The 61708-nt window shown below is 46.7% G+C and overlaps 2 protein-coding genes across 3 annotated transcripts; both read left to right on the top strand.

The window, feature by feature from the left end:
* Nucleotides 1-34569: 34569 nt before the first annotated feature.
* On the top strand, nucleotides 34570-44994 carry KRT20 (keratin 20). The gene is made up of 8 exons (XM_084748833.1): nucleotides 34570-35119; nucleotides 37327-37409; nucleotides 40449-40605; nucleotides 41012-41173; nucleotides 41349-41474; nucleotides 42609-42829; nucleotides 43496-43533; nucleotides 44329-44994. The coding sequence occupies exons 1-8, from the start codon at nucleotides 34592-34594 to the stop codon at nucleotides 44424-44426; spliced, it is 1413 nt and encodes a 470-aa protein (XP_084604959.1). The 5' UTR covers nucleotides 34570-34591; the 3' UTR covers nucleotides 44427-44994.
* Nucleotides 44995-45875: 881 nt separating this feature from the next.
* On the top strand, nucleotides 45876-59039 carry KRT12 (keratin 12). 2 transcript variants are annotated; one of them, XM_084748832.1, is made up of 9 exons: nucleotides 45876-46049; nucleotides 52376-52513; nucleotides 53736-53818; nucleotides 54965-55121; nucleotides 56031-56192; nucleotides 56285-56410; nucleotides 56554-56774; nucleotides 57825-57895; nucleotides 58636-59035. In XM_084748832.1, the coding sequence occupies exons 1-9, from the start codon at nucleotides 45906-45908 to the stop codon at nucleotides 58731-58733; spliced, it is 1200 nt and encodes a 399-aa protein (XP_084604958.1). In that variant the 5' UTR covers nucleotides 45876-45905; the 3' UTR covers nucleotides 58734-59035. The 2 variants fall into 2 exon arrangements, with proteins under 2 accessions (XP_084604958.1, XP_084604957.1); XM_084748831.1 differs by lacking the exon at nucleotides 45876-46049 and having other exon boundaries at nucleotides 51889-52513; nucleotides 58636-59039.
* Nucleotides 59040-61708: the final 2669 nt, after the last annotated feature.

The raw sequence follows: 61708 nt of genomic DNA, 5'->3' as shown, positions 1-61708 counted from the left end.
CAGCACTGGTTCCTGGGTTTTCCTATGCATCCTTTGTGCCTTCCTGTATGAAATGGCAGAGCTCTGGGGTGCTCTGGGCAGGAATGACAGCTAATAAAGATGTTGTAAAGTGGGGTGGGAGGTGGGGGGGACTTGGCACCAGGAAAAAGGTGGAACTGGAGAGATCTGATCCCTGACTTCTCCAGTACCCATTTACAAAGAATGCAAAATGATTGCCAGCCAGGAGGTAATTAACAGGGCTTGGACATCTGTAGATGTCTGTAGGTCAGGGAGTGGCTGATGTAGGCATAAAGTTTTGTTAGGAGCAGCGACACCTATTTGTCTACATGTCACCCATGACAGGTTCCACAAGGGTAGAGTTACAATAGCGATTCTTTGTCCCCAGAGTGTTTTTTTAACTGTATTTCTTTTTTTTTCCTTTTTATTAATTCATTCATATTACATCTCAATTGTTATCCCATCCCTTGTATCCTTCCATTCCTCCCTCCGTCCCATTTTCCCCTTACTCCCCTCCCCTATGACTGTGACTGAGGGGGACTTCCTCCCCCTGTATATGCTCATAGGGTATCAAGTCTCTTCTTGGTAGCCTGCTTTCCTTCCTCTGAGTGCCACCAGGCCTCCCCATCCAGAGGATATGGTCAAATATGGGGCACCAGAGTTCATGTGAAAGTCAGTCCCCACTCTCCACTCAGCTGTAGAGAATGTCCTGTCCATTGGCTAGAGACCCCAGAGGTTTTTAAATAGTCTTTACCATCAGGGACCAAGTGTAGCAGCTCATACCTACAATCCCTGCCTTCAGGAGGCTGAGATTGAAGGATCATTATAAGCCTGAGGCTAGCCTGGCCTACAAAATGACATAGTGAAGTCTAGGCTAAACTAGGTTATAGAGTGAAACCCTGTTTCGTGTGTGTGTGTGTGTGTGTGTGTGTGTGTGTGTGTGTGTGTGTGTGTAGAAAAATTACTACCAGACTAGTAGTAGAAAGGGCTAATTTGCCCTTTCAGAAAAAGGTTCTACTGTGGATGGGTGAACAGGACAAACTGGGTTAAAATTAAAGCAGGAATAATTAGGCTTCTCTCAATAGCTCTGCCCTAGGGAAAGTAGACCATCTCTTAGTAAAGTAAAGGGGAGGGCTTTGACCCTTCACAGCCTACTAAATGGAAGCAAACGTACTTTACAAACTAGCTGAAGACGTTAAAACTGTTGTAACCGCTTAAAGGATTGAAAACCACCGTCTAAACCAGTCTCCTTATCTCAGCCCTTGCCATGCTGCTAACCAGTGGCAAAAAAAAATTCTAAATAAGTCAAAGAAGACCGTGGGCAGTTTTCTCTTCAAACTTTATAGCTCCTATCCTTTTCCAGATGCATGGTCAACTGCTGCTCATCACAGTGTTTTTCGAAGGTGCTAATTTGAACCTAGTAAAAGGTTGGGAGGTGAGTCAGAAACTGGATTTTTCGGCCCTAGGAGCCTGGAAGACTTCCGGTTAGCCTCTGGTAGAAAGAAAGAACAAGAGCGACCCCTGCTGGCCACAGTGGCGGTGCGCACCTTTTTCTTTCTCAAGGAGCAAATTTGAACAGACTAATAGCTGTGTCATCACATAAAAGAAGGTCAAACACATTTTCTACCTAAGGGATTAGACTGACTTGAAAAGTCGGCAGTTTGTATCCCGTGTGTGATGGAAAAAATGGCCTCCAGGGCATCACCAGGCCTTCTGTTATCGCCATCAGGCCAGCATGATACCACCTTATGGAACGTAAAGTCTTGTGACAAACAAACACTTTATCACATAGTTGACCTGCAATTCCAGCCAGAGAGCTTTCTCAAATAAATGGAGCCCCGTGAAACAGCAAGTTTCCTCTCTCCTAGAGCCACAGTAGGAGCAATTTCACGTGCTTTCACCTCATCGTAGTTATTCCATCAACAGAGGACGGAGCGGGCCAGGACAGTGGGACACGGTGAAGTCAGGCGCAGGCTTCCCCTGTTCCCTGGTGGGCGCAGCAGTGATTGAAAAAAAAATGGTATGGGACACAGATCCTCTGGTCTCACACTGTGTGCAGGCCTGCTCTGAACACACCTGATTGGAGAATAAGCTGGAAGCTTATGGTAGCTTTCCAACACACACACACACACACACACACACACACACACACACACAAACACTTTGGGTCACTCAGTTCTGTAAGCTTTTTAAAATAATAAGGTTCTCTTTTTCCTTCTAACACTTGTACCCTAATAATGAAACTTCTGGAAAGAGACATTTCAAAGTCACGCTCTTACCGTTCCCTCACTCTCTGGGAGTCAACAGGACAGCGATGCATTCTAACAGGTGGAGATGAAGTGCAAGTGAGTGCATCCGTGAGGACCCAATGCTGACGGTGCTACACAGGTCAGCAGCAGCCAACACGTGGAGCCAGGACAGGCTCAGACAGGGTCCAAAGGCAGCGTTACAGGGACAGGGACTTCCGGTTTCAAAGTGGGAGGACTCACAAAACAATATTGCTGAAAAGGTATAAAGTAAGACTTGGGCTCATTCAACAAAACTCATTTGGATCTGGATTCCGCGGCCGTGGTGGCCTCCCTACATCCTAAGCATTCCCACTGGCCTGTTTGCAGAGGACTGTCAATCCCAGGAAGCCTTAAGAAGTCAAATACTAAGATGATGAAAAGAGGATGGGGTCATTCAGCACTCTTAATGAGCTCGGCGGGATTTTGGAGACTAGCCTAGACTGAGGGAGAAGAAGTGGGGTCCATGCTCAGGACAGATCCAATATTTTGATGTGTTTGTTAAAACATCCACAGTGACTTCAGACAACCGCTCCCGGGCTCGGGAGCACAAAGCAGCATGGTTTCTCCTTCCTCGGATTTGAAAACTATCTGACTAAAGCCATTGTCCCGTGAAGAAACTGCACAAGGTCCACGACTGGCATGACTTCAGCCTGAAGCATCTCACTGTGGTCCCCAGGAAGATACAATGTGGCTGGCATCTGCTAAACATTGCCTCTTGACTCTAAGGCTAGTGTAACAACATTGGAGATGGAGTGAGAGAACCCAAGGGCTGAGGGCTACAAACTATCAAAGCAAAGCAGAGAAGCATAGAGCCAGCAGGGGGAGCCAGAGCTGTGCACGTACCAAAGCCAAGCCTCTTAAGACTTAAGAGCCAAGCCCTGGCGCTATTAAGGATGCTCTCCTAGGCTGGCAGGCCTGAGCCTGGCAGAGCTGTCCTCTGAGAGGCTCCACCCAGTAATTTTGAAACAGATGCTGAGAATCATACCAAACAATGAGTGAGGCGTAGGGAGTCTTATGAAAAGGGGCGGGGCGGGGGGGATGGCAAAAAGACCTAGAGGTGACAAGAGATCTACAAAAAGACTGACAGAGCCAACTAACCAGGGCCAAGAGGGGCCTGTGGAGACTGAAGCACCAACCAAGGACCATGCATTGACTGGACCTAGGTCCTCTACACAGATGTAGCTGATGGGCAGCTCAGGCTTCATATGGGTCTGCTAGTAAGGGGAGTGGCGGGGTGGGGAAGCTATCTCTGACATGGACTCTGTTGTCCGCTTTTTGATCACTTCCCCCCTGACCAGACTGCCTTGTCAGGCCACAGGGAAAGAGGATGAACTCAGTCCTGATGCGACTTGATGAGCTGGGGTGAGTGAGTAGAGGGGCTCCCCTTTTCTGAGGAATAGGGGGATGAGGGAAGGTGGGTGGGACTGGGAAAAAAGGAGGGAGGTGGCTACAACTGGAATGTAAAATTAATTAATTAAAACAATGATATTTAAAACAAATCTAAAGTATAATAAAATATTTAGGAAGCAGGAGGGGAAAAAAAAAAAGACTCGAGAGCCCAAAGGAGTCACTGCAGCCAGAGTGTCATAAGTCTCTTGTTTCTGGATCTATTCTTTCCCAAAACAGATCTTTCCCAAACAGTGACATAAATCATTGCTTTATGTTTTGTCCACAGAAACAAGCAATCCAATGTCTTATTTAAATGAGGGAACAAGACACGTTTCATTTATTTCTTGTGTTTATTGGGGTTTTCTTTTCATACAATTTATTTTGAACACATCCTTTCTGCCTCCCCAACTTTTCCCAGATCTTCCTACTGCCCCACCCACCCAAGTTCATGGCCTTTCTCTCTCCAAAAATTCATTCATTCATTAATAAAGCCAAGACCAAAATGCACGCACACAAAAATAACAGGGCATCGACTTTGTGTTGGGCAGCTCCTCCTGAACATGAGGCCTGCCCTGGAGTGAGGGTACCATACTCAGTGTCACTCCATGGGAGGAGACTGATCTCTCGTCTCTCTCCAGGTCATCTGCAATAGCTTCTTGGTTAGGATGGGACTTTGTGCAGGCCTCCCCTTCCCCCTGCTGGGACTTGTACGAGATAGATTGTAATTGATAATCGATGTCCTTAAAGCAGAAAAGTTGTGTGTGTGTGTGTGTGTGTGTGTGTGTGTGTGTGTGTGTGTGTGCAGATGTGTGTTCATGTGTGTGGAGGTGTATGTGTATGCAGGACGGGGGAACGGAGGGGGTAGGGGGTGTCATTCCTCAGGCACGTTTTTGTTGGAGCTGGGGTCTCTTACTGGCCTGGAGCTTACCATTAGGCTAGGCTGGCTGGCCAGTGAGCCAAGGGGGTCATCAGCCTGCCTCCACATGCCCACATCCCCAGCACTGGGATTCCAAGCATGTAACAGCATACCATGCCTTTTAAAGGTGGGTGCTGGGGAGCAAACTCAGGTCCCCATGCTCAAAACGCAGTCACTTCACTGACTGAGCCATCTCCCCAGCCCCAAAGAAAAAACTGGGGGGATTTTCTTCCTCTTTAAGACAAATAAATGAAAACTCCCCACCTCCGCGTGTGTCTGTCTTTGTCTGTCTCTCTCTTCTTCCCTCCCTCCTGACCTCTCTGTCCCTCTGTGTGTCTATGTCTCTCTGTCTCTCTCTGTGTGTCTCTCTCTATCTCTGTGTCTCTGTCTGTCTCTGTCTATCTCTGTCTGTCTGTCTCTCTGTCTCTCTCCGCTGTCACACACATACCTCAGAGTCCCCCCCCCAAGACTCCCTACAGCCCCCTTACTGAAATGCAGACTACTAACCCATTCTTCAGCTGGCCTGTAATTCTGGGACACACTCTTGGCAAGTGCTAAGCTGTGTGGGTCTTTGGAGGCTGTTGGTGTTCCATCTGTCCGAGGGTGAGATGGATGGGATATCTCCCAACACATTGTCACCAGTCATTGTACTTTACCCCCTGACTCAGCCAACTCCCTTGCTGGCAACCTCTGTTTTCCACCTTCCTGGGACAGCAAACTCCCGGTCATAAGGGCTCCTGCCCGTTCACAAAGGAAGCAACGCCGTTATGTTGTCGCTAGCTGGCACACCCTCACCTCAGGGTCAGTGTGCCATAGAATGACTCAGGGGACACAAAATCAGGCCTTCAGTCAGGGGAAAGACTTGACAAGGCAAGGATGGTGAAAGCTACTCCAGAATTAAATAACAGTGCCCTGTGACATGCGACAGACCGTGGTCTATGCTGTATCCTCACCCACGTCCTGTGTCTAGCCCAGTTCCATCTGCATCCAGGCCTCACTGAGTCCCAAGGGAAGACAGACATTTACTTTTGTGCTTAAGTGACACGGGGATATTGTTTTCTTTTCTTTCATTTTATTTTTCACTTTTTTTTTTTAAAGAGGGAGACACTGGTTTGGGGGTGGAGTTTGTTGAGGCAATCAATGTCTCCCTATGTAGCCCAGGATAGCCTTTAGGTCTAAATCCTCCTGCCTCCACCTCCCAAATTCTAGGATTATAAATATGTACTGCCACACCTGGCTAGGCTGATTTTTTTTAATTGAAGTAAAATTCATTGTAACTGACATAAAATGTTTTTCTTATAGACTCCTTTTTCTTATTATTTTAATTGTACATATTTCTTGTGTACAGAATATATGTATATAATGTGTAATGGCTGAGTCAGAGTATTTAATACTTATGTCTCCTTGATTTCTTTTTCAATTTCTGTGGGCTATTAAACAAACACTCCAGGACCAATGGTAGAGTACAACTTTATAAGTTGTTGACCAAGGAGATCTTAAAGGCCACCAAACAGCGTGGGCTTTTTACCAGTCTTCTTGGCTTCCTGTCAGAGCTAGATGAGACGATCCCATTGCAGCATACACCACTTGTATAGGAAACATGATGCACAGAAATCATTTAGATCTGAGCTGTGAGCTTCCTCCCTACTTACTAGTTTCATCGTCCCCAGGGGAGAAATTGCTGTTCTTACCCAACTGCGTCCTACAGTTTGGGAGAGCAACCTGCCAGGCAGATGTGCAGAAATGCACAATGCTTGCATTGCTGTTAAAGGGATAACCAATTATTCCTTCATTGGATTTGAGATCTATCCCATAGGCAGGAATTTCTGCCTGGTTCTGTAAATCTAACTAAAAACCCCGTGAGAGGGGACATCACAGGTCCTGGGAGGGAGCTAGGTGCTGTTGTTTGACTAAATTAGTGATGTTGAGCTGTCATCTGAATATTTATGCTTACGCCTATTGACAAACACCTCTCGGCCTTGATCAGGGAAGCCTTTCTTTCCAGTGAACAACGGAAAATGCAGGAAACTCGTGGATGCACACTATGCTGAGAAAAAGTTTCAGATGGGCGCTCAGCCCTAAACAAGACATGTCTACCATCCGCTCTAAGGCTCAGGGAGCCTTGCAGTAGAGGAGGTAGAAAGAACCTGTGAGCCAGAGGATGGGAGAAGAGCTGCACATTGTTGTTATCATCTGGCTTAGACACGGCCATGGCAAGCATGAGCTCACAGCAGCTGTGGATGCTTTCACTAGGCAGTCAGGCATGGATGGCAGAACGACTGGGGGGAGGGGCTTCCTGTCACTGCTGAACTATTAGCTTCTGATAGATTGGGAAGCAGAGAAGCCATTGCTTTTGGTTATGAACCTATCAGTGTGTTCATCAGGCTCCACTGGATACTTCCCATGCAATGGGTGCAAAGATGGCGCTGGTTAAACTAAATGGTTTACAAAATAAAACCCAAAACCATGACACTTAAGAAGAAAAAAAAAAAAGACTGGTAGGGATGGGAGATACTGTTGATAGAGATGGAGGAGTAAAAAAAAATGATATGGGAGAAAGCAATCCAAATACATTATAGAATTAACAAAGGCAAACATTAATCAATTTTTTAAAAGCAAAATAAATTCTGATCAACACATAAGAATTGTGCATCTTTATGAGGAATTCAAACATTTCTTTAGACAAAGCCTCTCTACATATCTCAAGCTGACCTCAAACTTACTATCCTCCTGCCTCAGCCTTCCAAGTCTTAGGATCAATAGCTGTGAACCATCATGCCCAGGTGTTGCCAAGAAAGTCTAATGATGGGGGAGATGTGGAGAGCAGGTGCAAGAAGAAAAAGCAGCCAGGCTCTCAGCATCTTCCCACATCACCACCGCCTAGACTCCTGCCTGACTTGGGAGGTCTCAGGCCTCTCTAAGTTATCGCTAGCACGCCCTGTAGCTTTCTTTTTCACTTAAATCGGTGTGCGTGTTGCCACTCGTACCACTGTCCTCCTTTCAGTGACTGAAAACTTTTTATACGGTGTATTTAGAAAAGCTGTTCATTAACGGGTACCTACCATGGGTGGTGTCTATGGCTCCTGAATTCCTGCGTGGACAAACTCTGATAGCTTCCAAAATCCCACAGAGTAAAATCCACAGTACTTGTAGGATACACCCCAAAACAGCTCCTGCGCTCTGCCTTCCTCTCCTCCCATCCCACCTCCTCCCCCTTCCTTAGCTCTAACCCAGGGCCAGGGTGCCCCACCCACACACTCATATACCAGACTTGGCACCTTCCCTGTTTTCATTCACATGCCGTTTCCTGTCAGATCTAGGCCTGGCCTCGTTGCCCATAGAAGTGTGCCCTTACCAACCCTTTCGTGTGTGTCCTCTGACTCACTCTCTTCCCCCTCCCGCCCCCAAAATGGACTCCACGGGGCAAACACCTGTGTTTTTTCTCACTACTGCATTCCCAGTATCTACAACAGGGCAGAACACACCCTCATAGCTATTTGTGCTTATTTGCAAATGAATGAGCGAGTGACTATCAAATGCCCTATAAGGCTGGTCCCAAAAAGTAGCATCCCTTAGCTCTTATTCCTGAATCTTCTTCTCCAAAGCCTCTTAGCTATTCTGGTGTTAGCCCACATATGTCTAAGTAAAATCCTTTCCAGCTACATGGGAAGGCCCTATCGCTGAATACACCATACATGTCAGCTGCAGGACAGAGAGAAACCAACCTGATCTGACCAAGAAAATGTCCTCCCTGCCAGCTAGCTTTCACAGAGAGAGAGGATGCTCTGCAGGAGGCCACTGGGCAAGAAAAGAAATCAGCGGTCTTACCCAGTGCTTCACCCTCCGTGTTGTGACGTCAACCTGTTAAGCAAGATGTGCTCACGGATGGAATGGCAGCATGACTGTTAGGGGTGACCAACTGTTTTCTGACTGGATTTGAGACCTGCTCAAAGTATGTGTGCCTGCGACTGTAAAAGGTCTCAAAAATCCCATGGCTGGACAGGTCATAGGCCCTTGAGGAAACCAACTACTGCTGTTTTGCTAAGTGGTCGTATTGTCAAGCTGCCCTCTAAATTCTCATGTCTATGCCCGTAGATTTGTATTGTCTCCCGACTTTGATGAAGAAGCTTCTTAGCGCAGTGAGTGGCAGAGACTCAAAACTGATCAAAGTACTGAGGATAACTGACTGTGAGCATTCATCCTCAGTGGGACATCTATGACAATGCTCCTCCTCCTCTTCCTCCTCCTCCTCCTCCACCACCACCACTACCAGTGCTCAGGAAACACTGCAGTGAGGGGGGCACAAAGAATATACAAGATGGAGGATGGAGAAGACAGAAATACTGTATTCTGGACATGATACAGATGTTACACTCAGGAGTTCACAGCAGCTGGGGTTACTGGCACAAGATCAAGTCAGTCAAAAGCCTACTATGGACAGATGCATTAGTTATTTTACCATAGCTGTGACAAAGCACCATGACCAAGGCAACTTACAAAAGAAAGAGTTTATCGGGCCTTACTGTTGCAAAGGCTGAGTCCATGCAACCAAGGCGGGGACCATGGCAGCAGACCAACAGGCATGGTAGCTGAGAGCTTATATCTGATCCGTGATCGTGAGGCAAAAGAATGTGCTAACTGGGAATAGTATGGGCTTTTGAAGCCTTAAAGCCCCACCCCCAAATGACACACCTCCAAGGCCATACTTCTTAATCTTACCCAAACAGTTCTGGGGATAACCAACTGGGAATCAAGCATTCAAGTACGTGACCCTATAAGGGCCATTCTCAGTCAAGCCACTACAGTTCGGGAGGGGGTTCACAAGTCCCCACTTCAAGCTGAGAAGCTACTGGTTAGTTGATGGCTGAGGGGGGGGAGGAAAGTCGGTTTTCCTTAGGGGTGTGGCTGCTTGTAAGTCATCTGTGATCCAGTGAACATCCATACACATATAGATAACACGATTGGACTCAGCAGATCACTAAAAGGAAGGAGGAGGAGAAGAGATGAGGTTAGGAGGGGATGTGTTGGAGGAATTGGAAGAAGTAGGCTATAAATATGATCAAAATATATTGCATAATGTATGAAATTCTCAGAGTCGGTTTTAACATTGTATTTAAGGCCCAGGTGTTTCTTGATTTATCAATTTATGACACAAAAGGGCCTAAATTCCTATCACAGAAGGTGCCGACAATACATGGCTCTTATAAAACCCCACACCTCCAGCTCCCAGTTCTCCACCTACCATATATAATCACCACAGAATGTGTGTGAGTTCGCGTGTGTGTGTTGTATGTGTTTCTGTGTATGTGTGCGTGAATTTGTGTATATATGTGTGTAATAGTGTGTGTGAGCGAAAGTTCGTGGTTGTGTGCATGAGTGTATGTGAGAGGCTGTGTGTGTGTGTGGTGTGTGTGACGTCCCTATCTCTTTCCTGGAGTGAAGCCCATGAACAGGAATGTTTGTCCGTTTTGTTCAGTGAATAACAGTGCTAAGCACACAGACGATAACGAATAGGTAACCATGTGTATATATGTAGGCATATGATTACATATGGAACGCGTAGATAAACTCTCAGATCCATGGTCTGCGACGTATCCCCAAGGCTACATTGTCCACTGTCCTCCCCATGTCCCTCTTGGTCACCTGGCTAGCTGCTCTCCCTTGGACACTGCGTGGGCACATGACCACTTCAAGGGACCATGCAGCTTTACTCCTCTGGATTCTCACATCTTTCCATTAACACTTTTTGATTTACAGCTACTGATTTCTTTACTAATCAGTTTCTCCGATGAATCTGCAGCCTCCTTATAACATATACTACTGTCTGGGAGATTTCTGGGCCCCAGTGTCTTTCACAGCATCAGACTGATTACAATAGTGCTCCTCTGAGTGAGGAGCACTTAGCCCTACCTGCCACTGTGAGACAGATGCTCTCCCTGCAGTGGACAAGCCCTTCTGGTCAGCCTTCATCAGAGTCAACGTGTGACTCCGGTGTTTCTCCCTTCACTCTGCTCTTCCCCAGATTCAGCAAATACAGTCTAACTTGCACACTTATTATTTTTCTAATACTTTTTCTATCTCGTTCCATGTTTAAACCTCTCTCAAAAATAAGCATAACATGTGGATGGAGAGACAGCTCAGCAGATAAGAACACTGCTTTTCCAGAGGATCTGGGTCCAATTCCCAGCACCTAGACAGTGGTTCACAAGTATCTGCTAACTCATGCCCCCAGGGGATCCAAAGCCCTATTCCAGCAGACAAAACCCCCATACACATAAAATTAAATAAAGATAAGTAGATAGATAATAGATAGATAGATAGATAGATAGATAGATAGATAGATAGATAGATAGATCTTTTATAATACAATTACCACAGTCCGAGCAACATCACCTCTTCCAAGTTAGGCTAACGGCCTTATGAAATGTGATATCTCACTAGCCTCATTTGGCCAAAAAAAAAAAAAAGGGAGGGCATTCAAAATGGAAAACATACAACCAGTTGCAAAGTTCCCTGTGCCTCTGTGACTGGCTTGTCGCAAACCAAGCTCTGAATTGTAAACATGTAGACACTGCATATTTCACCAACTAGATTCACTCAAAAATGAAATGATTTCTTGGATCCACAGTTTTGAGTAGATTTCAGCTGTTTTATTTCTAACCTGAGCAGTCTGGCCAAGATATTTCCACTCTGTTTAAACTCCTGACAAACGAGAACACAGTTAATACGTAAACTTTCACATGAAGCTCCTCTAGGAATGGGCCAGCTGATTCATTGGCAAGGCTGTATAAACGTCGATTGAGGAACGTTTTGTCCTTGCGATGAGTAATGTTTGTCCCGTAGTTGCCACATTCAGTCTTCCATTGATGTTCTAATGTGTTATTGACTCCGAGTCTCCCACAGGTCCATTTTCATGGTGTTATATCTTGGCTTTAAAAGTCGTTATGGTAATGGGAAAGTGGAAAAGAACATAAGCTCTTTAAGAACCTCCGTAATCCACTGCTCCCTTGCCCCTGCAGGGAACAGCAAGCACACAACTGGGTGGGTACCAGCCACCTACAGGATTTGCAGGGCCAACAACAGGAATGCAAAACTTTTGTCCAAAGAGACAGAAACTTCAACACAGCAGAGCTGTCAGTCAGGTGCCAGAGCCCTCTAAGGTCATGATGCATTCACAAAGCCAAGTCCTAGAGAGGAAGTCAGATGATGGTGGTTTAGAAGCTCTCTTCGTCCCCTCCCCACGTCCCTTCCCTACTTTTATGACTACAACAGCAGTGGTTGAATAAAACTTGTTCCCATCTCATCTCTGCCCTGCCTTTATTATTTTTTTTCTTCTGAACAGCTCAACTTTCTGATCAAGAAAGTCTTACTGGATGCTGCTGATTCCAGCAAGGGTTGAGCAAAGTCTACCTTTGGCCTGACTGTGATAAAACGGTTTACCTAGTCAATGATAAGGATGTGTGCTACACAAACATGATTAGAGGGGAGAGTGCATGGTCTCCTCAAAGGACAGACAACCCTCCCCAGTTATCTGACAATACTGAAACAGCCATGACTCACCATAGGTCCTGTCAGGTCCTCCAGACTTAGGAGGTACAGGAGACACAGGACATATCCACCCGGGAGAACCACTCTGAATAGCAAGGCCAGGAACAGCTCTGTGCCTTGAGGAACATACTAACAACAAGGGCAGACCACACACCTGAGATGGGGCTTCCCTCAGTATCAGTGGGCTGGGAGGGTAGATTTCAAAGCCTAGCTCCAAAGTCAGAGAAACTATCCCATTAAAAACAGTATTTTTATCGGGTAAATATATTATTAAATTCCATTGGTTTTGTCTTGTGAAGTCATTGTTGATGACTCTGTTCTACAACAGAGCTTCCTGTGTTCGTCCGCTCCAGTGGACTCTATTGTCTGAGGCAGGAGCATAGGACCAGCCCAGAGAGACACACTGATGATTGAGTTCATCTGGCAAGGTTTTATGGTGCCAAGCTTCTCTCTCTCTCTCTCTCTCTCTCTCTCTCTCTCTCTCTCTCTCTCTCTCTCTCTCTCTCTCTCTCTCTCTCCCCTTCCCTCCCTCCCTCCCTCTCTGTAGTGAGTAGCCTTTTTAAGACAAGACTTTATCACATGCAACTCTATCCTAAGTAATCACGAATATCTGAAAAGCAGACTCTATACAAGTCATCCTTAGGCCCGCCCACTTGCAGCACTTCCTCGTCACTATGTATATGAATTTCAAAGAGATCACATATGTTCCCAGTCACATTCTGTCTCAGAAATTTGTCTCCTCCTTACTTAACATTACCTATATGAACCCAGCCAACATCAGTGACAATACAGGGTTTTGTTTGTTTGTTTGTTTGTTTGTTTTGTTTGCTTTTGTTTTTGAGACATGATCTGGCTGTCCTAGAACTCACTATGTAGACCAGGCTGGCTGTGAGCTTACAGTAATCTGCCGGCCTTTGCCTCCCAAGTGCTGAGGTTGAAGGAATATAGCACTGTGCCCTGATAATATTTATTTTAACAGCACTTTTTATGTCCATTTTTGTGGACAAAACAATGGGTTTTTTATGACATTTTCATTCATATGTGTCTTTGACTTCACTCGCTCCCCTCCCCCACTGCCTCCCTGTCCCACTTTCACCCCCCTCCTCCTCCTTCTGTCCCTCCTCCTCCTCCCTGGCTGATGCCTTCCCCCAAACCTCAGACAGCATCTTCTCTCTTTTCCATGTTCCTCTTTCCTTTCCCCCCTAATAGTTCTTCCTATTCCCTTTCCAGTGTCATGAGCTACAAACATATGAGTACACACCCTTTTATATACACCTTGATGAATATTTGTTTTTAGTCTGGACTCTGTTTATGAGGGGGAAAAAAGACAGGTGGTGTTTGTCTTTCTTAGTCTTGCTTATTTCACTCAGCATAGTGATTGCCAGCTCCGTCTGTTTCCCAGCAAATGTCCTGGTTTTGTTTTTTCTTTCCACTCATGTAGCACTCTTTGTGTGCACGCTCCAATTTGTCTTCATGCATTCCGCTTTTGGTTAGCCCAGCGGGCATTGAATGATGACTCTTATCGGCCCTCACCTGGTTGTAGCCATCACCAAGTTTATAATCCCTATTCTTCTCTTACTATCTCCTACGGCAGGAGGAGCGACAGTTCACTGGATGCTTCCAAGTACCGGGTACCGCGCCGGGCACCACCGAATCCTCACACCGACGCTATATGAGCCATCAGCGCCATCCTCCCACCTCATGACCGAAGAAAACACCTTGCCCGCGGTTCACAGGGCAAGCAAGGGTAGATAGAGGCAGGCTCTAAAACAGATCTCTGCCTCTGTGTCTTGGTCCTTGGCACCCAGCCAAGCGCTCAGAATCATCTGTTCAGCAAACGGGCAAGGGTGACGTTGGGCAGCATGGTTTTTGTTTTAAACGTCACCTGACAGGGAACAGTCCCAGTGAGGAGCCGTGTAGATCGGGTCGGCCTGGGCGGCGTGTCGTTGGTGGGTTGCCTTGGTTGTCTTCACCGATGTGGGAAGAACCAGCCTGAAAGCGGACAGCAGATGAAGGGCTGTCTGCTGACATAAAAATGTGGCAGGCCAGAACATCTGACTTCCAGAGTTACTCTCCAATTATTGGGGATTGTTTCTTGGGTCAAGTTTGCTGTATAATTCCCAATTCTGACTTTAAAAAAAAAACGCTGTATCATTGTAATTAGCGGAGAAAGGGGGTTGGAATTAGAAATCTAAAAGCTGAATTCCAGTAAGATGACCTCTTCCTTAGGTTCCAAAACCATAAATAAACACACACTGCAGTCAGTACTGTACTTTGAAAAATTCACCAGGTAAATCTTTAATAAAACCCCGGACGATTTAGGAATAAAAGGAGCCCTGCAGCAGGAAACAAAATAAGTGATGAATTTTGGATCAAATTGCCCAGAAACAGTGTGTGTCACCATTAACGTCAACATTTCAGAACCAATGTCATTCTTTGATTACTCCATCCCTCCCACGCCTGGAATTTTTCTGACAGCTCATTTCACAGAGACACATTTATTTTTAGAAAAGTACGCCCAGCTAGCAGCCTGTAGCTCCATCAGCAGAAGATTCAGCCATGAAATCCTATTATATTTCTCCCCAGGCAGTAATTATCTGATACCCCTTCAGCATCTGTGTCAAACACAAAAGAAATTCGTCCTGGGTTTTCCTAGTTACCTTTTCATTGCTCAAAATCTTAGAAAAGAACAAGCAATGCCTTTGCGGGACCTGAGGCATCAGAAGTGTTAGTTACATTGTGGCTGTTGAAGAGAAGCAACTCATTATTGAAAATAAATATTAATAAAATAAGTCTCCATTGGCATCTAGTGAGTCCCCGGGGAGGTATGGAGGCCCAGGTTTCGTGACACAAGAATCAGACAAACCACAGGAAGGGTGGTCGTTGGCACTAAAATGTGCTTTCCTGCAGCCTCCTTATCTTCTCTCTTCTAAGTCACACTAAATGAGGTCCCTCCTCATGGGACCTCCATCCCTCTGTTGGCCAAACTGGGTCACCCAAGGATTGGTGGCTTTATTAGTGTGTGGAGGCTGCAATTAGCTTATTGCCCGGACTCCCTGCAGCCTGCAGATCCACCTGCCTCACTCCGTTCTTTATCAGGGCAGCTGCTCTGTTCTTACACCCCCACACTTCTCGGCCTCTCTTATGCATTCACATTAAAAAAAGATGGGAGTCTATATTTGGAACACTTCGTCTCTCTATGTGTTGTTAAAAGATGCAATAAATGTGGCTTTTTCGCCTCATGTCATGCCCTCCCCAGTCTGTTTCCTTTCCATCCCAGCTCTACTCATTTTTTTCCACTGCAAAGGCCCTGAGCTCCTGCTGGCCGGTCCCTGCCAGGCACAGGGCGCAGGTCAGTGGGGGTCTGGGTGAACAAGGGCCTAATATTCTCCCTCATTCTCTCTGGGGTTTCAAATCTTGCACACACACAAAATCATCCCTCACCGGATGCAGCTGTCCTGCAAAGCCTGCTCTGGTTCCTCAGCATACGGGCGGGCGTCACGTCCTCTGAGTTCTCAGAGCACTTTCTGCAGACCTGTGCTTTCTCCGCCGATGCACTCCCATGGCAGGGGTCCTCTGCTGGCCACCATCTCCTCAAAAGGAGGACCGCCTTCTGATTTGAACAGTTCTCCTGCTCATCTTTCTGAATGAATACACACACACACACACACACACACACACACATTCACAATGTTAAGTATTTATACATCGTGATGTTACGTAAAGTGATACCGAGCACAAACATGAACTGTAACTAATATCACCATATTTCCCTTTGCTTCTGACTTTAACTTACTCACGCTATTACAAATTTTGTAAAATACAGTTTGTGCCTTTCTTCACAAAATATGACCCAGGATCTTAGTGTGGCTAACACAGGATATCCTTATCAAAAACCAATTACTCTACTGTAATAATAAAAAATACAGGGGCATGAATAGCGAGCGGGTGGGCTTGTTAAACATCTCGGAACCCTGACCGACAGCTCGGCTGCCGTTCTTGATTCCCGCAGAGTCTCCTTGTACTCAAAACACAAAGGATGGACCCATTGTTACGGTTGACAGCAGCGGACTATCTCTTCCTTGGAAAATGCCACTCATGCACATAGTGTGTCTTGGTCATATCTCTCTCCTGCTCCCTTCCTCGTGTTCCCCCAGCCCCCTCCCCCCACCCCAGTACGTCTCCCACGTCACTCTCAACTCCACACAGTGTGGAGGGAGCTCTCTTCATCAATAGAATGCATTAAAAAGTAATGACCGTAACACCAGCCCTCTACACTGTAGCACGAGCACATCTGCCACTGTGTTCTGAAAAGCTGATAAATAATACATCTCTTCGTCTGGTGTAATGTCTTCATACACGTTGTGGTTTGCCTTGGGACTGTTCTGGGGCCAGTGGTGACTCAGAGCTTCCGGTTCAGCATTGTGCTATTAGGGGCACACAGAGAGAGTAGGTCTCCAGCATCTGAGTGGAAAAAGAGAAGGCACTGGGCTTTTATTGAACTTTTATAGTGGCCTATTAACCAGTGATTTAATTGAGGATGGTGCTTGCTTCTCAGCAGGGTGGTATTTGCAAGAGTTCCCCCGAGCCGCACCAAGAGCAAAAAAAATCAATTTCAAGAGCAAATAGTGTGTTACTTAATCTCAGCGCTCCATGTTTGCACTGTTGCTATCGGGAAGTCATTAACCTGTAGATGCTTCTGTCGTCTTGTTCGCAAAATGAAAAGGATGGGACGCGAGACCTACCCCGTCCAGATGTGAGAGCCAGGACAGTTCACCGCGCGTAAGAAGAAATATCATGAGAGACAAAAGGGTGGGATGAATAACTGCCACTTGCTTACTTGTTTTAAAGGGGAAAAAAATAGTAAATTTGGGTTGTTCAAAAACACGTAAGTACACCCTAAAACTGAGCTGCTGCCCGTTCCTTCTCTTCACATGTCGCCCAGTGTCTGAGCCAGGACCCACGGGGCTGCCCTAACAATCCCACTCTGTGAGTGTGAGGGAGTCACATTTAACGCTCACTCCGCAGACCTGTGCAGGGGACTTACACAGCAGCTTGCTTCTCCCTCTTCCGCACAAACCCCATGCCGTCTTCTAATCTCAGGAAGTCTCAACTATCAGGACAGTTTGTGCAAAGCTGACTAAAAGGTACAGTGGCAAGCATGACTCAAGCCCGGTATTTGGGCTGATGCAGGATTGGTCAGGCATACCTAAAAATTGAGGATACCCTTTCCTCATCTCCTCGTCATTGTGGGAGGAGGAAACCATATTTCCTAGGGTCCCCACAGGTAGTCTGGCTGTGAGCATGGTCCTGAATGGAATGCTGAGTGAAGACCAGCACACAGAGGCTTTCAGTGCAACTGGTCTCTAAGCTATTGTGTATTGGTTGAGTGGAGGTGAAGGAGAGACAGAGGTCAGCTGCCTCCTAAAGCATCATGTGCAAAGCCTGCGAGCCAGCTTTTTCCTGCACTCATGCATAAAATATCTGCAATAAAGACATGTCAGGCAGATGATTGAGAGAAATAAAGTTCAATGTTAACTGATTGTTACTATTTCATAATGTTAGGATAAGTGTACTAAGGCCTCTAGCTAGTCCAAGTAGAGCTAAATCGCCATATAGATTACACATTTAAGAGCAGCATTGGTTAGCAAAATGCTTAACTTTGGTCTAATGCGGAAAAGCCTGTAGGCAGCAGTGAGGTTTATGCCAATGGCGTCTCTGCCAGGTGACTCATGGTCTGTCTGTGCAGACCCAGCAGGAGCTTGGGAAGATGGAATGGGCTAGAATTGTGGCGGTGATTAATATATGAAGGGAAAATATGAAATTCAGCAAGGTCAGAAGAAACCCTCTATATGTATTTTACATACAATCATTCTTGTCTCCAGGAGGAAAAAAAAAACCACATTCAACCATCTTCTTCATACTGAACGTGTCCAATGAAATTCCAGCACAATCTCTTCACACACTCCAACTCCAGAAGTAAAGACATCACAGTCCCCCCTCTGTCACAGGCCCTCCCCAAACCCTCCCCCAGCCCCATCCCTGAAGTGTACTTAGAGACTCATGGATGCTTCTGGCAATATTTCTGAGAGAAGTCCCGGGAAACCAGGTAATGTGTTCCAGTGTTGGGCTCCCTTCCGAGAGCCTTTAAGAGGTTGTCTGTGAGGCTGGGAGGGTGAAATCTTAGTGGCAGTGGAGATCGCTAGCCTGTTGGATATGCCAGCAACGTGGGGGCATCTGTGGAAGAAAGCCGCAAGCACTGAGTAAAGCAAGCTCAGGCGGGAAGCTGATGGGCTGCAAACTAAGATCACGGGCGCGTGGCTACCTGAGCCCTTCGGAGCTCATATCAGGAGATTGTGCATTCCAGATCCATCACAAGGAGGTACAGTGGGAAATGTTTGCCTTGTTGCATTTTGGTCTTCCTCTGGCCCCATTCCTCCTCTCTGTGCACCACCCCACGTTTCTGGAAAGGGGATGTTTCTGCCTCTGCTGTGTCATTGTGTATTGGAAGTCTGGTTGGTTGGTTGGTTGGTTGGTTGGTTGGTTGGTTGGTTGATTGGTTGATTGGTTGGTTGGTTGGTTGGTTGGTTGGTTGGTTGGTTGGTTGGTTGATTGGTTGATTGGTTGGTTGGTTGGTTGGTTGGTTGGTTGGTTGGTTGATTGGTTGATTGGTTGGTTGGTTAATTGGTTGATTGGTTGGTTGGTTGGTTGATTGGTTGGTTGGTTGGTTGGTTGGTTGGTTGGTTGGTTGATTGGTTGATTGGTTGGTTGGTTGGTTGGTTGGTTGGTTGGTTGGTTGGTTTGCAAAAGCTCACAGTTGAGATCGCCCTGAGGTTCACTGGAAATGTTGGGCTTCCGCTTATGAGTGATGCTGAAGTCGTTAAGACCACAGCAGTTCCTCAAGTTGAGTGAGCTGTAGTTCATATGAGCCTTTGGGAGCCGGGAATAGAATCCTGTGGCTTAAATCTGAAATTCCCCCCCCCCCATGGATTCTTGGCTTTGAATACTCGCCGCCTGCAGCTGAGCGGTCCACTTTGGAAGGCTGTGGGAGGTGGGGCCTAGCTGGCAGAAGTAGGTCACTGGCCATAAGCCTCTGAAGCTTACGTCCTTGGCTCATCGGCCTCACTCCCTGCTTCCCGGTTTGTCATAACGAGGACAGCCTCCACCATATGCTACCAGCAAGAACTGAGATGCTCCTCCATGCCTTTGAGACCAGGATGGACAGAGACTGCCTGAAATCATGACCCCAAAACAAGCTTCCTTCCCTAAATGCTCCTGTCAGGCATAAAGGTCACATCAGAAGTCACTATAAAAAAATTATAGGTTTACTCATCCCACTGTGATCATGTCAGTTGTTTCCAGATTGTGTGTGTGTCATTGCCCAATTATGTGTCCTTTTTTTTCTTTGAGTGACCGACTGCATCTGCAACTTTCATTTTTAAATATGAAGCCAGCCACCCCTTCCTTTCCTGACTGGTTTTTGCCATACTCAACCAGTTCCAAACTGAGCTCCCACACTCAGGACTTTCTGGGCTCTGTGCTCATCATGTGTTCTATTTTCAGGTCACTTGAAGAGGCATGAGTACATGGGCAAAATGACAAACTCAACGTAACCACGCATTCACACTTAGCTTGTCTAAAGAGACTCTGTTTACCCTTTTCCTGAACGTTCAGAGATTTCCTTTTTTTAACTTCCTTTGCCTCCTCAGCTACATCTGCTGGAATTCTATCTTGGTTTTTTTTTTTAACTATATGTGTAGTAGTCCCCATTGTCCATAGTCCCCAACAGATGCCTGAAAATGTAGACGCCATAGCATCTCCCCTATACATACTGAACATCCACTATTCCCCCACAGTTGAGAGGAGAGCCACAGAGCAGCGGAGTCCACCTGACCTCCCAGGCTTGCTCGTTACTTACACCATGACTTCTGAACTCTAGGGCCATTATTCGGCAAATTGAGAACTGCCTGAACACAGATACTGTGCAACAGGTAAGGGGAACAGTTACTAAGTAGCACACACCATGGACTCTGAACAAAATCGATCCCCTAGGCAGAATAGATAGGGGACAGTGTGAGAATTCACTGTTCTACTCAGAATGGCCCACAAGAAAACTTCACATCGCTTATTCTGGAGAGTCTCCATTTAAACTTATCTGACAGGACTGAGTCCATAAAAGAGGGGCATCCTAAATTTTTTAGTTGTTTGTATTTTTTTTTAATTGTTGCGAATGTAGGCATATGTCTGCCATGGCATGCATTTTTTTTTAAACTTGACATTATTTTTAACCAATATTTATTTAGACGTCTGTGTTTGTTACTTTTTGATTACTGTGGTAAAACACTATGACAAAGGCATTTGTTTGGGGCTTACAGTTTCAAAGCATTAGCATGGAAAGCCATCACGGCAGGGACAGGGCAGCAGGCAGGCAGGCATAGCCCTGCAGCAGTCGCTGAGAGCTCACATCTTGAGACACAACCATGAGGCAGAGAGAGTGGCACCGGGAATGGCTTTTGCATCCCCAGTAGTCACCTCCTCTAACATAGCCACACCTCCTTCCCAATCCTTCCCAATCAGTTCCACCAACTGGGGACCAAGTCTTCCAACACACGTGCCTATGAGGGCCATTCTCACTCAAACCACACTTACATACTCAGCCCTTTGATGCCTGCCCTCCATTTTTGCACCTCAGATCTTCCATCTAGAATCACCTTCCTTCTGCAGACAGTACGTCTTTTCGGATTACTTTTAGCGAGACCGTGAGGCTGATGGAAATTTTTTTTTAATCCCTGAAAATATCTATACGTTGTCCTCCTTTAAACTTGGAACCATTGAACAAGAAAATTCCAAGAAGAAGGGTAACCTTTTGCCCAGCATGCTGACATTCTTCATTCCCCATGCTCAAGTTGCCTTTAGGATGCAGCTGTCGCTCTAAGCGCTGTGTCTCTCTCCTGGTGGCCTTTCTCTTCTCACTACTTGCTTCGGAGGTTTCTTTGTGGTTTTTGTTCTGATGGTATGGCTGTGATTTATTTATATCCATTATGTTTGAAACTCATGAGATCTACGTGATCTAAGAATGTGTTGCTTTAAATAATTCTAGAAAGCTCTCTCTCTCTCTCTCTCTTTCTCCCCCCCCCCCCTTTGGTCAGGTGTTTTCTTTTCCTATGCTCTCTTGCCTTCTTCTGGAACTTTCTCCCCACATAGGTGGACCTTCTCACTCTACCCTTCACCCCCGTTGACTCACCGTTGTCATTCAGCTGCGCCCTGAGCCTTTCCTCAGGGCTACTTTAGTTCAGTAGTTCACTTTTAGCCTTGCCTAGTATGTTGTGGCAAGCCACGAGGAGCAAGCCAGCAAACAGCATTCTTCATAAGCCCTGTCTCTGATGCTGCTGTGAAATTAATCCATGTAACGATAATTAGGCCACCAACCAGTCCAGCTGGTCAGTTATTGGGGGATCGAGGGGGGTCGCAACCTGTACATAAAGACATGGGCGGGAGAGAGACAGTAGCTCAAGCGAACAATTGCTTGTCAAGAGCTCGTTTATTAAAGGTAAGGGCAGGCTTTTTAAAACCTGCTTTAGGGCGGGCGGGGTACGCAAGGGAGTAGTGGAAAAGTACAAAATCTTCTGGGTTGAGCCCCGGGAACATTTGCAAGGGGAGGGGTCTTCCAGGTGAGACAAAGCAGGATGTCTCTGTGAATATCTTAGGATCAGATCGCTGTCTTCTCAGGACTAAGCCGGATGCCTTGCATACCTAATGAGTGGCCCAGCAGGATGTTTGCTGCAAATACTGAATGGGTGGGAGTCGGCCTCAGGCCTTTTGGTCCCTGGCATCTTCACCCCTTTTGTTTACTTTGGCCTGAGGGAGACCTTACAGCCCAGCGAATGACCTTTAGGAGGTCACCAGTCATTGTTACAGGATGGCGGTATATTTAAGAATCACTAATGTCCAATGTTTCAGGACAACAGTTATTCTGGACCGGCCAAATTCCCAAGGAGAGGGGGCCTCGCGATGGCCTGAGCCTGCTAGAGGATCGATGCTCAATCTTACCACGCCTATGGTCTGTCCTCCCACCAAGGACCGACCGACGTCTGATATCCGAGACTTATTCGATCGCTCCGTCTCTGACTTACCAGGCACTATCGCGGGTCAGGTCAAGGTGGGCTCAGGCCAAAAGATATAGGGGAGGGCTTGCACAGGTTTACCAAAGGCACCGAGGGCACAACCAGGCTCACCATCCAGCATTCTGCATCCTCGGGAACTGCAAAGGCCGCCCATAGGAACTGCAAAGGCTGCCCATAGTTAACGTAGGTGTAGGTGAAATCTCCTGGATGGAAATAGAAGTCTCATTTGAGTCCTCAGTCTCCAGGCTGCGGTAGTGAACCTGGATATTCTTGGTGGCAGCTTCAACCTGACTTTTAACAAACCCTGTAAGACGGTTTAAAGTCCATGGGCCAAAGGATAATAGAAGGAGAACACCAACGAGGGGCCCGAGCAGGGTGAGGAGAAGGGTAGTAAGCCAGGGGGAGGCAAGGTTAGGGTTGGGGAAATTCCCCCTTTCAGAAAATTTAAAAATGAGTCGGGGTCATGAATAGTAAAACGGGGAAGAAGAATAACAAGGACACACCAGTCTTTGGAGGAAAGGAAGGTAGGGGCATAGACGATCGAGGTTAAACCAGAGGAACAAGCAAAATGGGTGTTATTTGGCGCGAGAATGTAGGGGAGGGAGAGGTCGGGAATGACAGTCTGGGCGCGAACGTCGCTGAGGGGAAGAGGTTGGGGGAGGGAGCATATGGGGACCCAGGAGGCAAGTACCTATGCCGGAAACAGGCTGGAGGGTAATGCGATTGTCGGGAGCTAAGCCGGTGAGGGTGGGGTAACATTAGTAAAGAGCAAGGTGGAAAGAAGAGCAATACCCTCGTAAAAGGGCGGGGAGGGGGAGAAACACATCCAACATTCAGGAAATGACAAGGAGGAGTCATTCATTTTTTTTTTTTTTTTTTTTTAAGGCCCATATGGAGGCATTTGTCAACTGGGGAATGACATCAGCCGAACTGGGGGGGGGCCCACGGGGAGGGTAGGTCGGAAGGGAGGGGGTGGGAGGGGAGGGAGGCATGGGGGTGGCGGGTTTAGGCGGGGGGGGGGGGGGGGGCGGGTCAGGAGCAGGAACGGGAACAGGATGATGGAAAATATGATTAGGCCCAACCACTGCAGCGCCCTTACTGGGTACCTTCTTTCAGGAGGTGTAACCTGAACGTAAGTTCAAAATCGTACTCTGATTTATAAACACGGAGGCCCCATTTAAATCCACGACCCGTCCAAATGGCACGTTTACCGGGCTCAGTGAAGCGAATGGTCAGGGGGTTGCACCAGCCATTGGTGACTGAACGAGCTACATTGCAAAGGTCTTTAAGGGTCCCAAGAAGAGGATGGCTTCCAGTACGTGTCGCCAGTGGTCTCACACCCCCAAGAGGCACAGTAAAAATCTTGGGCCCCACCACAGCGATGAGAGGGTCCCGGGAAAACATAGAGCCCTCCGGCCCAAGCAATCCCATCTTGGTGTAAGGTTTTGTGGAGCATGATGCGCTCCAGGTCATTACAGCAGCCGGGACTGGGACCACCAACCGAGCGAGAGAAAAAAAATGTCTTCCACGCCCCAAGAAGAGGGGCCTCCCAGGGCCAGGGCACAGAGGTCAACCTGTAAATCGAGCCACTGGGGATTAATGCCCTGAGAGGAGGAGGAACTAACAATATCTCCCGCTTGGTTAATAATGACCCAGATAAAATTATAGATTGTATAAGGCTGAGGTTGGCGCAGAAATGCGGCGAGAATCACTTCAGGGAGGCAGAGGCAAAGGAGCGACGTGGTGAGTAGCAACGTGATGCATCGGCGGTATCTTTTTTATCCTAAAAAAGAGCACAATTACATCTTTTCCTCAGGGGAGTTCCCTGGGAGAGGGGGGTTAAAAGGTTTGACTAGGCGCTCAGGTAACCAGCGCGCATTTTGTTCTTTCTGATCATAAATGCAGGCATGACCTTTGCCCCAAATAAGGACTGGGTCGGGTCCATGCCATCGGTGGGTCAGTGGATCCTTCCACAGAGCCTTGGCATAGGTGGAGGAGGTGGAGGAGTGCCAAAGGCGATCGGCCGCCGAATGGCCAAGATCATCCTTTTGTAGAAAATTTAGGATGAACAATGCATGATTGAGAAGCAGGCGAGGCCCTGCTGTAGAGGGATATAGGATTCCTTTGGAAAACTGTAATTTATTAAGCATTGCTTTAAGTGTCTGATGGGCCCTCTCGACAATTCCTTGTCCTTGGGGATTGTAAGGTATCCCCGTAACATGTTTAATCTGTAGTTGGGCACAGAAGGACTTGAAGGCAGAGCTTGTATACCCAGGGCCGTTATCAGTCTTTAAGGTATAGGGTTTGGGGGCAACAGTAAGGCAATATAAAACATGATCAATAACATCTCTAGTAGCCTCTCCAGCGTGCGGAGAGGCGCAAATAAATCCACTAAAAGTATCTATAGACACATGAATATACTTAAGTTTCTTAAAAGAGGAGAAATGAGTAACATCCATTTGCCAGACCTGTCCAGGCATGAGGCCACGAGGGTTGACTCCCGTATGTGGCTCGGGAAGAAAGGTGACACATGCCTGGCATTCTTTAACAATAGCCCGGGCTTGTTCCCGAGTGATGGAGAACATGTGGCGGAGGCTTTGGGAATTAAGGTGGTGGAGGGCGTGAGCCTCCCTGGCCATAGCAACGGGGTCACTGGCGGATGGAACGGCCAGCCCTGAAAGCAGGGTGCGCGTGGCTGAGTCCACCTGGGCATTAAGTGTAGTCAGAGGCCCTGGCAGGGTAGAGTGAGCGCGAATATGACCAACGAAAAAAGGCTGAGAGCGCAAAAGAATAAGCTGTTGGATACGGGAGAAGAGAGGAGAGGCATTAGTAGCAGGCTTAATACGAGGAACCGTCTCGAGGAGTGGAACAGAGGATGCTACATAGGCACTATCAGTATATAGATTAAAGGGAGTATGGGGAAGCAATGTAAAGGCGTGTGCAACAGCTTCCAGCTCAACAAGCTGAGCAGAGGTATGGGGGGTTTGTTTTTGCAGGATAGCTCCGTCCACAGAAAGGGCAGCAACCCCGGTAGAGGAGCCATCAGTAAAAACCAGGGAAGCTTGGGGGAGGGGTCTGGAGCGGGTGACTCTCGGGAAGATGACAGGTTGTCGCTGCAGGAATTGAATTAGTTTATCTGGGGGATAATGATTATCTAATAGGCCGCAAAAAGAAATACAGGAGACCGCCCAATCATCTGAATTTTGAAAAAGCCACCTTATTTGTGTGGCCGAGTAAGGCGTGATAATAGAGTGAGGGTCCCTTCCGAAAAGCCTGGTGGCCGCTTCCCGCCCCTGTCGAATGAGAGACGCAACCAGAGTAGGATAGGTAGGAAGGACCTTAGTGGAGGAGGAGGGGAGATGAAGCCAAAAGAGAGGGGTCCGTTGCCAGAGCAGTCCTGTGGGGGCAAAGAGGGAAGGAAAAATTATGAGCGCGAAAGGCTGGGTAGGGTCATAATAGGAGATGGACTGGTGGAAGATGGCGTCTTCGACCTTTTGTAGGGCCACTGAAGCTTCAGCAGTGAGACTGCGTGGTGAAGAAGGGTCAGAGTTGCCTTTTAAAATATCAAAAAGGGGTTTAAGCTCTCCAGTAGTGAGCTTAAGGTAGGGGCGCAGCCAGTTTATGTCCCCCAAAAGCTGCTGGAAGTCATGAAGTGTTTTAAGGGTGTCTCGGCGGAGCTGGACCTTTTGGGTCCTGACTGAAGAGGTCCCAAGTTCATAGCCCAGAAAAAGAAAAGGGGGGTGTAGTTGTATTTTGTCTGGGGCAATTTTAAGTCCCAGATGACCCAAACTCTTAACAAGTTCCTGGGTGACGAGAGAGAGCTCAGCCGTGTTAGGGCCAGCAAGTAAGATGTCATCCATATAATGAATAATATATAAATGTGGGTACCTAAGGCGTAGCGGGTCGATGGCCTGGGCTACATATTTTTGACAAAGAGTGGGACTGTTGGCCATGCCCTGAGGAAGTACCCGCCATTGAAATCTGGGTGAGGGCCCAACATGATTAACAACAGGGAGGCTAAAGGCAAAACGTTTGGAATCGTCAGGGTGTAGGGGAATGCAAAAGAAGCAATCTTTAAGGTCGAGAACAAGTTTATGAAATCCTTTAGGGATAGCTACAGGAGAGGGGAGACCAGGCTGCAGAGCTCCCATGGGCATCATGGTCTTGTTAATTTCCCTGAGGTCCTGGAGGAGTCGCCAGGCACCATTCTTTTTTTGGATGACAAAAATGGGGGTGTTCCAGGGGGAAGTAGAGGGCTCAACATGGCCTGCATCAAGTTGCTCCTGCACCAGCCTTGAGGCTGCGGCCAGTTTACGGGAAGGAAGGGGCCACTGATCGATCCAGACAGGAGAATCAGTTCTCCAAGTAATTTTATCGGCCTGGAGTGCAGGGGGAGAAGTGGCCCTTATAAAAAATTTTGTTCATATCCCAGCCCTTGGCGACTAATCCTAGGCATAGGGACAATGGGCTCGAGACGCCCCTGTCCCAGCTTGCCGAGGCCCTGGCCTGGCAAATAGCCTTGATCCAAAAGCTGATGCGTGACAGGAGAGGAGGGGCTATAGATAAAGACCCCCATCTGAGAGAGTATGTCCCGGCCCCACAGATTAACGGGTAACCCTGGGACAATGAACGGTTGCACCGTCCCTGTCTGGCCATCAGGGTCAGTCCAGCGAAGGACCTTAGAACTTTGAAGGGTATTGGTAGATATTCCGATGCCCTGAAGGTGAGTAAGGGAGGGCTGACAGGGCCAAGACGAGGGCCAAGAAGATTGGGACAGGACCGTCGAATCTGCCCCGGAATCAATGATGCCTTCAAAGGGGCGGCCATCAAGCCTTAGTGTAAGATGGGGTCTATCAGAAGTTAAGCGTTGGACCCAAAAAGCGGAGGGGGGCAGGGAGGGAGTCGGGGTGGCGGGAGGAGAGACAACAGAGTCAGCCAGGGTTAACGGAAGGGCCCAGGCCAGAATCTGACCAGGAGAGATGGAGAGAGGGCCCTGGGTAGCGGCGGCAAGGAGGAGCGTAGGAGAAGGGAGCGGGTGTTTTAAAACGAGGGGATAGATGAGTAGCCCGATAAGGGCAGAAGAGGCACGGCCGAGGACCAGGAGGGGAAGAGGGGGAGGGTTTCCAAAGAGGGCGACAGGCAAGGACAAGGTTCCATCCTCGGGCGTCAGTATTGTAGAGGTGGTGGCACGGAAGTCCAATCCTGTGGGGGAGGGCAAGGGGCCGCCGCTGGAATGGGAGGAGGTTGGGTTTGGGAGGTGGGGTAGGAGGTCTGTGGATGGAAGCGGGTCTGTAAATTGGGAGGAGCCTGTGACACCGGTCCCGACGCAGGCTGGAATTGGATAGGGTGAGGGGCCCGGGACTGGCCCCCAGAGGAGTTTCCCGAACGCGGGGGGAGAGGGTTACCCATGGCATCAACAGTGGAACGGCAGGTGTTCGCCCAATGACGACCTCTACGGCAACGAGGGCAGAGCGTAGTAGGGGGGGGCCGGGCCACAGGTCCCCGGGATCCAGTGGGTGGCGGAACGACCGGCGGCTGTCCAGCCTGTGAGGGTGGGCGGTTACGCTCATTTGGGCAGGCGCGGGCAAAATGTCCCGGTTGGCCGCACCGGTAACAGGAGGCCCCGCTAGGGAGGGCTCCGACGGCCATAATGGCCTTGGTAAACTTATCAGTTAGGGGATCAACCTCTCGGCAAAGCTGAATCATCTCATCAAGATCCCTGCCCTTATATTTGTGTCTAAGAACTGCCTTACAGGCTGAGTTGGCATTTTCAAAGGCCAATTGTGTAAGAAATTTACTGTCTGTCTGGCCAGGACCAAGGGATCTTTCTGAAGCCTCCAGGAGGCGCGCAGCGAAGTCGCTGAAGGGCTCCTGAGGTCCCTGAAGAATCTTGGTAATAGGGGACAGGGCGGAGCCCGTGGAAGCAATAGTTCTCCAAGCAGCGAGAGCGGCAGAACTAGAATGTGAAAGTAAGGAAAAGGGGAGTGCACGCTGTTTTTCGTCAGTGGCATATTTGCCCTGGCCAAGGAGTTTGTCAAGAGACCATTCACGGGTCTCACGATGTCCCTGCTGTACGTTTTTTCGGATAAGGTCACGGCAACGATCAGCCCAGTCCGCCCTCCAAGAAAGGAACTGTCCTCGAGTGAGGACAGTCTGTGCAGTGGTGATCCACTCGTTGGGCGTTAGATGACCTCCATCTGCCAAATCATCAAGGAGGGAGAGTGTGAACGGCGCATTAGGTCCGTAACTACGGACAGCCGTGTTAAGTTTTTCTAGCTTTTTAAATTTGAGTTTATGATAAGCAGTGGGGGTAGGGTCAGGAGCCGTTCCACCACCTTTCTGTTCTCCCTCCGAACCTGAGGAATCATGCTCACTATCAGAATCTACAAGGGCCGCGGACGACTGGGAGGGTGTAGGGGCAGGTGGGTCTCCCAAAGCAGCGCCTGAATCAATGGCCTCAGTTTTCGCCCCGCTCAGGGCGGGCTGGCTCTGGGAACGGGTGACAGGGAAAATAAACGGAGCTGTGGAGGAAATGCGCGTTGTTAAAAGCGAAAGCCGTTGTTGAAGCTGAAGAATCTTCGTCGCATGGGAGATCTGGTGTTGGAGATGAGCCTCCGTCTGGCAAAAGCAGTTTGGGAGGGAACAAGGTGGCGGGAGCCGGGAGGCAGGGTAGGGCTTAGTAAGGGGAGGGGGAAGAGTGAGCAAGGTAAAGGAGGGAAAGGTTGGCGCCGCGCGGAGGAGGCCATCATCGGAATGATGTCGAGCAGCCTCCTCCTCAAGGGTGGCAGCAGCATCCGGATCCAAGGGCTCATCTGGGGCCTGAGAAAGGAAAATGGCGGAATGGCGGGAGGCGCGTGAAGGGGCGGCCGACGGAGAAGGAACAGGAGAGGCTGGCGGACCGGATCGGACAGAGGGTGCCCTTTTTGGGGGAAAAACAGGGGCACAAAGTGGTGAACACCCGCGTTCCATAGCGGAAATGGGGTCCTCATGGGTGGGAGGAAGCGACGGATAGAGACGGCGGGAGGAAGGGGAAGGCTTGGACGCAGGCGCAGGGGAAAGATTTTTTAAGGGCTCCGAGGATGTAGGAAGAGAGGAACCCTGCAAAGAGGAACAGGAAGGAACACGAGAAGGAGGGAGAGATTCGCGCAGGCAGAGTTCAGCCACGGAGAGGAGCTGCCTCTCTCCGCTTTCGTTTTCGCCGGACTCAATTATGTCCCGTATAAGGCCCCAATAAGAAAAAATACTGTTCGACACCGCTGTATTACCATCTTTTTTAATAAGTGCATTAAGCTCACGCCCCACCTTCTGCCACTTTTCAGAATGAATAGTAGGTCCATCAATCATGAACCAGGGACAGGTCTGGTCAATAAAAACAAAAAACTCAATCAAATGTTTCTTTTTTACCCTAATACCTCTCTCTCTGAGTACGTCCTTTAAGCCTTTTATGAACTTTGCTTCCTTGGACAGCGAATGGCCCATTCTTGAGATATGCGAACGGATGACTCACCTAATGACGAAGCCGGCCGGGCGAGCTCGGCTGGTCATGAAAACTCCTGTGGACCGGTCCCTTAATCCGTTCGGGGAGAAACCCGCACCTCGAGTCCCTTCGTGGTCGCCAGATGAAATTAATCCATGTAACGATAATTAGTCCACCAACCAGTCCAGCTGGTCAGTTATTGGGGGATCGAGGGGGGTCGCAACCTGTACATAAAGACATGGGCGGGAGAGAGACAGTAGCTCAAGCGAACAATTGCTTGTCAAGAGCTCGTTTATTAAAGGTAAGGGCAGGCTTTTTAAAACCTGCTTTAGGGCGGGCGGGGTACGCAAGGGAGTAGTGGAAAAGTACAAAATCTTCTGGGTTGAGCCCCGGGAACATTTGCAAGGGGAGGGGTCTTCCAGGTGAGACAAAGCAGGATGTCTCTGTGAATATCTTAGGATCAGATCGCTGTCTTCTCAGGACTAAGCCGGATGCCTTGCATACCTAATGAGTGGCCCAGCAGGATGTTTGCTGCAAATACTGAATGGGTGGGAGTCGGCCTCAGGCCTTTTGGTCCCTGGCACTGCTGCATGAGTCCCTGCCCTGACTTTCCTCATCAACTGTGCTCAAACCATGTATGTCAAATGAAGGGACCTCCCCTCAAGTTGCTTGTACTTATGGTATTTATCACAGCAATCGAAAGTAAACTAGGACAATAGCATAAATAGTGTGCGTGTGCGTGTGTGTGTGTGTGTGTGAGAGAGAGAGAGAGAGAGAGAGAGAGAGAGAGAGAGAGAGAGATAACGCCTCATCGCATATGTACATAAATCCTTGGTGCATAGAGCAGGCTATAGCATTCATTACACTCTACAATATTCAAACAACAAGGAAATCACCTAACAGCATACTTCTTATAACATTTCCCTGTCATTAGGTGACTTATCGCTGTCTGTTATAGTCTCATTCTGATCATCCAATAGCCCCTGAGGTAACAGATCCACCCTCAAGTCATAGCTGGGCAGAAAGCACCAAATTAGGAGGTCCTGGATTAACTCAGTAAAAGGCAACAGTAAAAGTTCACGTCGAGGCCACTGAGCCCCTCCCCCCATCTCCTGATCACCAGGAAACCGCTCTAGAGCCTGCACACCCTCTGTCTTCATATCTGAGCTACAATAGCTCGTCCGTGCTGTGACAGAAAACGAAAGTAGAAAGTCCTCTCAGAGCCATAACAGTGCCCCAAACGACTGTTCAAGCTTAACGTTAGTGCTCAGTCGAGTTGTCTCGGAGGTCAAAGTGCGTCTCAGCCACACACACACAGGGAAGTTGGAATCTAGTGAGTATCTATTTACAATCACCAAGCAGCCTGGACTCTAAATGTGTACCTAAATGTATAAATAGGACTTTATTCGATCTCTGATATTATTCAAAAATATGGCTGCCCCTGAAACAGGAGCTTTGTTTCCTGCACTCCCCTCATAAGCTAGACCACCCTGCTCGAGGGACCCAGTGCTGTATACAAAGTGCTCCTGGGCAGAAGCAGATGGAGGCTCCAATCAGAATGCTTCTACTCAAACCAACTAGTGGATCAGATGGCAGAGCCTCAACACTCTTGCCTCCTAGTACCAGATTTTAGCTCAAATTTAAAACATCAAAAATCTATAAATATTGTGCGATAGTGGGTAGGATACTTTGTGAAGTTATTACTTCAAACAATTAAAAATCGGATTTTTTTTAACTCTGACTTAATTATAACTGAGCCCAACCATAAGCAAGAGTTGTGCTGGAGAAGAGAATACAAATTATGATTGACAGCTGTGTTTATATTCCTTCCTATTGCAAGGCTGTGCCGGCTGGCCTTCTGCTACCGTGGCAAATGCCTGAGGTAAATGGCTTAGAGGAAAGGTTTGTCCTAGCTCATGATTTCGGATTTTTGTCCAAAGCCAGCCGGCACCAGCAGTCTGGGCCTGCAGTGACAGGCTGCGTCACAGCAGGGGTGACTGTTAGAGGTGCCCTTCTCAGCACAGCAGCCAGGAAGGGAAGAGAGAAAGAGCAGGATCCAAGCATCCCCCTTCAAAACCACGGCCCTGGTGACGCACCTCTCTTCCACTGCACCCCACCTTCTGAAGGTCCCACCATCTCCCAGTAGCACCTCAGACCAGGGGCCAAGCCTTCCACACAGGGGCCCTTGGAGGATACCTCAGCCCCATACTCAGCACTAACTGCATTTAAATGGCGCTTTTAAACATCTTCAGGGTACGCACTAGTATGTGCTCAACAGAGACTCACCTCAAAGTCTGTACAATTTTAATGGTATAATTGTCCAATGGCTTTAATCAAACAACTTTCTCTCCTACACCATTACAAAAAACCACATTTACACATACACACACACATACACACACACACAATCTATGTGTCTCTAAAAGCTTACTAACTGCACATTTCAGCTGTGACCTCTAGTAATAAATTGATTTATGACCCTAACGAACACCAAGTTCTGCTTGCTGCTTGTTCAGCCATTGGTGGCGAGCGCTTGGGGAAGATTAGCGGAGGTGCTTATGACTAGATAGCAGTGCATGAGCTGCCCACAGAGTCCCTAAAGCGGGGTTAACTTCGTCAGGTTTTAACTTTGTGTGGCTTTTCTGTCATAAAATTTATTACTGAGATAAAATATAGCACGATTTATTATTTGAAGGTATGTTATTCATAAGACAGAAACACGCCAGGCACGATGGCACACACCTAGAATCCCAGCCCTTGGGAGGCAGAGGCAGGCGGATCGCTGTGAGTTCGAGGCCAGCCTGGTCTACAAAGTGAGTCCAAGACAGTCAAGGCTACACAGAGAAACCCCGTCTTGGGAAAAAAAAAAAAAAACCAAAACAACAACAAAAAGGCAGAAGCAATACAATCTGTACTTTATTTTAGAAGAAAGCTAAATGGAAAAAGAACCAAGCAGATCCCAGATTTGTTTCCTTTTGTGTGTGTGCACGTGCTTGCTTGCTTGCTTGCTTGCTTGCTTGCTTGCTTGCTTGCTTTAATCAAACTCCAGTCATAAAGTATTAAGATGGGAGTTAGTTGTGTGCTTCCTGTGACTTTTCCAATCCCTTCTAATTAATTTGATTTGAAGAAATGGCACAGGCATTTCAAGGGAGGAGGCATTTTCAGTCAGAAGTCTGAATAAAAGGGACCCCGGCAGGAAGCTCATTGGGCCAGCCTCAGGGAATGGGAACTGTTTACCATCAGCTTCCCCACTGGTGAGACGGTGCCCACATGTGTGCGTGGAGGAAGCAGCAAAGCCTCCTGCGTAGAACCAGGCTCAGCCTCTGGAAGGAATGTTTCTACTCAAACAAATCAATAGACCGAGTGGCCAAGGCCCCATAATAATTCGGTGGCCCCTGGAAAATTAGGTGTGAGTCCCCGTGGCCACCTGCAGCCTTCTCAGGGAACACTTTGCTCTGAGTGCAGGAATCTGAGAGGAGGAGGAGGAGCAAGCTTCTGCGGCTGGATCCCTCAGGGGTCCCAGGAGGCATCAGCTCCTGCGGCATCAAGATGGTAGAAGCCAAAGGCATCTTAAGGTGGTGTCTCACTGGCCCCAGACAGGGGAGGCAGGCTCCTGAGTGCAACATGCCACATATAAAAACTGAAGTTTCTCAATTACTTAAGTTTTTAAAAGCACTTTCAACCATTAGATACTAGTATTTAAAAATATTCACCAAGTTTTTATAATAAGTTAGATTTAAAAAAAAAAAAAAAAAGGAAAAAAGAAAAAAACTCAGGAGGGCCTCTTGAGGCCCCATCTGTACCTAGGAGCTCTTGGCAGTTGTGAACTGCTAGGAGCCAGGAAAAGGATCTACGGCCACTGACAGGTTGCTCACTCCACAGTAAATGGATGCCCCCCCCCCCACCCACAAGCACACAAGCAGCACTAACTAGATTCGGTTGCTTTTTTTTTTTTTTTAAAGGCATGAAGTCAGGTGGGATGTGCGTTGGGAGCTTCTGGGGTAGTTGGAGAGGGAAGCCAGAGTGGGTATTATCAAGATACATTGTATGCATATATGAAACGATTTAAAAATAGTATTAAAATATTTTCTTAAAAACCCCAAATTCAACTGATCCACCGTCCACCTGTACATATTCACATATTCGCCATATTCAGTCCTCAAACCCTGTGTGCCTTGTTACAAGCATGCGGCGCACTTTGAGACAAGGTTATTACACAGCACTGTGTTATTATGCCACACTGGGCTAGGCCGGAACTCCCTTACTTAAACCAGTAAGTGAGTTTACTACAAATCCTCAGACTTGCAGTGATCCTCCTGCCTCTGCTTCCCGAGTGCTGGAATCCCAGGTGTGAGCCAGCACACCCCGCTTCACTCAAGATATCTCAATAGATGAAAAATGTAAATGCCAAACAAAGGATAAACTGAAAAGCAAATTATTTTTTTAAAAGCATAACTCAGAGGTTCTGAAAAAGCAATCCATCGTTCAAAGAAGCCACTGTCTTTTCTCACCAGTGTGACTTGCCATCATGGTCCCACAGCTGTCTTCTTCAACGCCTGAATTATTCATTTAGATTGTGAATGTTCTTTATTTGTATACAGGGATGGGGAAAAAAACCTGCTGGGGCAGGTGCAAGTCCTGAAGGAACACCCCTTCCTCATTCTTTCTGTTACCTCTGTTTATTAAAAAAAAAAAGAAAGAAAGAAAGAAAGAAAGAAAGAAAGAAAGAAAGAAATCAGCCCACCCCCAGCCCCAGAGAGGCCTTTAAGAAGAGCCTCTAGTAGTTCTTTCTGGAATAGAAAGAAACATATTGCTGTCCAGAAGAGGTGGACTGTGGCATTTCTGAGGTGACATGGTAGCGGAGGAGGAGCCTCGCTTGAGCTCTATAAAAAGTCAGCTCCACCACACCAGGAGACAGACAGGCTGCTCCCCAACTTCAGGCTACAGGTGCTGCCTCCCAGGATCCCAGACGGAGTTCAGTGATAGGAGTTTTCACATGAGTCTGAGCTCCTCCTCACAAGGTCAAGCACTCAGCCCGAGTGGCTCCGTGTATAGGAAGGAGAGCATGCGGCACCTGGGGGCTGCACCCAGCGTCTATGGTGGGGCTGGAGGCCATGGCACTCGCATCTCTGTCTCCAGAGATGTAGCGAGCTATGAGAATGACCTCGCCACCGGAGGGGACCTGTTAGGTGGCAATGAGAAGCTGGCCATGCAGAACCTCAATGACAGGTTGGCAAACTATCTAGAAAAGGTGCGCTCTCTGGAGCAATCCAACACCAGTCTTGAAGTGAAGATCAAGCAGTGGTACGAAACCAACGTGCCAAGCACCGTCCGGGACTATAGTCCCTACTACGTGCAAATCAAAGAGCTGCAGAATCAGGTGAGTCACGGAGCCCGTGTTTCCTACCTTGCTGTTTCGGTGCATGACAGATTAAGAGGGATATGTGCTAGGTGAGTTCAAACACATGAAGCAGTTAGGCTGAAATTCAGAAATGAAAAAAAAAATGTATTTTATCCTGTGTATAAATGTAGTTCATCCTGTAAACAGGATGAGTTTAACTCACACTTTTTCAAAAACGTCAACCTAATATACACAAAATATGATAATTCTATCATCCAAAATTGGTCTATATCTTTGTCATGATGAGATTCTTCATGGTGAATAATGTTATTTTTCAAGGAGCTGCAAGGGTTTTTATGTGAGTTCACTAACTTTGAAGACTCAAATCAATTTAGAGAGATTTTTCTCCTTTCGTTTATATGACTATTATAATACAAGTATTAACCTACAATCCTCATAAAGAGTGAAAGGGTTCAGGATGGAGGCCGAATACAGATATTAATGGTATCGGTACTGATTGATAGATGGGTGGGTGGATGGATGGATGGGTGGGTGGGTGGATGGATGGATAAGTTGGTAGGTGGGTGGGTGGGTGGATGGATGGATGGATGGAATGATTTTTGATACAAGATCTCACTGTATCCCAGGCTAGTCCGGACCTCACCATCTTCCTGCTTGCAACCTCCTCAGCACTGGAGTTAGACATCTGTTACCATGCACAGTTCTGATACCTGGATTTTTTTTTTAATGTCTTATTTAATTATCTCCTCACCATTACCAAGCATTTTTATAATGCACCTCTATAATAATAAAATGTTCTATTGCCCCCAATTCAAGTTTATTGCTGTCATATCACAATCTGCTCCTGGGTCATCCAAGGAAGGTGGGGTTCTCTTTTTTTTTATAAACCCAGTGGGGCAAATGTGGGAGACTTTGCTCCTGACTGAAGGTGTCGAGCACAGCCCACACCGTTGGCATTGCTTCAGCATTCTTATCTAATCCAGGATAGCGTCCCTTTCAGTTTTGTTTAAATTTTAAAATCATTACCCCTTCAGAGCAAAGGACTTTGACTTGCCAGTGGGCCCCTGCTCTGGAGCTGTATTATAGGCATCCGTGCAGCTTGGCTCAAACTTCACAGAAACCATCTGCTCATGAGGCTGTGGTGGTTCCGCCGCCCTTCCCATCAGCAGGGCGTGCCTGCGGGCTTTTTACTACAACATATTCAAAATAAGCCAGTTGTTCACCAACTTATGCTTCTGAACTGACTCAGCGATTGTCTCTGATACGCACAGCCATTGGTACCCACTAGCTGGAAGCCTGTCCAGAGACCTCTCTCCAGGAATAGTCACAGAAAGAGATGTGTCGTTCTCGTGCCTTCTAGAAGTAGACTTCCAATCTACATGCGCCTTAAGGAATACAGTGTTTACCTTGAAACACAAGAACCTGAGCTCAGTCCCCAGGCTAGAAAACAAAACTAGAGGACGGCGGTGTGTGCTTGAACTGCCAGTGTCGGAAGGAGGGAGCCAGGCAGATCCCTGGGGTTTGCTGCTCAGCCAGTCCGGCCTACTTGGCAAGTTCCAGGGCAATGAGAGACCCTGCCTCATCCCCCTCCAAAAAGGTAGACAAGACAGCACTTAAGGAGTAACATGCAAGATTGTCCTCTGACCTCCACGTGTATATGCCTGTGCATATGAACATTCAGAGAGAGAGACAGAGAGACAGACAGACAGACAGACAGACAGACAGACAGACAGAGACAGAGAGACAGAGAGACAGAGAGATAGAGAGAGACAGAGAGACAGAAACAGAGAGAGACAGAGAGACAGAGACAAAGACAGAGAGACAGAGAGAAAAAACAGAGAGATTGGCAATGCTACCCTGACTGTGGAGGACTTTAGATTGAAGTAGGCTCTCTAAACCATGATTTAAAAAATGGGTGTGTATGTGTTTGTGTGTGTGTGTGTGTGTGTGTGTGTGTGTGTGTGTGTGTGTGTGTGTGAGATGTGTTGAGTTCAACTTTTATTTCGTACAATCACAAAGAAAATAGACCAACCCCAAAGTCCTGTTTTATCTCTGTTACCTGAGTCTCTGTGTCTTTGTTCCTCTTGCTTACTCTCACATGGACAGTCTTGAAATGGATGGATATCCCTGTTGATGCAATTACAGTTGTCTCTGAGGACAAATAATATCGTTTTAAACTCCTGCCCAGGTGAAATGTCAGTCTTTCTTTCTCTCGCATTTTCCAGATTAAAGAAGCTCAAACACAAAATGCCCAATGCGTCCTGAAAATTGACAATGCTAAGCTGGCTATGGAGGACTTCAGACTGAAGTAGGTTCTCTAAATCATGGCAAAAGTGTGTGTGTGTGTGTGTGTGTGTGTGTGTGTGTGTGTGTGCATTATGTTGTGTGTGTTGGTGTGTATTGTGTGTGTTGGGGGTTGCTAGGGGTGTTGGTATGTGTGTGTGTATTGTGTTGTATGAGTGTATTGTGTTGGTATGTATATGTGTATTGTGTTGTGTGTGTTGGGGGTTATTGTATGTGTTGGTGTGTGTGTATTGTGTTATGTGTTTTAAGGGTTGTTGGGGGGTATAAGTGTGTGTGTATGTATGTGTTGGGGTGTGTGTGTGTGTTGGTGGTGCATTGTGTATGTGTGTTGGTGTGTATGTGAGTTGGTATGTGTATTGTGTTGGTATGTATGTATTGGGTTGGTGTGTGTGTATGTTGAGGTATGTGTTAGGCTGTAGTTTGTGTGTGTGTGTGTGTGTGTGTGTGTGTGTGTGTGTGTGTGTGTTAGGTGGGGTTATTTGGGTTTCTGTATTTTTTTAAGAAAGATATCAAAGTATCTTTATTTGAGGATTATATGATTATATTCATAAATGATGCTAAAACTTCTACTAGAAAACTCCTATAGCTAATAAACACTTTCAGCAAAGCAGCAGGATACAAAATTAATACACTAAAGTCAGTAGTCTTTCTACATACAAATTACAAGTAAACTGAGAGGGGTCTCTGTTTTTGAGGTATAGCCTTGCTGTGTAGTCCAAGCCGGCCCCAAAGTCAGCATCCTCCTGACTCTGCCTCTAAAACTCTGGAATCACAGGTGTCTACTACCACACCCAGCACTGTGGGAATTTTTTCTGTAAAAGAAATCATTTCAGTAGATTTTTTAATTTGTTCAGCATTTATGTGTGTTGGGGGGGGCCATGAAGAAGGAGAAGAGAGACAGAGAGAGCATGCCACTACACACATGTGAAGGTCAAAGGACACACATGTGAAGGTCAGAGGGCACATATGTGAAGGTCAGAGGACACACATGTGAAGATCAGAGGACACACATGTGAAGGTCAGAGGGCACATATGTGAAGGTCAGAGGACACACATGTGAAGGTCAGAGGACACATATGTGAAGGTCAGAGGACACACATGTGAAGATCAGAGGACACACATGTGAAGGTCAGAGGGCACACATGTGAAGGTCAGAGGATACATATGTGAAGGTCAGAGGACATACATGTGAAGATCAGAGGACACATATGTGAAGGTCAGAGAACACACATGTGAAGGTCAAAGGACACACATGTGAAGGTCAGAGGACACATGTGAAGGTCAAAGGACACACATGTGAAGATCAGAGGCATCAGTTCTCTCCTTCCATCACACAAGGTCCACGGATAGAACTCCAGATGTCACATTTGACAGCAAGCACCTTTGCCTACTGAACTGTCTCACCAGCCCTGAGTGTGTTTTTTATCACATTCAGATGGGTGTATTATTGAGTTACATAACTTCTATTTCATTATTTCAGAATCTTAGAGCCTGGGGCTTTTAGAAGCTATGTGACTCTGTCCAGCACTTGGGGACACACATCTCTCTCCTGGGGTGTTAAGATTTGCTTACCCACCATTGTTTCTGGACAATTGCTATGGTTCTGGTTGATCAGCCGTGGTTGCTAAAATATTCTTTCTTAGTTACCTTGCTTCTGCCTTTTGACCTGCTAAACCTAATTCTATCATTCAGAGTAATTAACAAAACAGCCCAAGACTTCATTTCTCCACCAAATGCTCTTCTGTGATGTGAGACCCACATGTCTTCCCCTGGGTGACCCCTCCATAGAATCACCCCAAGGAGACATGTGGCTCCCACATGACAGCCAGAATCCACGGAGGACTCCTGTGCCTTCCAGAGTGCTGGTGTTCCCCAGTCTCAGCCAGCCAACCAACGAGCCAGAACCAACCCATGCCTAATACCCTTCAAACTGTATTCACCTTGGATGCACTCACATGATCGTGTTCCCTCCGAGCTGACGGACCCTAGGGCTTCCGGTCCTGCAGGATGTGCCCACACCAGGGACACTGCAGCTTAGCAGGACAGTGCTCTGACGCTGAAGGAGACTGAAAAGGAGGAGGTCAAAAGTCAGACCTGAAGGTCGAGCAGTGAGATCCCTGAACACGAGTTTCTGTGTTATCACTTTGTTTGCTTTGGTGTGTTTTAATTTATGCCTTTGATAGAAGGCTGCAGAGAAAAAGAAATGGCTAAGATGACTGGATGCATCTGTTTACAAAATGATAAAAAGTAATAATAATAATAATAATAATAATAATAATAATAATAACAATAATGTCACCCTATGAATTTTACATTTTGGGGTTGCTAGTTTCTGGAGTGTTGGGAGTAGTTGTTTGTTTGATTTGGACTTTTTTTTTAACTTTTGTTGTTGGTTTGATTTGAGCTTTTAGCATTGTTACCTATTGTATTATACAGCACTGGGGATCAAGCCCAGGGCTTTATTGTATGCAAACACTGTCCCAGCCAGCTACATCCCTGGACCATAAATTTAGAAACTTCTCAAAATTACTTCAGACTGCAAAGGAACAGAAATCATGTATACATACGTGTGTGTGTGTGTGTGTGTGTGTGTGTGTGTGTGTGTGTGTGTGAGAGAGAGAGAGAGAGAGAGAGAGAGAGAGAGAGAGAGATGTGTACAAGAATTTTGCTTTCATGTATGTCTATGCATCATGTGTGTGCCTGGTGCCCTCAAAGACCAGAAGACCAGAAGAAGACATCAGATCCCCTGGAACTGGAGTTACAGATGGTTATGAGCCACCATATCAGTGCTGGGAATCGAACCAGAGTCCTTTGCAAGAGTAGTCAGTGCTGCTAACTACTGAGCCACTTCTCCAGCCCCAGTGAGAGATTAGATCACAGAGAAAATGACCTGGTTCACAGACTCTCACTCATTTTTTTTCCACAAATATGTGCAGGAAGTTGTTATAAAGTACAGACGTTACCTATCTCACTATATTAACTTACCTCCTCTATAACGGCTTTAGAAAGACTTGATTATATCTACATCTTAATTCATTCCCAGGTTTGAGACCGAGAGGGGGGCACGTATGGTTGTGGAATCTGATCTCCAAGGCCTGAACAAAGTTTTTGATAATCTGACCCTTGAGAAGTCAGACTTGGAAATTCAGATTGAAGAACTGAATAAAGACCTGGCCCTCCTTAAAAAAGAACATCATGAGGTAAGAAATATGTGGGAATGGCTAAGGGAAAGATGAGACAGCTTCAATAATGTAAGTGAAAGGAGAGGACACAGGGAGAAGAAGAAGAAGAAGAGAGGGTGGTAGTGATGATGGCAGAGGTGGCAGCAGCAGTGGTGGCAGTGGCGGCGGCAGCGGCGGCAGGGGCAGGAGTGACTGCAGCGACGGCGGTGGTGACAGTTCTTTTCATAAGGTTACTCCCAGTTAACTAACTGAAAGCAGCGCCCAGAGCACAGGACACCTTCTTCTTATTTCCTTTAATCTTTACTCATTCCCCCAATGACAGACGTCACAAGGTTTATTGTATCGTTTGCCCCGCCCCCCCATCGCCCCCCAATCTGAGAATGTGTTTCAGACTAAACTCAGTCAGAACCTCACTCTCTCACAGGAAGTTGAGGTCCTTCGCCAGAAGCTAGGCAAAAACGTCAGTGTGGAGGTGGATGCTGCACCGGGCCTGAACCTGGCAGAGATCATGAATGAGATGAGACAGAAATATGAAGTCTTGGCGCAGAAGAACCTTCAAGAGGCCAAAGAACAGTTTGAGAAACAAGTAACTCTCGAGCCTGGGCAGAAGGGGAGGGTTTTTTTTGTTTGTTTGTTTCCCTTGTCCTTCTGTCTGTCTTCCTTTCTGTTTGTCTCCTTTTCTTGCCTTCCTTCCTCCCTTCCTCTCTTCTTATGTCTTTCTCTGCTCATATTTTTTGTTTGTTTAACTCTTGGAATGTTAGATTGAAGCTCTTCAGCAACATGTCGCAGTGAACACACAGGAGCTGAAAGGAACTGAGGTCCACGTCACGGAGGTGAGACGAACCTACCAGAACCTGATGATTGACCTTCAGTCACAAATCGGCATGGTGAGTGCCTCTGCCCTCCGCTGCTCGCTCTAGTCTGTGCTGGCAAAGGCCTGCATGTCCAGAGCTGTGAAAGCACAGCCACCTGGACTACGTAACCTCTCCCTTTGCCGAGGAAACAGGTCCAACAGCTGAAACGAACTACACCACAGAAAGAAACCGAGGCATGGGCAACGAACCGTACACACGCAGAGGAAAGAGTAGATCTTGACAATGCCACAGCAAGAAGCACGTTTGTCCTAGATCTTAAATCGAAAATGAGCCTTAACTTGGAGGCAAAGGGTAGACAGACACACTGCAGGCAAAGCAAATCGATCAGCCAGCAGCAAGTTATGTGGGCCGCATTCCTGACATGACTCTAGGGACAGAAATAAAAGACAGATCAGCCTGGGTTATATCAATGTGACAGAAAGAAGAGAGAAATAGCTGAGCTCTGGGGCAACTCTTCCAAGTTGAATTTCAGAAGGAAAATAAAACTAGTCTGTTTTGCGTACATTTCATCAACCAAACAGTTACATGGTCAAGCTTGGCCCCCAGGGGTGGAGAGACATAGTCCTCCACTGACAACAGGAATCATGGCAGGCATGACTCCTCCCAGGGTGTGGGAGTAAATGTTGATGACGTGGGCACAGTGTATCACACTGAAGGAACAATAGACACAAAGCTTTAAAAAAACAAAAAACAAACAAACAAAAATATCCAAGAGATGGCAGGCAGGTGTAGCCAGCTGTTTGACGCTAGGCTGGGAAGAGTGAAAGAGCTGGAAAAAAATAACGGGTAGTGCTTGAAGGCTACAAAAAAATCTTTTTTAAATATTTTATTAATGTATTCATATTACATCTAAATTGTTATCCCATCCCTTGTATCCTCCCATTCCTCCCTCCCCCCCCCACCCCCACCCCACTTTCCTCCTACTCCCCTCCCCTATGACTGTGACTGAGGGGGACCTCCTCCTCCTCTATATGCTCATAGGGTATCAAGTCTCTTCTTGGTAGCCTGCTATCCTTCCTCTGAGTGCCATCAGGCCTCCCCATCCAGGGGATGTGCCAAACATGGGGCACCAGAGTTCAAGATACAATTGTGCTGCTTGCTTCAAGCCAGCAAATAAGGAACGCATTCCCTGCTTGGCCCTCCTAGAAAGAGTCTCTGGAGCGCACCCTGGAGGAGACCAAGGCTCGTTATGCCAGCCATTTGGCAGTCATCCAGAGAATGCTGAGCTCCCTGGAGGCACAGCTGATGCAGGTCCGGGCTGACACAGAACGCCAGAACCAAGAACACAATACCCTCCTTGACATAAAGACCCTGCTTGAGCAGGAGATCGCCACCTACCGCCGCCTTCTGGAAGGAGAAGACGTAATGTAAGGCTCTCAGCACCCTGCAATGTGTGTCCAACGTCTGTTTGCAACTCTCTTCCACAGTCCCTGCCAAGGCAATCCCCGGCACAAAAGCAATTTTACACACATGACAATGAGACAAAAACATAGAACCAAAGAGCACACAGAACACCCAAAATATCAGTAGCCTTTGAAATGAGGACTTGGGGCGGGACTTAGTCAGAAGAGGGATCTCCAAATGATGGCGATCACACTTGTATTAATCCTCAGGTTGCATGTGTATTTGGAAGCACAATGACATTTTGACAAGTCCCATTGGCTGCTCATGAATTAAACCACAGGCCACGGAGGCCTGCGGGGACCAGTTTGTAAATGGGCAGAATTGGGGCAGCAGCCACCTTCACCCCCAAATCCAAGGGCATCAGGAGGAAGACACATATTTGAACCTCTATCCTAATTTTATTCCTCACCAGAGAAATGTCTAGTAGATGACAAGCAGGTCGGTTTCGATTCTGTGTGTCTTCCAAGCTAAAATGTCCCCCAGTGTGAAGTCAGCACAGTCCATGGGGCAGAAATAGGAAAATAACATTTAACCAAAAGCGCGAGGAGAGAAGCTCTCGCCTTTGGCCTGGCAATAATGCTGCCTTTCTGTTTCTTTTCTTTTCTTCAAAAAAAAAAATGACAATGCAGAACTACCGAGTACCAGCTGAGCACTTTGGAAACGAAGGGTAAGTAGTCTACGTGTGTGCACATGCGCGGGTAGTGCTGGCATCTCAGCAGCTCTCTGGCAGCTGTCTGTCACTGAGGGAAAGGAAAAAATGGAGGGTCTTTAAATTGCACAATTAGGAGCTAGGTTTCTATTTATCTATTTCTTTAGTGTGTGTGTGTGTGTGTGTGTGTGTGTGTGTGTGTGTGTGTATACACACACATGCACGCCTGTGCCCATGCCACAGTGCATACACAGTGCACACAAACAAGGTCTGTCATGCATACCGCCACATATAACTTGGTTTTTGTTTTTTTGTTTTTTTTTTAACATGGGGCTCAACACCAGAACTCAGATCCTCATATTTGTTTAGGAAGTGCATTACCAAGCTAACCTAGCTCACCAACCACAGACATCAGGATTCTAAAAAGATTGCACTGGAGGCACAAAATCCATCCAAGGGGGGGGGGGATTTTGGCACTCCCTATGACAAGGCAACTTTCTTAGCCTGTGCTATTGTTAAGATGGCCCCAGATCCTGGGAAGGAAATGTACAACTAAATTGTACAATTTTATTTCATTCAAGACAATCTATTTCTAGCTGAGGTGAGAGCAATTTGGGGAGAGCAATAAATCTGTGCTTTTTTTTAAACAGGAACCAACTTAAGATTATATAAGAAAAAGAATTGGTCCAGGGCTTTTGTGGGGTAGGCGGGGTAGGAAAAGGAAATAAATGAAAACAGTAATAATTGAAAGTTGAGTGATATAATAGCCATGGGTCTATATCAACCTCTGATGTCTAACACATACACACACAGATACCAAGAAAACCAGGAAGATTAAGACGGTCGTGGAAGAAGTGGTGGATGGCAAGATCGTGTCCTCTGAAGTCAAGGAAATAGAAGAAAGCATGTAACCAGCTGCCAACAGGGAGGTGGCTCCAGCTGTGGGCATCGCAAAAACAGCATCAATAGTATGTGGTGATTACAAGGTGGGAGGGCAGCCTGTTTATCAGTCTCGGGAATTGAATAGAAATGTTTCATTCTGAGGTAAAGCGCTTGCAAGATTGAGGCCAGTCAGTACTAGACTATTTAAGGCATCGTCACTGTCATCCTCGTTGCAAGGCTCATTCATCAAAAGGCCAGTTCAGTTAGACTAAAGCTCTCGGGTGGAGGAGTTCAAGCAAACTGCAAATAAACATCTCTGTGCTTGGGTTTTGTTTTCTCATGGGTTCTCCGGGGAGGCAAGTTCGCAGTTACTCTCACTGGGTTTATGTTGCCTTTCATCTGTCTTTGCCTTTCCTCATTGTCTCTGGTGCCTCTCAACTCAGCTTAGTTCTTTGAATAATTTAAAACAAATTTCAATCACAAGCGCCAAACAGAGCAAGAGCACAGCAGGAAACGATTGAAATGGGGCTCAGCTAAGAGCAAGACTTGACTGAAGGTGGACTGTGTCTTCTTGTCCTAATAAACTGATCAACTCATTGAGTGTCGTCGCTTTATCTGGTGACTCTGGAGTAGGAAATGTCTCTCATGGTCTTTCAAGAGCTGCTTTAATGAGACACAGCTGCACAGTGAGAAATCCACCTTTGCAACATGTGCATCTTAGTGGTCCCATGTATGTCCAAAGTCCAAAGTTCGTGTAGAATGATTGTCACTAATCCTAGAACACATACATCGCCTCCAAAGACAAAGCTTATACTATTCCCAATAGACAATGATTCCTGACACCAGCCTTGGTCTCCATGTGCATACACACACACACACACACACACACACACACACACACACACACACGTGTCCGCTCAAAGGCAAGCATGCATACATATACATGAAAAATGGAAAATAAAGAAGCCACAAGCCGATGACGCTGACTGAATTCTCACCTGCTATGTATTTGAGTGAAAAGTAACTTCTCTGTGTGTTAGCGGGCGACTTTAATCTGCCCCGTATTGTTTGTTTCCTTCTTAATAGGTTGGTCAGACTCAACATTGTTATAGGAATCTGAAAAACATGGTTTTAGATTTTATTATTATTATACAGGAGACGGCTCTATGGTTAACTTAAAACTAACATTTATTGAACACTTATTGTGAGCTAACCAGGGGTAAACATCCCATAGTCTCTCATTTCATTCTCACAGCGATGCCACCGAGTGAGTAGAATAGACTCACATGAACCTATCGGTATATCATAACTAAAATTTTCATATGATTGGACTTCATGAGATCACATTACATATTAGTAATTATACACGAAGACACACCAAAAAGAATGGATTCCCAGAATTACAGTTAGTAAGCATGCAGGAAGACTGAGCCTCAGGTTGTCTACAACATCTTAAGCAACAGAGCACACAAGGACAAGTGACTGTGACTCGCTCTTGAGGTAGGCACATGTCCTTTGCTGCTCTTCTCTGTCAGGCTCCCCCGCCTGCACCTTACTGTCCACAAGGCTTCATGCAGCACCTCTCAGCCAGGCACGGTAGCCCAGGCCGTGTCATCCTCTTGCCCTGCGGAATCAGAAGTCACCTCAAACTAGTAAGTTGCTTTTAAACACATAACCAATCTTAGAGGTGAATTATTTTAAACCCGCCAAGATGTATTCCAGAGTGGTCTGAAGCTTTGAAGGGAAAATACCAGAGACTACAACGACAAAAACAACAGAGCAACGCTCTGGAATTGCCTTACAGGAGGTAGAACTGAGACTCTTAGCTCAGCTTCGTATCAGAAAATGGAGAGGTTTTGGGGTGTTTTTTGTTGGTTTTGGGTTTTTTTGTTTTGTTTTGTTTTTTTATCTTCCTCTTACTTCTTAGTGTAATCTCTGGTTTTTTGGGGGTTTTTTGTTTTTTTCAAATAATCTTTGAAAGAAAATAAAGGGCGGCCCCACCCACGTGTAGAACCAGATGGTAGGTCCCTCCTTCCAGTTTTACCAGTAAGTTCTCTGTAAGCGAGGAGTGTTCCTCTCTTACCTGTTTTCTACTTTGTATGCAGGATTGGACCCAAGCAGCCCCAGTCCTTGTCTGATGGGCACACGCCCAGGGGAAGCTGGTCATTCCAACACATAGGATGACAAAGTTTCAGACATCAGAATTAGCATTGTCATGATGGCGGCCCCTCTGCAGAACCTCTGCCCTCCCCCTTACTCATTAGCGGTCAGTCTCAGACACCTAACAACAACCCCCAAATAACAGGTCTGCCATACACACTGCTGGTGCTTCTCACTGTATTAATTCCCCTGCAAATAGTCATTTTCTCTCCTCTGAATCCAATTAAAGAGTCCCTATCCTTCCACTCCTCACCGTCCTTGCACCTCTAGAATCCTCCCCCTTTGCTTTCCATAACAATTGAACTCTGGGTCCAAAACTCAGCATCATTCATGCCCTTTTGGGGGGGGTGGTTCATGTTCATCCCTAGCCCAGAAGCCCAACGTAAAACACAAGCAACCCCATATTCTTCACTCACTCACAGGATTTTTAAAATGCAATCCACGGCCAGAGGTGTTACAGTGAGCATGACCAATGGATTGCAGCAAGTGTCAAGTCTAATTTACAGCAGGTGAATTTGGGTGTGAGCAGCGCAGTCCGAGATCAAGGAAGTAACTGACCAAGCCACCATGGAAAAGGTGAGCATGTGCTCAGTAAGACCTAAAGATTTATAAGCAGCACATAATTTCCCACATGTTGAATATTCCCTAAATTATGCAAAAATGGAAGCCATATAAGAAATATATAATATTATAAACATCACACACATGTTTTTGCAGTTCTGGAGATCAAATTCATGGTTTTATGCATGCTAGGAAGGTGTGTACATAATTCAAGATACAATATTCTCTCTCTCTCTCTCTCTCTCTCTCTCTCTCTCTCTCTCTCTCTCTCTCTCTCTCTCTCATCTGTCTCTCTGTGTGTGTATGTATGTGTCTGTCTGTCTATCTGTCTGTCTTCCTCCCTCTCTCTCATCCTATGTCTCTCTCAATCTCCTATGTGTCCCAGGCTGACCTCCAACTTACAGATCTCCTGCCTCAGCCTCTAGAGTACCGCTAACAGGAACATTGGCCACCATACCTAGCAGAAACTTAATTCTTGTTAGCAACCCACGCTAACTCCAGCCCTTTCTTTCTGTGCCACAACTTATGCAACCATTTCGCCAACAAGCCCGGGATTGTTCTTATTTGAAACATCTCCACCTTTTTATCCACTTATATGGCTGTCAAAGAAAATTATGCTCACCTCTAAAACCTCAACGACAGAAGCCAGTGACTAGCACCAGCCTCCAACCAACTAAGCTAACAGGTCACACAATGGGGCGGTGGGGAGGTGGGTGGGGGGGTGAATGCAGCATCCTGCCTTCCTGAACAGAAATCTTTCCAACTCCAAAGTTATTCCCTTTATGGTGAATTCAGAGTAAGTTTTAATCAAGCATTCCTGAAGGGCAGGGCAGGGTGATATTTAACTGAAGTGCATTTCTAGTGACACATTTAAACAGATTACAAATAAGTTATTTCAATCAAAACAACTCCATGTGTTAAATGAAGGGTTTTACCCAAGCAACCAGATGGAATTAGGAATAAAACATCAGTTAGTTAAATGCCTGCTCTCTACTTAAAAAGCCTATGGTTGGGAAGAACACATGTGTAGAAGTGTAAATGTGTGTTATGAAAGCCTAATGTGTGGATGTGGAGAAAAATTATCTGAAATACGTAGCCAGGCAGTGGTGGTGCATGCCTTTAATCCCAGCACTCAGAAGGCAGGTGCCTCTGAGAGTTTGAGGCCAGTTCTGATCTACAGAGTGAATTCCAGGACAGCTAAGACTACGCAGTGAAACCATGTCCGCCCCCCCTCACCCCCACCACCAAAAAAGGAAAAAAATTATACATATAAGCACTAAGGATGTAAATCATGCATTTCAGCACAAATTTGGCTCCAAGTTCAGAAATATATGTTATTCATATTACACTATTATGTGCTCGTAACTGCGAAGTGGTGGGTTTGTTTGGGGTACATTCCTTTTGGCTCTGTAAGCAAGTAACAGCCCCTGTTTTGTTTTCACGGTGGTAAAATGGAGCCACTCTGCCTTGGGAGAGAATTCCTTGTGAGTAATACCTAATAACCACAATGTCACTCACTTATGCTTTGTAATATATCTGGCGACAAGGCCAGAGGACAAAACCCAAACCAGAGACACACCTGCAGAATTTCGCATGGCGTCATTTTTTTATAAGCCACAGAAAATCATTTTGTGGGTCTTAGCCTGTGCCCTAAGAAATTCCAGGAAGGACAGAGACAGGGTTTCTGGTTGGTGTGTAGGAGAGAACTCCAATCTCACAGTCAGAGAGGCCACAGGCGTGTCCTTTCTATTTGCACTGAGAGCAGCAGCAGGGTTGCGCTGTCTGTGGGATATACGGCAGACCCAAATTCTATCTCTGCCTTAAATAAGCCAATGCCCTGCGCTTGAGATGGTTCGGTTGTAAAATAGGATAAAAAAGTACCACCATGGGAGCTCCCAGAAACACAATGTCTGTGACCCGCTTGGTCCAGTCTCTGGACCACAGCAAGAACCTGAGAACTGAGGACAGTTCAAACAAGGACAAGCTCAGCCAACAAACTTGGAACACAGACTGGAGGGATCCTTGGTGACGCCTCCATCTGGGCCTGCAGTGCTTGGCACTGCCACTTAACAACGTTGCATTTCTCCCAAGAAAGGAAGCAAGTGAGTTGCAGACTCTCCCATCAAACCTCAGCTGCCTGAATCCGCCGGTCCTTCCCACAGGTCTACAGCAAACGTATAATTTCTGCAAATCTTGCACTTGAACGCCCCCGCTTGTTCATCATGGCTGCACAGGTTGGGAGGACAATGCGTCCCTCACACGTGTCCCTTATTTAATGAGGTGAAGGGGAGTTGTGAGTGGATGTCACTGTGATGTCACCACGGGTTTAACACTCTTGACCCTGGGATAGTGATTTGAAAAGGTGAGCGATCAAACTCTATTTGATCCTGGGTATTCCTTATGGAGGCCTGCCACCATGCTCCAGTATGACCTTCTGCATCTGCCCCTGAGTCCCCTATGGACAGCTCCAACTCGGGCTTGGCAAAGATTTCACCACTGGGGTGAAATAAGGGCAAGCACTCTCTGGATCTTTAGGTGGCGGTGGATTCTGAGTGAGGAGGAATCAAGGCTTCAGATTGGCACTCTGCCACCGTAAAGCAAGGACTGGCCTTGAGGCCAACTCTGATGACGTAAAGGCCAGAAAAAAGATCCAGGGCTCCCAAGAAGCATGGAGCATCTATGAAAGGCTCTGCTGTGGGCTCCTGTGAACCAGAGCCTTCTGGGCACACGCAAATAGTCTCATTAGGATGGCAGTAACACCTCGACCCTCTAGGATACTGTGCTGAAGTCTGTTAACACTCAGTGCACCAGGCTGCTTGTCTCTATGTCAAAAACTTTCCTAATTCTGTAATACACATTCGTGGCTCAGCAGTTTAGCTTATCAAGAGAAAAAAAAAAAAGGCTGATTTTTGTAAAATGAGCCAGGCATGGATGGTGTCCAGGTGGTTGTTATGGCATTTTAATTAAATAATATAACCAATTGTGTTCAAAACATATAAAATATAGTCACCTATACCTGTATCTTCTTTATTTTAGAACAGCTCTCATATTCTCTACATATATAGTTATTTTTACTAATAAATGTATTTATTCACTTTACAGACTGATCACAGTCCCATCCTCACACACACCCCTCCCCCTCCCCTTTTCCTCAGAGAAGGGGAGACCACCCACAGGTACCAACCCACCCAGGCACATCAAGACGGAGCAGGATTATGTGCATCCCATAGAGAGGTATTTTCAATAATAGAATTAAATTATAATGAGTAATATAGAGACTTGGACCACCATCTCACAAAAGTATATAAAAGAAAGCCCTTTCCCTTTCTCACCCAGCTGAATGCCTGTAACCTAAACTCCTTAAAGAGTTTGTTCTCCATACCTGGAAAATTGCACTTAGAGGTTTCCTCCAGGTGTCAACATTTTCTCTCCTTTCAAGTTAACCTGTTAAGTTAACACACTTCCCATCAGAATATTTTCATGCGACATTTAAAAAAAAAAAACTGCCAAAGAAGAAAGCATAATAGGGAATGTTAGTTTTTAGAAAATGAAGACGCCACATAAACACATTTATTATTTAGTAATGTATACGCATGTGCATCTGCAGGTGGGCATATACACATGATTGCCGGTGCCCACTGAGACTGGAAATATTAGATCGAGCCCCTGGGGCTGGAATTAGAAGTTGGGAGCTGCCCTGTGAGTGCAGGGGAACTGAACCTGGCTTCAGCAAGTGTTCTCAAGCACCGAGCCAACTCTCCAGCCCCTGGGTAAAATCCTTAGGATGGTGTTTCGCAAAGCATTTGGGAAGAAATTTAATAAGACGGCCTACCATTGGCTGTTCTGACTGCAAAAGCGAATCCCTCTTTCTCAGCGAAGATGTCTTGTTCGCTTCCTGAGCTTAGAGTTATAATCATTTCTTTTTTTTTTTTTTTTTTTTGACAGTGGTTCCCTCTGTTTACATTGTTAACGGTGCAAAGACATAGGTGATATACAATCCATTCAGTCAACACATTTATTATAAAATTCTCATGGGTGACATCATTGAAGGAACAGTAGTGAACATTCGGCCCAAGAGCCCCAGTGTTGCGGTTTACTAAGAAAGCCAGCTCGGAGTGTGTAACTACACCATTCGACTTCCAAACAGCGCATTTCCGTGTTTAATTGCTCTGCTTCCCCAAGTCAGAAAAGCAAGAACCACACAGCTCCTAACAGCAAATATTTTTAGAACCTTGAAAACTCAAATTCCCAGTATCTGCTCCGAAAATGCACTTGTTTCCCACCTCCCACTACTGCACTCACTCCCCATTCGCCTCTGGAGCTGTTTCTGCAGAGAGGGCCACAGCATGAGTGGCTGGCTTATATAATGTCTCCAAAAGAAACCGGCAGGGGCGAGGAGGGATGCGCTTCAGGGAGCACGAGGCTTCAGAAGGGTTCTTTAACCGTCCGTCCATTCCTTTCCTGGTACCCGGAAGACACAGGCAGTGCTGAGAACACAAGCAAGGAAACAACCGGAAGGTGACAGATTCCTTAGGACAGCCTGTCTACTCCACCCAGCCGTCTTATGTGACAGATACCTCATGGAAATGGTTATTCAATTATAGCTACATCAGTGAATTTTCATGATGCATAAATCACATACCTGCTGAGCTGGCCGACTGGGGAGAGGGGGGTGGGCATCCTAGTTGGAATGGAAAGTGAACTGTTCAACTGCAACCCCCACCTCCACAGCCTATAAAGGCGTGACTCCTTCTGGCATAGCAGCACTGCAGCCTCTCTTGGGGTCACCACCTTGCCAAGCTCTCTCTCTCTCACTCTCACTCTCACTCACTCTCCCTCTCTCTTCAACAGCAGCATGTCGCTTTCAGTCCTCACCTCTGGGATGTCCAGGAGGTCATCCTCACAGAACGGGGCAGCAGGCAGACCTTGGGGTGCATCCACCTCTAGTGTTGCCAGTGGCTATGGAGGAACGGCCTCTGGCTTTGGCGTTGGCTGTGGGGGGCTCTTTTCTGCTGTTTCCATGTTTGGTTGTGGCTCTGGCCTTAGCGGTGGCTCCACAGGTTCCTTGGCAGGGTTTGGCACTGCCTACGGGGGACCTCTGGGAGGTGGCCTGGGAGGGCTGGGGATGGGGACAGGGGGAGGCTCGGGCGGTGGCTCTCTGTGTATTGTCTCTGGCAATGATGGAGGGCTTCTTTCCGGTTCTGAGAAAGAAACTATGCAGAACCTGAATGACAGACTAGCTTCCTACCTGGGTAAGGTTCGCGCTCTGGAGGAGGCGAATGAAGAACTGGAAAGCAAAATTCGAGAGTGGTATGAAACCCAAAGGACCGGAGACTCCGGGTCCCGGAGAGATTACAGCAAATATTACCCACTGATTGAAGACCTCAAGAATAAGGTAAAGAGAAGGGTGTTAGAAACCTTTAAAAGTATTACAATGTTTTATAATAATAAATCCTCTTAACTTAGTTTTTTTTTAATAGATTGTGCTTTGGAGAATTTTCTCCTCTCAAGAGGCTCAGAAGTGCTGCTCCATTCATCATAAAATGGCTGTCCTTCTGTGGCCTTCTTGAAAGAAATGCACATTTCTAAACTTTTCAACTTTTTTATTTGTTTGTTTGTTTGTTTGTTTTTCAAGACAGGGTTTCTCTGTGTAGCCTTGGCTGTCCTAGACTCGCTTTGTAGACCAGGCTGGCCTCAAACTCACAGAGATCCGCCTGCCTCTGCCTCCCTGAATCCTGGGATTACAGGTGGAACTCAGCTTCAACATTATTTTTTACCAATATATTTGCTTTTGAAAATGAAGCTGTCAGCAAGGCGTGGTGGCACACACCTTTAATCCCAGCATTTGAGAGGCAGAGGCAGGCAGATCTCTGTGAGTTTGAGGCCAGCCCGGTCTACATAATGAGTCCAGGACAGCCAGTGCTACACAAAGAAACCATGTCTCAAAAAATATTCAAAAAGGAGAGGAGGAGGAGGAGGAGGAGGAGAAAACGAAGCTATCTTAAACCCTTCGGAGATTTTTGCTTTACTATTTGTTTTGTTTGTTGGGGCGCTGGGGAGCAAATGCAGGGCTTTCAAGCATGTGACCAAGTGAGTGTTCTCTCTCCCTGAGCCACCTCCACAGCCTTTGGCTTAGGAAAATGGAACTGCAGACCATTATACTGAGTGAGGTAACCTGAGCCCAGAGAGGCAAAGGCCATCTTTCAGATGTGGATGCTAGTTTGGACTGTTTAGGTTTCTGTGTCTGGGTTGCACGCGTGCCTGTAGAGACCAGAAAGCAAGAGAGGAGTGCTTAAGGGGGTGGCGCAGAAAAACATATGTGGTATGAAGTGGAGAGGGGAATACCGACACGGAACGCTTTAAACAAGGATGAGGTGGGGGGACGGAGGGGAAGATAGGGGTGGGGAGAGAAGAGCAACCAAAACTAAAGATGTATGGAAAAGCCATATAGAAACTTGCTACTTGGAAAGATGAAAGTAGAGTGATGTTAAAATAGAGTTTGGATGGAAGGAAAAAGCATTTAGCATCACCATTTACTCTCTTAACGTCCAAAATGAGGCTTGTGAACCTACAGTAGTTTAGAGCTCATTTTCCTGTGCCTCCCCCTGTTCTTTCAGATCATTTCTGCCAGCGTGGGAAATGCCCAGATCCTCTTGCAGATTGACAATGCAAGGCTGGCTGCCGAGGACTTCAGGATGAAGTGAGTCCACCGATGATAACTCTCCTCCTCCCACTCCCCACTTCCTGCCTCCATTGATGGCAAAGGGTTCCAATATCCTCAAGTCCACAAGCCCCACACCTTCAGTGCTCGCCTAAGTCCACACAGAGCGTTTAAAGAGCACTGAAAGTCAAGCCGTTCCCCCTACACAGACTTAGGTTATAAGTTGCTTCCACCTGGGGCTACGGGTCCTCTTTTCACAGTGAGTCATAAGCCAACATGATAATTATGCCTATGTTTAAACCTGAATTTTCGATGTGTCAAAATGGATTGATATTTTTGCCAAGGGGTTAAATGGAACAATCATTTCCCTGGTGACACATACAGCTGAAAGATGAACCATGCATTTATTTTTTATATTCTAGCTCCTTTCCCATACCCCACCCTTCTGTGCAGAGGGAATACAAACTAATTTCCTTTGTCTATTACAAAATGTCCCGACAGGAAGCTGTAATGGCAATGGTCCTGACCCTGGGAAGAGCCAGAAAAAGCTACTAGTGAAGCATTAAGGTTTAAAACTACCCACAAAAGAAATCAAGCAAACACAGTAACTATCAGTTCATTTCCAGCTAGTTTTAGGATGGTGTTAGAACCTGCTTCCAGGGATGCAAGGGTCACTGTTGGTAGAAAGTTATCATCTCATTATTTCTTCGTCTTTATTCCCTTCTCTCCAGATGAACAGTAAGAAATCATACATAAATACAGAGAGAGAGAGAGAGAGAGAGAGAGAGAGAGAGAGAGAGAGAGAGAGAGAATACAAAATTGCATCATACACTTTTAGTGTATTATTATTATTATTATTATTATTATTATTTTATTATTATTATTATTATTATTTTCTTCCTTCTCTTCCTCCTCCCCTCTTCTTCCTCATCCTTCTTCTTTAAGGGGAACAGGGTCTCATGTATCTCAGGCTGACCTTGAACTCACTATGTACCTGAGAATGACCTTGAACTCATGGTCTCCCTGCCTCCTCTTCCCAAGGACTGGGATTGCAGAGATGCACCATTATCTCTGGCTCTCCGTGCACACAGATCCATACATCAAATAGCCCTGAAGATGGCCAAGGCCCCATGGCAATGGTTGTGTTAATGTTGACTTCCTAAGCTGTTGGCACTTGGCTTTCAGGTATGAGAACGAGCTGGCCCTGCGCATGAGCGTGGAGGCCGACATCAACGGGCTGCGCAGGGTGCTGGACGAGCTGACCCTGGCCAGAGCTGACCTGGAGGCGCAGACTGAGAACCTGACTGAGGAGCTGGCCTACCTGAAGAAGAACCATGAGGAGGTTAGATAGTTTTAGTCTTTTTCTCCCAGACCCAAAAGTTACAAATTTGAATTAGCAAAGTTAGAGAATATATTGTCTATGTATTAAATTAGCTACTAATTTCGGCGTTCTTGTACGTGCACCGCCTAGCCCCCACCCCAACCTGGCCTCTTTCCCGTGTGTGTGTGTGTGTGTGTGTGTGTGTGTGTGTGTGTGTGTGTGTGCTATGAATCTTTTCATGAAGGTTTAAGGGATTATATGTAATCTTAGACTCAGGATGGCAAGAAGAATTCTGATTTTATTATTCTCATTATTAAGCAGTGGCAGGAATTTAAATTATCTTCATTAAACGTTTTCTATAAATATGAAGTATTTCAAAAAACTAAAACAAAAGTCTGTATATAACAATGTATGTCACGTGTGCTGGAGAAACTTGCTCAGTATAAGACATGAAAATCTGATGAAAGAAGGGATGCTGGCAGTGGGCTTCTAAGGACGTTTCTGCTGGATCCTCAGTGACTGTGGTGTGTAATAGGGTATGAGCCCAGGTTCCATTTGCAGCCCTAACTTTGCAGCAGCAATGTGCACACCAGGTCTCTTCCCTCAGGGTAAATTATAGGAAGTGGATGTCCCAGAAGCAGAGCCAACAACCACAGGCACAGATTACAAAGCCCTTGATCATTCAAGAAACCTGAGAAAATATCTTGATTTTTGTTTTGGGTTTTTTTTTTTCTCCTACTCAGGAGAAAAGGCAGGTTTTCAAGTAAAAATGTGTTATGTCTTGCATTATTTCACCTTTATACCAACTCAGTCAAAAATATAATTTTATTATTATCGTGGATGAAGAGGCCCAAGGAGGTCAAAGTATCTGGAGGAGGGCCACTAATCACATGAACTCTTGCACCCTTCTCTCTCCATTGCTGACCCTAGGAACTCCAAAGTTTTCAGGCAGGTGGTCCAGGTGAGGTCAATGTAGAAATGGACGCTGCACCTGGAGTGGACCTCACCAAGATCCTCAACGAAATGAGGGCCCAGTACGAAGCCATGGCTGACCAAAACCGGAAAGATGCAGAGGCCTGGTTCCTTGAAAAGGTAACACCAAGACAGAGAGATTTGACGCATTCCCAGAAAGCCCTTTGAGGCAGCACAGAGCTCACCCCAACCTGCCTACTTGGCTATTGCAGAGCGGAGAGCTCAGAAAAGAGATCAGCAGCAACACCGAGCAGCTTCAGTCCAGCAAGAGCGAGGTCACCGACCTGAAGCGCTTGGTGCAGAACCTGGAGATTGAACTCCAGTCCCAGCTCGCCATGGTAGGGTAAACAGACATGCGCAGAGAGAGATGCGACATCCTTTGGCTTCCCAAAAAAACGTCGCACCCACTGTACGCTGGACCGTGGGCTGCCTACCTGTTTTCGGATCCCCCACTCTGCTCTGTCTCTCCCCCACTTTGCAGAAGTCATCCCTGGAAGGCTCGCTGGCTGAAACCGAGGGTGGTTACTGCTGCCAGCTGTCTCAAGTGCAACAGCTTATAGGCAGCCTGGAGGAGCAACTCCAACAGGTGCGGGCCGACGCTGAGCGCCAGAACGCGGACCACCAGCGTCTGCTGGGCGTCAAGGCCCGCCTTGAGATGGAGATTGAGACCTACCGCCGCCTGCTGGACGGGGACACCCAAGGGTGAGCGTCAGAAACATCGCAGGGGCTGATAGACAGTGGACAACTGATGCAGATTGGGTTGTTTTTGTTTTTTGGTTTTTTTTTTTCTCCTGCAATGGGAAAAGAGAAGAGTGTTGTAGTAGATTAAACAAGGAATAAATTTTGCCAGTAACCCCAGCACTCAGAAATCTGAGGCAGCAGAAGGCCAAGTGCCAGACCAACCTGGGCTACACCTTACATAGTAAGACTGTCTGCAGGAAGGAGTGGGCGAGGAAGAAGCTCAGAGGGTAAAGAGCTTGCAAGTATAAAGAAGTGAGTCCAGATCCCCAAACCTATATAAAGCGTTTCTCTAATCTCATCACTCCTACTGGAGATGCGAGGTGGAGACAGGAATATCCCCAGAAGGTTATGGCTCAGTGTGTCTCAAACAAGGGGTAGTCCAGGACCAATACACGAACATACACACACACACACACACAGGAGGAACAAAGGAAAACAACAAATCTAGAAAATACATTTGTTTATCCTAAATACGATACAAAATGTATTCAGCCATTATCTCACTTGATATTAATTAGCAAAATATCCCCCCCCCCCCCGCCCCGTAAATGAGCACTTACATTGTAAGTGAGGACTTAGGTGTTACAGGGAGCATTAATGAGTTGCTCATTATGAATGAACACTTCCATGTTCTAGAAGAACCACCTGATGACCTGATGCTAGGGATGATGCATCCATAGTAGCCATCTGGACTACCCCTGTCCCATGATCCCAAGGTAGCAAGCCTGCCATAAACAATAGCTGTCTAATCTGGAGGGGAAGATCTCCAGATTGTCAAATAAGAAAGCCGATTTCTGAGACTAAGCTGCCTCCCCCAGAGCCCATTGTAGGCACTTTAGAAACAAGTTAGTCCCATTGGTTACCCTCAGGGTGCATCAGGCAGCCAAGAAACTAGTAATAGCATCTCTATTGTTCCTTGTGGTTGCAAAGGCATCCTTGGTGCTTACACAGAAGCAGCAGATTCACCCTTACCCAACAGTCATGTGAGCACAGCCTTTGATTTCTTTACAGCGACGGTTTTGATGAAAGCTCATCCCTCGCTGTCTCCAAACCTCAGACACCATCAGTCGATTCCTCTAAAGGTATGGACACTAAGAACCATTAAAAATAAGTCCGAATCTCATTCGTTAATGACTAAACTGTAAGTTCGTTCTAATGTTGAGCATAAATAACTTAAAATATATTTGTGTTCTGAGCAGAGGATACATCAGTGCCTCTCCTGAGGCAAACTGAGCAGTGGGTAGTGCATTAAAAGGCTCAGCAAGCTCAAGTGATGAGAATCCTAATCCAGGAAGGCACAATGAGCACCAGGAAACAGGGTTTTTCTGTGTAGCCCTGGTTGCCATGGTACTCTTGATGAAGACTAGGCTGGCCTCGAACTCACAGAGATCCGCCTGCCTCGGCCTCCCGAGTGCTGGGATTACAGGCGTGAGCCACCACGTACACTTCTTAAACATTTTTAAGTGCACCAGGCCTGGTGGTGCTTGCCTACCATCTCATCTCTCAGAAGGAAAAGAAAACAAAGAAGATAGTGAGCACCAGGCCATCCTGGGCTACTTAGCAAGGCCCTGGGGAACAGTGAAATGGTGGGAGACATAGAGTGTTTTGATTTGTGCACAAGACAGAACTGAGTTTCATTTCCGCTAAATAAAACTCATTTGGTTTGCAGTAGAAGTCACTTCCAAAAGTCTAAATATGATGTAAAGCTTAAGTCGAAGAAGAATAAACTTTGGGCTGGTGATTGGTTAGTAATAAGTATTCTCCCACCTCACCCCACCCCCACCCCCACCCCCACCCTTCCTTTTCTGCTTTTAACCTTTAGACCCAAATAAAACTCGGAAGATCAAGACGGTTGTGCAGGAGATAGTGAATGGCGAAGTGGTTTCATCCCAAGTTCAGGAACTTGAGGAAGCGATGTAAGACCTCACCCTGGTTCCTTCGGAATGCAACGTTTATGGCCAGAAGCTATCGCTCCCGTGCACTGTATCAATTCATTGAGTGTCTGTTTGGGCCGGTTTCCCCTTCTTTTGGGTTCTCTCTATTCATGTTGGGTCTTGTCAGCATTTATGGAACAATACCCAGTTACAAATCCCCGTGGGCTGTGTTGATCTTCACTGCAATCCCAAATCACCTTACACCTCCCTGGGCCTGAAGAAGTCTTCCCACTAAGGTTTTTTGGGTTGTTTTTTCTTTTTTTTTTTTTTTTTTTTTTTTTCTGGTCACCTGGACCATTTGTTTGACCCCAGAGCTTTGATGGAATAGTATTGTTACTTTAACATCACTTTAATTAAAGACTAGTGGCAATATTAAAGTGAAGTGTGTACCTCTTTGATCTCATCAATAAGTTCAAAGGCATAGGCACAAGCTTTGAAGCTATTGATAATGAAGTACCTAAGCAATCAGACCAAAAAAAAAAAATTGAGGCTGGAGATTAAGTTAAGGTTATTTTAGGGAGCTATCCTCTCTGTGCCAGCACAGCTGAAGTTGCTGAAATGTCCTCTTTTCCACTCTAGGAGAGAACAGTCACTCTATTCCCTTTCTAGGCCTTCTTTCCTACAATGAGTCCCTATACAACTTAATTCCATACGTTTAATGAGTCCCTACAGACTGGAAGACAGGAGATGCAATGGTGAATAAGACTTGGTCCTGGTCTTGAGAGTGTAACACCCAAGGGCCGAGGTAGGCATCTACCAGACAAGGTGACACCTTGACAGAGGGCTCACAGAAATTCTAAGGAAGAATGGGGAAAGAGGGGAATCAGGTTATTTGGAGGCAAGTAAGTGTTTCATTCAGAAATCAATGAGGCAGTGAAAAAAAAAGGAATAACGCACATACGGGTAACAAGATCCAAGGGCGGGGACCTCTCTTGCTTTGTTCTCCTTCCTCCTAGCTGGCACTGGTGAGGCCCAGGGTGGGGCTTTATGACAGTGAGTCAGACCCGCAAGCCAATGACAGAAGCCAAGTTCTGAGCTGAGATAGAAGAGAACCGAAGTCTAAACCAGAGGAGATGGTGGTTTGATCTAAGTTGTCAAACCCAACGCTCCCGAAAGAAAGCAAGCGTAGGATTTAGTGAGGAAGACGCAGGGCTCTGAAGGCAGCCTGGGTTCAAGTCATAGCTCTGTTACTTAATCTTGAGTGACTACGTGTGTGTTGCGTGCACAGGACCGTGCAGGTGCACACATCTGCAGCCATGCATGTGCAGGCCAGAGCAGGACTTTGGGCTTCTCACTTTCTTTCTCTCTCCCCCTTGAGACTTTTTCTCTCAATGACCCGGAAGCTAGGTGGGCTGGCCCTGAGGTTCTCAGGCCCACAATGCCAGGACTATATGTCTGCCCTGCTTTTTCTGCGTGTGCTGCTTCTAATTCAATTCCTCGCAAAGGCTCTCTTACCCATTGTAACCTTCTCTCCTGCCTCCAGTTTTGTAGAGATTAAATGAGGCAGTCTACATAAAACACCAGGGACTCAGAAAGTGTTGGCCCTAGACAGTACCCAGTTGAGGCAAAGGAAGAATAGCATTTTTTTTTCCTTTTTTTTCCCTTTGTTGCAGTGATCAGGATTGAACCCAGGACCTCAGTGTGCTACAGTTGATCTGCTTCTATGCTTCTAGCCTCAGAGTTCTGTGTGTGTGTGTGTGTGTGTGTGTGTGTGTGTGTGTGTGTGTGTGTCTGTGTGTGTCTTTGTGTGTCTATGTCTGTGTGTCTGTGTGTGTCTTTGTCTGTGTGTCTGTGTGTGTGTTCCTGTGTGTGTCTGTGTGTCTGTGTGCCTGTGTGTGTCTTTGTCTGTGTGTCTGTGTGTGTGTGCCTGTATGTGTCTGTGTGTGTGTGTGTGTGTGTCTCTGTGTGTGTGTGTCTTTGTGTGTCTGTGTCTGTGTGCCTGTGTGTGTCTGTGTGTGTCTGCGTGTGTCTGTGTGTCTGCGTCTGTGTCTGGGTGTGTCTGGGTGTCTGTGTGTGCCTGTGTCTGTGTGTCTGTGTCTGTGTGTACCTGTGTGTGTCTATGTGTGTCTGTGTATCTGTGTGTGTCTGTGTCTGTGTCTGTGTGTCTGTGTGTGTCTGTGTCTGTATGTCAGTGTCTGTGTATGTCTGTGCCTATGTGTGTCTGTGTGTGTGTGTGTGTGTCCCATTATTGTCTACTCTCTGGAACCAAAATGGGATGACAAAATCAAGTGAAAGATTAGTAAGGAGTACCTAAGTGGGCAGAGGAGGGAGAAAAAATTTAGCCTGAAAATGTCTACAGCTGAGAAAGACCTCAGAGGGTAATTCCAGTTTTAGCTGGTTTGTTTCAGGGCTCAGCTGTCTGATGTCACCTTCCTCTAAGTTCTTAGTGGAGTCGAGTCTGCTCTTCATCTCCCTCCTCATGCACGCATCTCTCTGTGTCAAGGCACCCTCTTCCAGCACTGTCTTAGATGAGCCTGACCTTTCAGACCTGAAGAGGCTTCCTAGGCCTGTTCTAAGCAAGGCCCCCAGCCTGATGTCACTACTGTGGTCTTCTCAAACGCCTGTGAATAGTTACAGCCTTAAACTATTAGTTTTGCTTATTAGTTACATCTGAATCTCTGAGTGGTGAGAGATTTAAGGATTTCAAAAGCGGTGTGATCAGATGTAAACCTAAAAGTCATTTCCGAGCTATCTTCATCTCTCAGCCTTCCTTGCTCTTCGAAATGCCCCCACCCCTATCCCTGCCGTGTGTCGCCGAGACACCACTCCCACTGGAAGCTTCCTCTTAGGCTCCTCTCTACGAACCTGGGATGTTGGCTCCATCCTCCATGTCCCCTCTATACTCACTCCCTGCTTAGTCACGTCTCGTCCTGTGCTTTCAGATGTTGTCTATATATCGATCACTTCTTGGGGTGACCTCCATAATGACCCAAATTATCCTCACCTCTTGGCACTCGTGTG

The sequence above is a fragment of the Acomys minous genome, assembly GCF_964271855.1.
Source record: "Acomys minous genome assembly, chromosome: 12".
In the NCBI taxonomy this organism is placed as follows: domain Eukaryota; kingdom Metazoa; phylum Chordata; class Mammalia; order Rodentia; family Muridae; genus Acomys; species Acomys minous.
This window is presented reverse-complemented; position numbering and strand designations above follow the sequence as displayed.

What these genes read in the sequence shown, in the direction of transcription:
- KRT20 (XM_084748833.1), top strand. Translation starts at nt 34,592, where the DNA reads ATGGTAGCGGAGGAGGAGCCTCGCTTGAGCTCTATAAAAAGTCAGCTC. An exon ending in TTCAGTCACAAATCGGCATG is followed by an intron (nt 41,475 to 42,608) that starts GTGAGTGCCTCT and finishes TGGCCCTCCTAG; the next exon opens with AAAGAGTCTCTGGAGCGCAC. An exon ending in CTGGAAGGAGAAGACGTAAT is followed by an intron (nt 42,830 to 43,495) that starts GTAAGGCTCTCA and finishes ATGACAATGCAG; the next exon opens with AACTACCGAGTACCAGCTGA.
- KRT12 (XM_084748831.1), top strand. Translation starts at nt 51,974, where the DNA reads ATGTCGCTTTCAGTCCTCACCTCTGGGATGTCCAGGAGGTCATCCTCA. An exon ending in TGAAGAAGAACCATGAGGAG is followed by an intron (nt 55,122 to 56,030) that starts GTTAGATAGTTT and finishes TGCTGACCCTAG; the next exon opens with GAACTCCAAAGTTTTCAGGC. An exon ending in ATCAGTCGATTCCTCTAAAG is followed by an intron (nt 57,896 to 58,635) that starts GTATGGACACTA and finishes TTTAACCTTTAG; the next exon opens with ACCCAAATAAAACTCGGAAG.